The sequence below is a fragment of the Phaseolus vulgaris genome, chromosome 10, assembly GCF_000499845.2.
Source record: "Phaseolus vulgaris cultivar G19833 chromosome 10, P. vulgaris v2.0, whole genome shotgun sequence".
Lineage (NCBI taxonomy): Eukaryota > Viridiplantae > Streptophyta > Magnoliopsida > Fabales > Fabaceae > Phaseolus > Phaseolus vulgaris.
In genome coordinates, this window is record NC_023750.2 from 14,565,684 (window position 1) to 14,632,276 (window position 66,593).

Genomic DNA, 66,593 nt, shown 5'->3' on the forward strand with positions numbered 1-66,593 from the left:
TCTGGAGAAAATTAATCAGTAGGTTTTTATCTAAATAGTAAAGAGATTGAATTGAAACCTGCTTATTCTAAACAGCTAATCAAAACTTCTATTCTTATAATGAAACATAGTGTGGTTTTGATTATTTTTCGCAACATGAAAGGTTATGGTCACTGAGCTTTTAATACTGGAAAATGAATGCACGGTTCTCTATCCTGCTTCTGCAAAGGCTAGCCATGAGATTGGGACATTAGATATCTTATTGCTTTGTTAAAAAGATAATATTTAGAAGTTTAATACTCTGGTCATCTTGTTGTCTTTTTGTTTTCCTATTCTTCTACACTTTTAAAGAATTAAAGCTAACCAACTCATAGGAGTCAATAAACTTGATGAGTTAAGTAGAAATATTTTTTTTTTCTCAAAAACTGGACTCAGTTTTCTTAAGTAACACAAGATAAGCCTATCCAAGTAGGCTCACACATTTGTCTGTATCATGTTCGGCTATGGAGAGATGTAAGCTATCATAAAGGTGTATATTTGAACAAAATTTTCCATAAAAAAAATAAGTTAAATGAATTTCGTTATAAGTTAAAAATTAACTTATACAAAAATTAAAAAACAATAATTTAAAGAAGTTATATTAGAGAATTATTTTTTACGCATGAGTTAATTTCAAATATTGAAACATAGATTTTGAAATATTAAATTAACGTCTCACCAAATTGATTGATTGGGTCGAATACGTAGCAATGATGGGCCTACAGGACAACTTACAGATTGTTTTGTTTGGATTGTCTTTATTTACTACAAATGTGAAGTTCTTGCATGATTTATTGGTGGTAAAGTCAAATTTCAAGTTAAAATAAAATTTCAAAACTGTAGCTATAGTTTTGCTAAACTGAAGGTGAGATCATGAAGATGTGGTGTAGTGTGATGTCACAGTTGTACTCTTGCGTCTTCACTTGAAAAAAAAGGTATCATGTGCCAGTAGGGCAAATTAATACTTGACTATTATCATGCTCTTTACAGAAAAAATCAGTAAATCAATTGAATCTTATCGATGAATTTTTCTTGCAGGAGGTCTTTCAATTAATAGTATCATCATTTGAAAATTCCAAAAAATTCATATCCCTACTCTTTTAATACAAGCTATCAATATAGTGTGTAAGGCGGTTATTGTATTTTATGCATTAATCTGAATCATTTTGTGAATCAGGACTTCTTTGGAAAACCAACATTCTGAGTAGAAAATTCCAATACTTCTAGGCACCTGGCTGAATTTTGGGTTGGTGATTTCGTTTTCTTGTGTGTTCAATTTGAATTAAAAAGAAGTTGGACTATGAATCCCTTTTTTCTTATTATGAATAATCTATATGTTTTTTTTTCTGCTTTGATTGCTGAAGTAATATAATGATAACATCTATCTTTGATGTGTCTAATGGACATTTTTCAGCTTCACAATCATCTAGTTGCTTCCCAGCTTCACAACCATCACTCCAAGTAAGTTTGTTTTAGTTAACTTTTTTTTACTTCAGTTTAATATATAATATTCATTAACTTAAAATTATTTATTTCAGGCATCAGATTATGGAAGTGGTGCTCCATCACCTAATCAAGTAATAGGATCAAGTGCCGGAAGCAAAACTAATTAGGGATGTGTTTTTTAATTTTAAACTTGATTAGGGATATAAGAACTTTTGAACAATTATGTGTTGTAATTTTGAACTTGATTAGGGATGTATGAACTTTTTATGTGTTTTAATTTTCAATTACATATAAACTTTTGAACATTACTATGTGTGCTTTAATTTTCAATGAAATGAGTGGATGATTATAACTTTATACATTATTTTATTTTATTATGAAAAAGTGGTGGTTAAATTTTATAATTATATAAAACAGATTATAAAAAAGTGGTGGGTAAATTTTATAATTGTATAAAACAGATTATAAAAAAGTGGTTAAATTTTATTTATTCAGTATTAAAATTACGTCAGTTAAAAATGCCACTACTTACGTATATTATGGTGTCAGATTTTTTTTCAAAGATTGTAAATTGCGACAATTATAACTGACACTATTTACATATAAAAACCATCACTATTTACACTATGTTTAAAGTGGCGGGTGTTGCGGAGGGTAACATAAAACCGCCACAATAAACTTTGTGGCGGCTAGATCTATGACGGTTTGGGGAACCGCCACAAGTGTATATTGTGGCGGTTATAAACGCCACTTTATACGAAAAAAACCGCCATAATATACACTTTTTTTTGTAGTGTTATAAGTTTGTCAAATAAACTAGCAATTAATTTATTAGTTTACTAAATATACTCCAAGTATGAGGAATGAATTGATAAAGATATGATAATTCTTTTAACAATAAAAAGAGAAATAACATAATTTTTATTATATTATTTAGAAAATGTTATTATAAAAATATAAACAAAGGTAGTCTATTAATATTTATGTTACTGAATATTGAATATTGGTGGAGTCTACTTAATTGTAATGAGAATAGGTGGAGTTATAAAAAATAGTAAAAAACAATTAAATATATTGTTTTTATGATAATAAGACTTTGTGATGTTTATTTACATATAGTACACATTCTTGTTAGAATTGTTGGTATAAAAACTAAAGATGTTAATAGTAATGGAAATTTTATTATTTTCCACATGGAGTTAACAATGTCCATTTTCACATCAGGTTTGTTTGAATAAACTTATCCTTAAACACTTTTAAAAGAGAAAAATATAAAAGAAAAAATAAAATTGATGTTAAAAATAAAAATGTGGAAAAACTACGTGAAATAAATTATACAAAACTAGCTTTCCATAAACTAATTTTAATTTATAGAGAAGTTAACAATAGAAAGTTATTTATGTTTAACACAAAATACTAATTTAACGCAGTTTAAGTAAATTAAAGACTAAAATAAGTAATTTAAGATATGAAAGAGATGAACCTAACATTAAATTAATAAATCATCCGTTTAATAATTTATTTTGAAGTGGGCAGACAATGGGGTGTAGGAACAATTGAGGAGGATACTTACATCTACAACAAATCATAATTTATGTTTGCACTTATCTCTATCACATTAGAATTTAGAACCACTTAACGTGATTAGTCCAAAGTATTTAAAAAAATGCCAGGATCAAATTAAATTTTTTAATAACCATGATAGAAAATTGAATATTGATTCTAAATGTATGAATCAAAAATGTAATTATACCTAAAAAGTAACACAAAACATAAATCCCTATATTTTCTCTCTCTCAACTTTTCTACTATCTTATTTTAGTCAATTTCTATTTACTTTAAATATCCATTATTCTTTGTTTTTACATAGGATTTGGTCATCAATCTTAAAATGGTCAATTGATAAAAGTAATTCTCTCAATTGTTATGTTTGGATAAATTACTCTATGATGGCAAATTTCATGAAGGTCTTCTTGAATCATGTAAGATATGGTGCGGAAGCTATGGATGTGTGTGTGCAAGATCCTCCTAAGAGTGGTGTTGATCTTGAAGGTGCATAATGTGTATGAATATTGGGAGGTTCGGCCAGCCCAAGGAAAGGTGAAGGATGTGAAGTTTAGAGCCTAGAGTTCTAGGGAGAAGCAAAGCTTGACACAAAATGGCAGCATAACTTTACTCACAATAAACTTGCAAATACAAGGTGTAGGCCTTCCTATTTATAAGCTACATGGCCGTGGAAACTAAGCTAATAGCTAATGAAATGAAAGCCAAATGAAATGCAAATCACCAAGCACATGGCACATGTGCTCATGACCGGCCAAAACCAAGAGTTTCTAGAAAGTTCACTCAAATATGCTTTCTACACTACTCTAATTACTAAGCACCCCTAATGGGCCTCCACGTAACATGTACAAGGCTTTCTCTCTTCCATCCGTGGCTTCATTTAATTGGGCATGAATGTGCTTAGCCATTGATCTTGTAATTGGGCCTAGACGGTCTAGGTCTCCCCCTAGACGCTCCATGTGTAGCCTCCCCTCTTCACGTCCTAGACGCTCCTTCCTTGGGTCTAGACGCTCATCATGGTCTAGCTTTGGGTCTTGGCTCTCATGGTGGAATGTGCTTGGCCCTCCTCCATCATCCCCTCCCCCTTGGAAAGGATTTGTCCTCAAATCCAGCTCGTCATCGTCATTGGTACCTACAAATGGAGAAAGATCAATTACATTAAAAGTGTCATGAACTCCATATTCAAGAGGTAGGTCCAATTTATATGCATTGTTATTGACTCGCTTGAGGACTTGAAAGGGTCCATCACCTCGGGGACTTAGTTTGGACTTCCTTTGAGTTGGAAATCTATCTTTGCGAAGGTGAAGCCAAACTAAGTCTCCTTTCTCAAAAATTATTTCTTTCTTCCCTTTATTGTTGTATTTTGTGTACTTCTCATTTTGTTGTTGTATTTGGAGTTTAATCTTCTCATGCATTTTTTTTACAAAGTCGGCCTTGATTACTCCTTCCTTATGCACAAAATCTTGTGGATTAGGAAGAGGTATCAAATCCATGGGTGTGAGAGGATTAAAACCATATACTACTTCAAAAGGAGAAGCATTAGTAGTTTTGTGAACTACTCTATTGTAAGCAAATTCAATGTGGGGAAGATACTCATCCCAAGATTTATGGTTGCCCTTCATGATAGCCCTAAGCATAGTCCCAAGAGATCTATTGACTACTTCGGTTTGACCATCCGTTTGAGGATGACAAAAAGTTGAAAATTGTAGTCGTGTTCCAAGTTTGCCCCAAAGAGTTTTCCAAAAGTGGCTGATAAACTTGGGATCTCTATCGGATACTATACTCCTAGGGAGACCATGAAGTCTCACCACTTCTCTAAAGAAGAGCCTAGAAATATTTTGAGCATCATCTACCTTGTGGCATGGAATAAAATGGGACATTTTGCTAAAACGTTCCACTACCACAAAGATAGAGTCATGGCCTCTTGCAGTCCTAGGAAGTCCTAAAATGAAATCCATGCTAATGTCTTCCCAAGGAGCATTTGCAATCGGCAAAGCGGTGTAGAGTCCATGAGGCATTGCTCTAGACTTTGCTTTTAAACATGAGATGCATCTAGAACAATGTCTTTGGACATCTTTCCTCATGTGTGGCCAACAAAATTTTGCTTTTAAAAGATCTAGAGTCTTATCAACTCCAAAATGGCCCATGAGTCCCCCCTCATGTGATTCTTTGACAAGGAGTTTCCTATGTGTTCCTTGGGGAATGCAAAGTTTTCCTTCTTTAAAAAGATATCCCTCGGACACATAGTAACCTCCTTGCGCTCTATGTAGACATTGGGCATAGATGGATGAGAGTTCTTGATCTTCTTGGTAAAGCTCTCTTATGTGGTCAAATCCAAGAATTTGGGCACCCAATTTTGAAAAGAGTGTATGTCGTCTCGAAAGAGCATCGGCCACTATATTGGTGCTTCCTTTCTTGTATTTGATTACATAAGGAAATTGTTCAAGAAATTCCATCCATTTAGCATGTCTCTTGTTGAGCTTGTGTTGGCCTTTTAAATATTTTAAAGACTCGTGATCACTATGGATGACAAATTCTTTGGACACAAGGTAGTGTTCCCAAGTCTTTAGGGCTCGCACAAGAGCATAGAGCTCTTTGTCATAGGTGGGGTAGTTGAGGGTGGCACCATGGAGTTTTTCACTAAAATAAGCAATGGGGTGTCCACCTTGCAACAAAACTGCACCTATGCCTACCCCCGATGCATCACACTCTATCTCAAAAGTTTTGGAAAAATTTGGGAGAGATAGAATTGGTGCATTGGTGAGTTGAGCTTTGAGCCTTTGGAAGGCTTGCTCATGCTTTTCATTCCAACAAAATGCAACATCTTTTTTAACAAGTTCATTCAAGGGAGAAGCTAGACTAGAAAAATTAGGCACAAACCTTCTATAGAAGCTAGCTAACCCATAAAAACTTCTTACATCACTTACATTTTGTGGAGTGGGCCACTCGCGGATGGCTTTGATTTTCTCGGGATCTACATGCACCCCCTTTTTATTTACTATGAAGCCTAAGAAAACTACACTATCTACACAAAAGGTACACTTATCCCTATTTGCAAAAAGACTATTTTTCCTAAGCACTAGAAGAACTTCCCTAAGGTGACTTAGATGGTCTTCTAGGGTTTTACTATATACTAAGATATCATCAAAATAAACTACTACATATTTACCTATACAATCCCTTAAGGTGTGATTCATAAGCCTCATGAATGTACTTGGGGCATTAGTAAGCCCAAAGGGCATCACCAACCACTCATATAATCCAAATTTGGTCTTAAAAGCGGTTTTCCATTAATCACCCTCCTTGATTCGAATTTGGTGATATCCACTTTTAAGGTCAATTTTGGAGAATACAGTTGACCCATGCAATTCATCAAGCATATCGTCAAGCCTTGGGATTGGATGCCTATACTTGATGGTGATGTTGTTGATTGCTCGACAATCACAACACATGCGCCATTTTCCATCCTTTTTGGGCACCAACAAGACAGGTACAACACAAAGGCTTAGGCTCTTTTGAACCCAACCCTTCTCCAACAAGTCTTGAACTTGTGATTCTATCTCCTTTGTGATGGCATTTTCATGAAGGTCTTCTTGAATCATGTAAGAAAAGTGGTGCGGAAGCTATGAAGGTGTGTGAGCAAGATCCTCCTAAGAGTGGTGTTGATCTTGAAGGTGAATGATATGTATGAAGCTAGGGAGGTTCGGCCAACCCAAGGAGAGGTGAAGGAAGTGAAGTTTAGAGCCTAGAATTCTAGGAGAAGTAAAGCTTGGCACAAAATGGCAGCATAACTTTACTCACAATAAACTTGAAAATACAAGGTGTAGGCTCCTCCTTTTATAGGCTAAGGAGGATCATAATGCAACCCTAATGCTAGCCAAATGAAATGTAAATGTGAAGCACATGGGTGCACATGGCACATGGGTGCACAAATGAGCACATGGGGAGGGGTGTGTCTAGTTTTTATGCTTACCCCCTCCATGGGCTTTCTAGACCGGCCTTGGTAAATTTAGAGGTTTTTTTAGAAACTCTAAGTTTACCTAGGTTGGTGTTTTAGGTGCCAAAATTAATTCTAAGAAAATTACAAATAAAGTTCCTATGCTAATTTTGACAAGAAATTAAAGTCTACTCTACACTAGAGTTTATGGCATGTAAAAGAACGTCTTCTTGGATCCTCTTGGCCATAACTCTATGGTTGGCCCAAATCTACCCTTTGGTGGGCTTGCATGTGGGCTTGTGCTTGGGCCTCTTCCATCACTTTGTTTCCTCGGGGTTGGTTCTATAAGCAGGCCTATTTGGTAGGCTTGCCTCCGGAATGAAGTCAATTTGATGTTCTATACCTCTAAGGGGAGGAAGCCCAATGGGACCCTCTTTAGAAAATAGATCTTCAAATTCACTTAAAAGGTTTTCTATTTGAGGAGGTAAATTCATAAGTTCACTACTTGTGGCAGTGCATGTAAGTGCTCCTTTACAAAAGATAAGGCTTGGTTGTTCAACAAGAAGCAAATTTTCAAAAACATTTTCAAGAGGCTTTTCTTGTTGACCAACCTTGTGGGAAGGAACACTCTTCTCCCACGCCTTCCTATCCCTAAGGATTTTCTCTTTTTCTAGCGCTCTTTTTTTTTTGTTTTCCTCATCCCTCTTTTGCTTCATTTGTATTTGGTCTTTTACCACTTGAGAATGTGGTAAAGGACTAAGTACAAACTTTTTATACTTGTGGGTGAAGGAAATCTCGTTAGTGAGACCATCATGCAAGGTTTTCTTATCAAATTTCCATGGTCTCCCTAATAAGATATGACAAGCTTCCATAGGTACTACATCACATAAAACCTTATCTTTGTAGTTCCCTATGGAAAACTTGATTTCCACTTGCTTGTCTACATGTAGTTCCCCATTTTCATTAAGCCATTGAAGTTTATAAGGTTTTGGGTGAGGAACTACTTGTAGCTTAAGCTTCTCCACCATCCTAGCACTACAACAATTGCAACTAGATCCACTATCCACAATGAGAGAGCATATGTTTTCTAAAACATTGCATCTTGTATGAAATATGTTCTCTCTTTGTGTTTCAATGGATGTGCTAGGGTGATTGTTGAGGGTTCTCCTAATCATAAGCAATTCTCCCTCTAGTGGAGCTACTCTCTCATCCTCTCCCCCCTCCTCTCTCTCACTAGGCTCATCCTCGCCACTAGTGTACTCATCTACACCCTTAAGAAACAAAGTCCTTTGGTTTGGACATTGTGCTTGCACATGCCCTCTACCATAGCACTTGAAACACTTGACATCTCTAGCTCGGATGGGTGGGGTGGAGGTTTCTTTGGTAAAAGGTTTGGTAGGTTCTTTTGGTTTTTCTTTTGATGTACTACCCTCCCTTCTAAACTCTTTTTTGGGATAAAAGTTAGAGTAAGGGCTCACCTTTTGACTTGATGTTTTGCGTAAAATTTGTTGCTCAACTTTAATGCAAAGTTGAACCAAGTCATTCAAGTCTTGGTAAGGTAAGAGCTCCACTCTATCTCTTATCTCAAGTGATAGGCCACTAAGGAACCTAGCTATTGTGGTATCCTCCTCTTCTCTAATGGAGGCTCTCATCATGTAGAGCTCCATTTTTTGTCTATACTCTTCCACACTCATGTTTTTTTGTTGGAGTCTTTGGAGCTTGTCCATCAACTCCCTATGGTAGTAGGAAGGTATGTGTCGGCGTCTTAGGGCTCCCCTAAGGTCATTCCAATATGTAATGGGAGGTTCCCTATGAAGACGCCTTTCTCTTTCGAGAGAGGTCCACCAATACATGGCGTTCCCTTGGAAGCTAAGGGCGGCTAAGGGTACTTTACGTTCCTCACTTACCCTATGGCAAGCAAAGAGTTGTTCTACCTTCATCTCCCAATCTAGATAGATTTCTACATTTTCCTTTCCATGAAAATGAGGTAGGTCTACTCTAGTTTCCCTTGGCACCTCTTGCTCCCTTTGCCTATTCCTTCTAGGGGGTGGTTGGTAGTAGTCATTAATTCTAAGGCTTCCCTCCCCTAGAGACTCATTACTCCTAGATGCATGAGTATGAGTTTTATTTTATTTTTGGGATTTTTGGGATTTCTCCTCTTGGGCTTTAGCCAATTCATTGATTTTATTCTCATTCTCCAATTGTCTAAAGGAAATCATTTGTACAGCTTGTGAAACTTCTTTTAAAAGAGATTTTATAGATTTGACTTCACTTTCAATAGACTTTGGAGAGTGAGGAGTAGAAGACATGGCTAAAGTTTTTGTGTATATAAGTGTTTTACCTTGAGGAAATTTAGAAAAGTCAAAGAAGGTAGTTTTCCAGGTAAGGGAGGTGAGTCACAAAGGACTACTTAAGTACCAAGCCTTTGCCTTAGCCAAAAACTATCCCTCAATGTCCCCACACAAAACTTTCTCTTAGTAAACTACTTAGAACACAATTAAGTTGAGAAATCAAAACTTTTTTTTTTCAATGCAAGAAAACAATGTATGCTAACTAATTTAACAAAGCTAGTCGATTTAACACAAAATAAGCATGCAAAGCGTCACTACTAAGCAAAAGAAAAGGCAATTACAAACAATTAACAATTGCTAATTAAGAATTCTATACTAGTCGGCCCTAGGTGAGGCTTCTTGGACACTTTGAGCCCTTGAAGACACACTCACCGTCTAAAACGTAATTAAGAGGTAATTAACACAAATTAAGTTGTAAGGAAATTAAGAAAAACTCCCTTTGTTGATCCTCTTTTTGCTAAATGCACTTCCTTGTTGTCTTTGCTTGTTGGCCCTCCAAGTGTTTGTAGTGTTTTTCAAGAATGCTTGTTTCGGCCTTGGCTTTGTTTCCCCTTAGAATGAAGGTTTTAATTCTCCAATTCCAGCACCTATCAAAAGACTAGACCTTACCCAAGTCAAGTTTCCATTCAATTAAACACCAAAGGAGAAATAAATTCCAGCACCAAATTAGAGGTCAAAGAACAAAAGCAAGAAACAATTTAATTGAATAAAACAGTACCACCAAAAGGAGTTAGATTATGAAAACTAGAAAGAGGTCCAAGAAATATTAAGCAAGCAAATAAAAGGTACCAAAATAAAGGTAGGCACACAAAAGAATCCTAAGAATGGCACTAGAATTAGATGACCAAATAAAAAAAACAGCACCACTGGAAAATGTTGTGGGCCAGAAACGTGTTTTTCCCCAATTTATGCTGAGCTGTGTTTTTAAGATATGATTCTGAAATTTTATATGCAAGATATTCAAGATCTTAGCTAAAATCTGGCTTTGGAATCACTCAAAACGCATGCACCAATTTGTTTTAATAAATTTTGCAATTTTGGTGTTCAGTTACGCCAGCTGTAGCGCCTCAGATTTGCACACTGATTTTAAAAGATTTATCATTTTTTTTCTGTTGATTCTTTTGGACTAATTCTTTTTTTGTCCTTTCTATAACACTTCAAACTTGCATATTCCAGAGAATCAAAATTTTCCTATGAGTGAAAATATTTTTCTGAAACAAAACAGCCAGCACAGAAAATTTGAAACAGGGGATTCTGGAAACTGGAAACAAAAACAGCAAGATACCAAAATTTAAACACAATGGAATTTGTGAAATAGAATTGTGTAGGATCTAAACACAATATGAACTCAAACTAAAATTAAAAAGGCACCAAAAGATCAAAGAACAGCAGATTCAAAGCAATTAAAGATACCCAAAATCAAGAAACAATAGAGCCAAATAAAGGACTACTAAGAATTGTTGACATTGTGGATGAACATGACTTGACAAAACATATAAGATTCAGAAATTAAAGACTCAAAAGCATAATATGAACTAAATAAGAAAGCAATAAAGACTCAAAAGCATAAAAGAAAATAGCAACTCAAAGGTGTATGGAATCCTATCACAATTTGCACAAGAACTTGTTCAAGATCAATTGAACAAAAGTGCTTCGGTTGGATCTTCCACAAAGCACACCAAAACAAATTAAAATGCAAAAAAAACAGCAAGACAATTATGGAAATAAGATGAACAACATGAAGTAAAGAAGAACTAGAAATGAAAAGACCAAAAGCAACTCATCTTGAAGAACCCAAGCTCTGATACCAAATGATGGCAAATTTCATGAAGGTCTTCTTGAATCATGTAAGATATGGTGCGGAAGCTATGGATGTGTGTGTGCAAGATCCTCCTAAGAGTGGTGTTGATATTGAAGGTGCATGATGTGTATGAATATTGGGAGGTTCGGCCAGCCCAAGGAAAGGTGAAGGATGTGAAGTTTAGAGCCTAGAGTTCTAGGGAGAAGCAAAGCTTGGCACAAAATGGCAGCATAACTTTACTCACAATAAACTTGCAAATACAAGGTGTAGGCCTTCCTATTTATAAGCTACATGGTCGTGGAAACTAAGCTGATAGCTAATGAAATGAAAGCCAAATGAAATGCAAATCACCAAGCACATGGCACATGTGCTCATGACAGGCCAAAACCAAGAGTTTCTAGAAAGTTCACTCAAATATGCTTTCTACACTACTCTAATTACTAAGCACCCCTAATGGGCCTCCATGTAACATGTACAAGGCTTTCTCTCTTCCATCCGTGGCTTCATTTAATTGGGCATGAATGTGCTTAGCCATTGATCTTATAATTGGGCCTAGACGGTCTAGGTCTCCCCCTAGACGCTCCATGTGTAGCCTCCCCTCTTCACGTCCTAGACGCTCCTTCCTTGGGTCTAGACGCTCATCATGGTCTAGCTTTGGGTCTTGGCTCTCATGGTGGAATGTGCTTGGCCCTCCTCCATCACTCTACGTCATCAAATTTTGGAGTGGTTCTCCTGCTTGAGCTAGAATTTTCATTTGAATAAATAATTTAAGGTAACGGAAGTTAACTTTCCCTTTCAATAGTATCTTATACTAGATGATCTGGATGTGAAGAGAACGTGAGAAGCTGGTAAGGGAATTCATACATGCTTGTAGTCACAAGATATTGAATGTTTGAACTCACCTTGATTCTTAATGATTGTATTATACCGTAGTAGTTAGGACATAAAGAGGATGTGTGAAAATATGTGAGGTTGTTTGAATTGAGGGATGATAGAGTGAATTTGTGAGGATGGTTTATTATAAATTTACAAATTTGTCCTTGTTATTAAAAAATATTTGAATAATGAACTATGATTCTTTTTGTGTGTAGGTTTGAATTAATTAAATTTTTTTAATATATAATATTCATAATTACTTATATTTTATAATAAAAAATATAATAGAAAATATTTTTGTGTTAAATTGAAATAAAATTATTAAATATATTAAAATTTTATGAAAATAATATTTATTATTATATGCATTTATTATTTTATATAACTATATATATTTTGTTAATATTATAATTTTTTATTTTATTATTTTCATTATTTATAATTGTATGTTGTTATTAATAGTATAATTAGATATTTTTGAAATTATAACTAAATTTATGTAATATTTAATTTTGATATTGTAATAAAATGCATGCCCAAGAGTATTTTGGTAAAATACAACCATCCTACATAAATTCCCACCAATCTCTTCATTTTGTGAAGAATGAAAAAAACCACTCACTCTCTCCCCCATCCACTCCCCCACCCTCAAAATCCTTGAAACAAACACACAAAAAACACTCTTTCTTTCCTCCCCCATAGAAACAGACACACCCTAAGTAAGGATATGGTGAGAAGGTGCTGAGATATCTTAATGTATTGTATTAAATTGTAGTAGTTAGGATATAACGTAAATAATGTTTATCTTAGGACGTTATTTATGACTTTTTCTTTCTACAATAATGATTTTATACTAGAGATCTCTCATTCTCTCATTATAATAAAATGTTTAATTGTCAGTTTAATAAATTTCTCTCTCAAAAATAAATTATTTCAATCCTTCAATTAATAAATTTATTTCTCTAAATTAAATATTTTAACTCTTTTTTCTCACTATCACATTCAATTTAGTATAAATACCTTCCTCTCCTTCTACTAACTCTCATGTTCCATTAGAACAACTTTCACTCATCCCAAATTTTCTCCAACCTATGTAACAGATTCCTCTTTCTCTCTAACCTCCAACTACAACTTCCCTCAACCTCACTCTTTGCAATTTCCTCAATATTTTGAGCAAAACTTGTTGCAAATTAAAGTCTTCCATTTTTCTTATTTGAGATATTGTAGAAGACAAATTTTTCGTTTATTAATATGTTCCTTTTTCTTTCCAAGAGTTTTAGCCTTTCTTCGAATAAGGTATATAGTTTATTTTATTCTCCAAATAAGGTTTCTTCTCGCAAGAGTTTTCCCCTCCCTTTCATGGTCCTCTTGAAGAAGTTCATTAAAAAATGCATTTATTTTATTCTCTAAATTTTAGACTTCTCATAAATTTCTCAACTTCCATAGAAAATATGCATTGAGTGGGTGAATTCATGAACAAATTTGGAATGCAATTGTGATACTATATTCCTTTTCATCCCTCAAACAATTTTTTATAGGTTTCTGACGGTTCATATTTACTCACTACTAGTTTTTCATTTGTATATATGTGTTTTGGTTTCTCTCTTGCATCATTTTTTTTTATTATTGTTCTATTAAGAATCGAGAAACCAAAAGCCGATCACGTTATACGATAGCACGGTCCTTGGACCAAAACCAATATCATGGTAATTCACAGATCAAATAGATTAAAAATTTTTTTACAGGTTTCTGACTTTTCATATTTATTCAATAATAGATTTTCATTTGTATATGTGTTTTGGTTTTCTGCTATGGCCTTTTACATCATTATTTATTTATTTATTTATTTATTTATTTATTTATTTTTTATTATTATTATTATTATTATTATTATTATTATTATTATTATTATTATTATTATTATTATTATTATTATTATTCTATTAAGAATCGAGGAGTCGAAAGATCGATCACCTTATACGGTAGCATGGTCTTTCAGCCAAAACCAATATAACACTAATTCACTTATTGGTTGGATGTTTGCTTATGTGTTTTTCGTTGATGTTGGTAGAAGTCTTTGATTTTTTGTTTTTAGGAAGAAAGTTTTGTTTTGTATAAGGGTTGGACCACCCCTGAAGTGGTTCACATTTTTTTTGTTGATAAAAAAACAGATTAAATAGATTAAGCTTGATTAGAAGAGATAAAACATGATTAAAGATCATTTGGGTCTACGCTAATTTTTACACAACACAAAATCCAATAGAAAATTATAAATAAGAGGGCACCCCATGGTAAAAAGTAATGACTCTTTCAATTATGAACTAGATAATCAAATATACATTTCAATTGACTTGAAGGTCAGGGTGTCTTTGCAGGTACCACACCCTCATGGACATACCGAAAGAACAACTGAAGGACTGAAAAGAGAGGAGATGAAAGAGACTTGATAAGGGACATTCGGTCTCAGAAAAATTGTAAGAACAATAATAATAATTATTATTATTATTATTATTTATCTCAGTTTGGGGTTATTTATACAATTCAAATGCTTTCATGTTAAAGGCTAATTAATGTATGAGTATATGCTATATGTTGTTGGTATTTTTTGTTTCTGTATTGTACTAGCTTCATCTTTAAATTTTAGTGTAAATGTGTGTGATATTTTTGTAAAACTCTGTTTATTTTGTTATGCTTGTGCAATTTATTTCTTTAGCAAAACTCTTTCTAAGGTACTTGGAGATTATTACATGACCTTTATTTCTTATGCAATATGTAACCAAATTGTTTTTTGGCATTACCATTCTTTCAAAACTACAGTTTCAGGTTTGTTTTAGCAGTAACACATTTCAACAAGACGTGAAATATTTTGATTTTGAAACTCTTCGAACCCAAATAGTGAGGAGCCAATAACAGAGCTGGGAGCTGTTTCTTCCTGCAATAAGCATTAAATTGTCAGTTATTATCAATTTTACTCTTCCAATTTAACTTTACAAACATGCAGATTCTTTTCAGAATGGTGAACTTAAACTTATTAAAATAGATCATATCAGAGTAAATTACCATTCCCAAAAGAATAATGATATCTATAAATTGAAATTGGAAGAGTAAGATTGAAATTGAGTGACTGGTTAATGTTCAGTGCAGGGTAATAACAGCAGCCAACTCTGTTATTGTCTCTTCATTATTTTGGTTCGAACAGTTTCAACTTTAAAAAATTCTACGTCTTATTGTTGTTGTGTTTGCTAAAGAAAAACCAAAGATTGAAATTTTGAAAGGAATAATCATGAAAAAAAAAATTGGTTACATATTGTACAAAAGTCATATATATATATATATATATATATATATATTATAGTGATTGAGATATAATGAGTTGATATAATTTATCTTATGCTTCATTGATATACTTGTTGATCATCTTAGTTAGGTTTAGTGTTTTTTTCCTTAATATGGTCTGAATATACACTGTACAAAGTATGGGTTGTTCTATGTTGCAGCTTTCTTTCTAAAGGTTTATGCTTGCATTTGAGGCATTTCAGATCAGATTTGTCTGTCCTTCTATGGAGCAAGTAGCTCATCTTTGTGTCCTTCATGCTATTCTGGAAATATCTCTGTCATGGGTGGCTTTCACTGCAAAGAGACTTCATATTCAGTTTTGCTATGTTTTCTGGTTTTTGGTCCACGTTGGGAGAGGATGTAGCATTAATAGCTCTTGGTTCCTTCTATATATTGGAGTTTGTACAAGTTCCATATGTCAAATATTAATTTACAATATTTGTTGAATTAGGAATAGGAAATGAGTAAAATGTCCACCCAACCTTTTTTAAGTAGAACATCGATTACAGAATCACACTGGGATTTCTCTGTTTATCCCATGTCTTCAAAAAAATTTAAAATATTTTTTTTAATAAAAAAAATTGTAGTATGAATAGTAGAGTCTGAAATACAAAATTGTGTTATACAAATCTTCTATTTTGAATGGTGTAATTTAAAATAAAAAAATCATAATTTTTAATTTTTAGATTATATAATTAAGGAAGTCTCTAAATTTTATATTTCAAAATTAAAAAAAGTCTAATAATAAAAATATCAAAAAATAATTTAGTTGTTTTTTTTAAAAGGGATGAGTCGCCCAACCACACATATATAAGAGAACTAAATTTAAAGACGAAAGAGTGCATCCAAGTGAATAGTTAAGAAAAGAGATTAATTAAATTAAAAATAAGATAACAAAAGAAAATTAACAAGAATAGGAAGAAAAAAAAAGAGAGAAAGGATTGTTTATTTCTTTTAGTTTTTTGTGCATGAAGTGAGAACTGTGTGAAGGAAATTCCTCAGATCATCACATTCACTGCTAAATTTCATCATCCTCCTCCTTATGCTTTAGTATCAAGAGCAAAATTTTAAGACAAACTTTTCTATTCTATCAGAGAGAAGTACTACAAGTGAAGTTTTTAATATTTTATATAATTTAATTCATAGTAAATTAATATTTTAATTTATAAATTATATTATAATTAATATACACACTAAATTCTTTTATTTGAATATACACTAAAAAAAATCATCAAATAAAAATCAATTTTTAGAGACTAAAATAATTAATTGTAACAGTAACTAAATTAGATATAAACTACCAATTATAATCTTAGTTACTAATTAGATACCAATTTATAAACCATTTAACAATAATATAAACTAATTTAGAAACCAAAAATTTATTTAGTCTCTAAAATTGTATCTAATTTAGTCACTATAGCAACTAATTATTTTTTGTCACTAAAATTGGTTTATATTTCATGATTTTCTTGTAGTGATATAAATACGTTTAAATGTATATGTATAGAGTATGTAAGATTGCTTTTAATTATTGATCACTACTTCAAAAATAATTTAAATTTAATGTAGAAAATAGATGAAAGAGAATGTATTAAAGAATATTGATGGTTAAAATATTAAAAATAAAAGAGCATAGTTTAAGATAGTTAAGATCATTTCCTTTTTCCTGGTTGGTAATATCTAATTAAGAGAATATCTCTAAAGGAAAATTAAAAATTTTGAGGACTGAAATGGATAATATCTTCATTTTAAACAATTTTTATTTTATTTTATCTTTAATTATATTTTAAAATCATAATATCTTAATTTATTTTATAGTACATAAAATATTTTTCGGTAACTAACTTTAATATTCTACAAACAAATAAAAGCTACAATGTAAAAAAAATAAAGTAGGAAAAAAAAACAAAATATGTTTAGTTTGTAAGGGGAAAATATTAGAGAAGGAATACATCTACCAAAAAGTAGTTACACACTTTATTTTATAGTTTATAATAATACATTTATTTAAAAAAAATAAAAGAACGTGATAAAAATTACAAAAAAACAGGTATATGTGTTTCTACTACAATATATTATACTGTTTAAATTGAGTTTCAATTAGTTTTTAACGTAACAACATATATTAATCTAGGTTGAAGTTAATACTATTAGTCAAATTAAAACAACTTGGTTGATTCATAGGTTTATTGGTAAACAATGATGTTTAATTTTGAAATAAACATTTACATATCTTATGTTTTAATAAATAATATTTATGTTTTTATATTTTCAATAAAATAATACCTACTTTGTTTATTACCCTAGTTGTATTACCCTTCATTGCAGATGAACCTCTTAATGCAAGGTTTTTGGTTACAAGGGTGTAGCCATTGAAGTTAAACGAAATGAAGATGACTATAAATGACATTGCCACTTCTATTAAACAAGCTATGGTATTGGAGGAAAGGAAGAATATCAGAATCAATTCAGGAGAAGCTGCTAAAATTGTAGGAAACGTGAAGCTGCACCAAGATCATTCATTACATAGTTGCACTTGTTCAGTTTCTTAAGAAATGAATCAGAAACAAATATGAAGAAGCTGAAGAGGATCATTAAGGCTTCTTCAGTAATCCTATTCTTTAGAGCACTGTCACATAGGAGCTTAGCATTTTTTCTTATCAATTAGTCACCACTCAACGTAATTTTTCTATTATTGAGTATTTTACCAACCTAAGAATCATAGATGAATTGGAAAATTTTCGACCAGATCTCATATGTACTTGTCAAACTAAATGTTTGAGCTCAATATCTTTCAAGATTACTCAAGGGAAACATGAGGGATCAAAGCAATGTAATTCCTGTACAGGTTGAATGACCAATATAGATAAACAATTAGACAGTGAACAATAAATAAATACTTATTGTACCACCGACATGATGTGGCTTGGTCTCCCTGTCCGAGGTGACCAAGACACACGCTAACGTGTACCAGTCTGCCTGACCGAGCTGGCCGAGACACCACGCACGGCCAGGCCGACCGACACGTATAATCATTAACGCTCAAACCAAGGTTAGTAAAGCTAAACTATCATTAAGAATTAGGTAATGTCACCCTAAGTGTGATTCATTCCGCTAATCAGGTCCAATGTGATAAGCCCATTAAAATAATATAAATAGCACACTTTCCAAGGAGAAAGATACGTCATTTATTACTGTGCACCTACCTGAGTGTTGATCACCCGCTTTATTGACTTGAACGTCGAAGTGCCTTCTACAGGTACCCCCATTCGGTATTCACCCGAGACCGAGAGTCAAAGAAGAGACGGAGGCGAGAAGGATCCCAACCAAGCACCTAGCAACCTGCCCTATCGAAGGAGGAAGACGAAGACTTCAATAGTTCTTTAGGTCTCATCTCTCTAGTAGGAACACTTCTCAAGTTCTCATACATATTAGACAGTGAACGAAAATGGTTGTGTGCATACTAAGGGGATGATTATTGATGATGAGTATGTTATAATTGGATCTGCTAATATAAACCAAAGAGCTATGGATACTGAGATAGCTATGGGTGCATATCAACCCCATTACACATGATCAGGTTTGTATTTCTCCCGAAGCTTTAATTCTGGAAGCAAATTTTCTAGTTGTAAATCTTTCTATCCAGCCAAAGATGTCATGTGATATTTTATCTAAATTGATTATAAATCAAATATATCAAATTACTGGATGATTTCTAGGCATAGATAGACCTGAAAATCACCCTGATCTTCTACTCAAAGTGAACTATGTATCTCTAGTACCTTGTCTGTTTGGAGAAAATTGACTGATGCCATAATTGTGTAAACCTCTTAGTTTTATGTGCCTATATGGCATATGATATTATATTTATTACATTTGTTCTTGTAGATTTATGGTTACAGAATATCACTTTGGGGGAGAGCATCTTGACACGATAGATGACACTTTTGGGGAACCAGAGAGTTGACTAAAATACCCTCCTCAATGCACCACACCACCGCTACTGGTGTACCATTGTTGCTATAGAAGAAGAGAGGGAGAACGCGTTGCGAAATAGAAAACTCATTCCATAAGGTATTATATATGTGACGTTGCAAAAATTGTTTTCTGGAAATTATGTTCTTTTTAAAATCTCATTCTAAAATTTCCAAAAATCTCATTTCTAAATTTCAGAAAGCGTATTGCATAAAATTTTCATAGGCAATTTGAAAGTCATATCTGGAATAATCTGGAATGGTGTGCTTTAGCTTATGGATATGAATATCCGAAAGAAAAAGGTTGTTGATATGTGTTTTTGTGGCAATGGATACAGTGGATTCATACATGGGAATTTCAGGGAAGATTAATGTGTGAGATGGATTAGATGATATTGATCTAGAGCAGTCAATAACTTATAACACGTTAGATAATGAACATAAGGCACATGAGTATAGTGAGACGTTTACTACAAATGAAGTAAGGTAAATGTTAGACGTGTGAATTGTAGTTTACAAATGATTTATAAATTTGGTATATATTATTGTAGGTATTTCGCAATCGAGGTGAGTTATTCGAATGGGCAAGAAGTGTTGGCTATAGTTATGGATTTGTTATTGTTATATTAAGATCAGATACATGAACGGGGCAATGAGGAATGATGACGTTTGTATTATTAAGTTATGAGAAAGGAGGTAAATTCAAATGGTATGAAAAAGACGTAGATATCATTCGAAGTGCAACTAGGAAATGTGAGTGTCCTTTCAGATTGCGAGGCAAACCCGCAAAGGTGGTCAAGGGTGGATGGTTGAATTAATTTGTGGTTCTCACAATCATGATTTGACAGAAACATTGGTAGGTCATCTATATGTTGAAAGGTTAATTGTTGAGGAAAAAGGTTATGGATGAGGATATAAATAAGACTTTAGTTAAACCAATAAATATTATACTAACCATGAAAGAGAGAAATGAGAAAAATGTGACGACGATAAAACAAGTTTATAATGCAATGAGTGCTCATCGAAGATCACAACGAGGTCACAAAAAAGAAATGCAACAATTCATATTGTTACTGGAACGAGACATGTGTGTACATTGGTATAAGTGTGAAGAGGTATCAAATGTCGTGCAAGATATATGTAGGACACACCCAGATTCAGTAAAGCTAGTGAACTCCTTTAATATTGTCATATTGATGGATAGTACGTACAAAATGAACAAGTATAGGATGTCGTTACTTGAGGTTGTTGGGATTACATCAACTGGTTTGACCTTTTCCGTTGCAGTTTGTTTACTAGCAATTGGAAAGGAAAATAATTTTGTGGACCCTTGACAGACTTAAAATGTTGTTTTTGAGAGTTGATTCATACCCTAGAGTGATGGTATGTGATAAAGATATTGTCTTAATGAATATAATTAGAATTGTGTTTCTTGAAGCTTATAATTTGCTCTGTCGATTTCACATTAATAAAAATGTGAAAGTAAAATGCAAAATGTCGGTGCATCCAAGAAAGGCACAGAATCAAGTAATGCAAGCTTGGGGATCTATTGTGGATTGTAATATTGTTGAGGTCTTTGAAGATTGTGTCAATGTTTTTTAAGTTGTCTGTTCTCCATTGCTTATATTTGTTGACTATGTGATCGGTACATGGTGTTCACATAAAAAAAATTCTGAAGGCATGGACAGATAAGGTGATGTACTTAGGAAACATAACAAGTAACAGGGTTGAGGCAGCACATTGTAGCCTAAAGAGAATTATTCAAAATTCCATTGAGGATTTATGTTTTTGTTGGAATTCGATCAACAAGATGATTATTTTACAACATAATACAATCAAAGCTTCATTCCAAAAGAGTCTGCATGTGGTTGGACATCGGTTTAAGGTTACAGCAATACCAAAAAAAATTAGGTTTTGTGTTTAAATATGCTTTGAACCTTATTGCTGAAGAGTTTGTTAGAGTTAAATCTGTGGAGTTTGATAAAAATAGGTGTGGTGGATTTACTCTTACATATACCAATGGTCTCTCGTGTGCGTGTCAATTAGCTTCATTTGGTGTAGGTGGCATATCACTTAAATCAGTACATGTCATATAGACTCGATTAAGCTTTGAAGATATTGCAACTCAACAATGCTCATCTGAGTTGTCAATTGAGAAAGAGTTTGAGGTGATCTCGAAGCGCTTTAAAGAGATGGACGTTGCAGGTAAGATTAATATCAAAACTAAATTGCAAGATATTTCCTTTTCAGAGAAGACTTCTATCTACACACCACATGATAAGGTCAAAACAAAAGGTGTTGTAAAGATGACTCGTCCTACCAAATTTATGAGATCAACTAAGTGAAACCCTTCTTATTTTGAACATGTGAACTTCATACACTCACAATATAGTAATTGTTTGAGTAAAAAATGTAATGAAGGACAAATACCACAAATTCTACCAGCACAATCCATTCATTTGCTAGATTAGTTTCATGTAGGGTATCACCCATACATTCTTGATGTTGTCGATGTTAAGGTTGATAGCCATTGTGAATGTTGTGTTGTTGCTGTCGTATTGGGTATGAGAGAGGAGTCATGGGTTGTTGTTCAAATGAATTTGTTAAAAGAACTAAGTGAATGGAGGCAAGAATATGTTGAGCTGTTTCGTGGTGATGAACGGTGTGAATATTTTGAAGAAGTCACTTGTTGACTGCATGTCAATGGTACCAACCACTTACACCCTTTCATTTGCATTTTACATTTGCTTTCTTGATTTAACTTCGTTAGTCATTTGCACTTGTAGGCAAGATCAGATAAGTGGATGACAATCTAGGACATGGGATATATATTGCTAATCGATATAATATGATTTTTGTGTGATTGTCCATGATACAATCATCCACTATTTTTCCTTTAAGAATCCAAGCACCAAGTAATTTGACTCACCATTGAATAATTGCAATTGGGCACGTGCATATAAATCATTTTTCTCAGGGATGTCATGACTAAAAATTCAGTGATATTGCTAACTTAAAAGTTATGTAACTTATATTTATAACTTTTATAGGTGAAGCTGAAAGATAATTGTCAAATTTCACTGATAGATATATTGAGTAGCACATCGTTATCCAACGATCCAGTCTTGGTCATCATACTACACTAGCCGAATACAAGTTTATACACAAATAATGTCCATTAGACGACATTTATAATTGTCAAATGTTTGTAATTTTAATATTTGTAATAGATACTTAATTTTCATGTTTTAGGATTAATTATTTGAATACATTTATTTCAAATACATTAAATTTTAATACATTCATTTATACTCTTACGTTCTAGCCAACACCATGCCTACGGATGTCAGAATCCAAGTCATCACCATGCTTCTGGATGTGGATATCCAGAAGCATACTGATATCCGAAAGCCATTCCAGTCAATCCAGATTTGGGTATACAAATTTCATACATAAATAACATTTGACAGTGATGATTTTAGTACTTTTAATGGAACAATTTAAAATCCTAAACCAACTTAAACAATATAAACAAAATGAACATTACAAGGAATTGACATTCAAACAAAATTAAGTCATAGTTAAAGTTCAAACAAGACCGTTCACAGATTAAAATATTACAACAATGATTCTAATACATTATGTATCAATCATTTCTACGTGAATATACATGGTTCTGTCATCCATCGCTCCTCGTGCTAACATGAAGGTTGCTTGTATTTCTTCTTACAGAGGATTGCCCTCCACCACATCACCATGATTAAATAATGGTTGCAATGATATTAGATAGAAACCAATACAAATGAAAATGTTATTAATGGTTCATACATACCATAATAGGATGTGTCTCCTGAGGATGCAATGCAACTAGTCCGTGGACAAGTGAATCTGAGGGTATGAGTACAAGACAATCATCCTTAGCCATGTTAATGACATATCGATGTGATACTAATCGAAATCACTCCATAATATTGTTAAACTCAAGCGTCAGGATAAGGTGTTACGTCCATATCTGATAAGACATAATCATTGAAATGTAATCATCATCGGTCCATTTCATTTGTAGTGAGATTGTCATCTTTAACTACATACGGTTGTTGAGGGATCATCTGCACATATCCATACTAACAGATAACATGTTCCGACAAATGCAATTGTCTCCAATTTTTAAGTCTCAAATAACTAGGAAATAACGATATCCACTCAAATGGACATTCTTCCTTGTGCTCGTCGTATGGGGAAAATCGAATGCAAGTTGATGCCACTGTATCTAGCTACAATCGAACAACGACAATTGAAGTAACTTTCCCTTATTCATACATCCTACAACAAGGTTCCTCTTTAGACTACTGGGATTGAACAGATCTCATGCCTATAGTTGGGAAATGCTCATAAACTCAACCCTGCAATAAAGTTGCATAACCAGTTAGTGGCCTCGTCTTTGTGTAGCTACAATCTCCTAGTTGCTCATACATGTGGGTTAATGCAGCTGTCGCCCAAACATATCTCCCAGTCAACCTCAAATCGATAAAAAAACCCAAGATATATCACACTCACCGAAGTAGCACTTTTATCAACGAAGATAGTGCAACCAACAAAGTGAAGTAAATAAGCTTTGGCAGCTACAGTCCACTGCCTCCTTGAGCATGCACCTTCGTATACATCTCTCAACCAACTGAGAGGCACATGAGTTTCTCGACAGTGTCGTGTCTCTTCATATGCAACTCCATGGTCAACATGTAGGGATTCTACCAACAAATCATTTGTCTCATATGCATCTAAGGTCTGATGCGTATAAAATTGGTCAACAATGAGCAGATGCAACAAATTTGACACATCATCAAGAATGATAGTCATCTCCCCAATAGGTATGTGTTTGTCTCTGTATGTCACCTCTCTACAAATGCACAAAGCAATCCTTGTCTAAATTCTTATAACTTGCATGAACCAGACCACCTAAGCTAGATATGTCTACTACAACCTTTATGTGTTCATGTGGTGCTTCTAACTTATTCACCTTTCTCCCATGAAGACAACCTTCAGCTCACCACGATCCTACAATAATCAACAAATACATACATAAGACACTTAATTAATGTTCATTACTTACCAAACCGTCTCATAACTGTATGGCCACATGATCTTCATAATTAATCAGTAATGACTTATCCACTAGCCATCCTGGAAAACCTTCATCATCAATTTTCACTCCATCTTGTTCAATATTCTCTTCAAAATCCTCATTTGCAACTGAAATACAAGGACCACCACGCTTTCTTCTCACAGATACAGTTGGTCGCACATAGTCCACATTAGAGAATGCTCCTCCTCTAGTCCTCACCATGTTCTGAAATAAAATGCCATCAAATGAAAAAAAAAACACACACACTAACTTCCAAATGTGCACATCTGGAACCATTGCCTTCCATTTGTGCCACCTTCAGATATGCACATCAGGATTACAAATAACACTTCCAGATATACATATCCAGAAGTTAGTGGCTTTACGAAAACTTACCTTATTCTCCATAGTCCACACCTTCTACGGTGCCCACTTTTTCTCTTTCAATGATAGGTCCTCTCTACGCAACCACCCTCCTCTCCATTGTCGTGCAACGAGCTCAGTGGTGTTCGATGTGTTGGGCGCGTAATGCAGTGGTGTTGGGTGTGTAATGCAGTGTTGTTGGGTGCAGGTCTTAATCTCGAAACACAATTCCCAAACGCAAAATCACAATCACTCACTACACTTGACATAAACCCAAAAATGACTAAAGACACTACAAGCAAAATCCAAAAAGGGCAGTCATCACAAAATACAAACCTGAGGCTCACCAAACATAAAGAAAATATCAGAAGAAGAAGAAGCCATGAGCCAGAGCATCTCAAATTCTTCCTACTAGTCTTCTTAAGTGTTGAGAAAATGTTGTAAATAAGATTGGGCTCACATGAGGGGTCCAAATAATAGAAATAAGCTATAATAAAGTGCTTTTAGCATAGTAGAGTGTGTGTGTAGCATTCTAGCTTATTCCTAGTCCATTTGAAGGCATTTTGACCTAGTTTCTAGAAGGATAAGCCTAGAATACAGCTTTGACTTAGTCAAACCCTATGACTGCCCACTTTTTTCCCTTTTCCCATTCTATCATCTTTTCTTCTTTTCCAAGGCTCCTAAATCTATAAATAGGGAGGTCTGCCTCATGTATTCATATGTTGAATGAAGAGTAAAGTTACTATACACAAATTGTGTTAGAATTGTGAGTGAGAGAATCTCCTCCTAAAATTGGTCTTATCTTGTGAGTGTTGTGAGCTCTCAAGTGGCGTCATCTACACTTATCTTGGATTCAATTCACCATCCAAGTGGTGTGCTCCATTCTCAATTGCGCATCTCCTAAGTTTCTTTTCACTCATCTTTTTCCATTCCATTTCCATTCCTATTTTCAATTCCAAAATATGTCTTGTTCTTGTTTTTTTTAATTCTATTCGGTCATTTTCAATGTTCTTGCTATGTTGCTCATCTTGTGTTTGATAAATTGTCGCATCATATATTAGCATTCATCTTCACTTTAATTGTGATTTTCCTTTGGCTTTATGGAAATGAACATTCACATCTACTTAACACTTGTTAAGTTAATATCCAGTGAGAATTTTCCTTAGGCTTCTCACATATATTTGTCCTAAAATTTAAATCTAAGTAAAGTGTCACCAAACAAATGAACAATCCTAAATCAACTCACATCATGTCGTATCAAGAGCTATGGTAGTGTTTATCTTTTTGAGTTGATTTGTCACTTTACATTCTAGCACCTTTAATTCTTGTCTTTAAATTCAAGTGCCTTTACTTTCTTGTTTTTAAATTCAAGTACCTTTACTTTCTTGTCATTATTTTCATGCTTTTAATTTTCCAGCACCTTTATTTGTTGCAGAATTTTTTTTAAGCCTTTCTTATATTCATAGCATTTTTCCTTTTGAATATATTCTTGTGATGTCTTTTATTGATCTTGTTTTTTTACTCTGAGTCATATTTTCATTAGTGTTCTAGGTGTCCTTATTTTGATTCTTCTTACTTGCTTTTAATTGTAAAGTTTACACATTAATTAGAAACTTGTTTTTAGTAGAAGTTGATGTTAAGTTCCAAACATATGATTTCAAGTGTTCAATTCTATTGAATCCAACCAAATTTTTGTGTGAAAATTGAATGTTCTTGAAAACTATGCATGATGCAAGCTATGTTCCTTCTTTGCCATAAGTTACATTAGTATAAAAGAAACAACAAGGTATTTTACTGCACCAAAACAACAAGGTATTTTAAAAGAGCAAAAACAGTACCGTTTTTACTGCACCAAAATAGCCAGCATATGTGATGTTTTTTTTTTCAAACAGCAAGCCATTTGTACAAAGCAAAACAGTACTGCACTTACAAAACAACAAGCACATGTGACCTTTTTAAAACAGCAAAAACATCAAAGAATTTTGTTTCCAAAGGCATCTTGCTTCTCACTTGAATAGAAATTCATTTTCACAACTATGGATTCAACTTGATTGGCAAATTGTTTTCAACATTGTGGAATTTTTTATCCTTTCGCTTTAGCACTTTTCTAATCACAAAAGTTTCCTAGTTAAAAGTTTAGTGAGTTCTTAGAGTCTTCTTTTGTGCTTTTCTTGATTGTCTTCTATTCAAAGTTTTGTCATATTTCTTTTCCAACTTTGGTTTAGCATTTTCTTGTTTTAAGTTTTTCTTGTTTGTCTTTTCTTCTTTCCTCAAGTTTTGTGGTGAATTATCTTTGACCAAGTGTGGAGGCTTTGTCTTTTTTCACTTGAGAGTTGTTCATACCACAAGTAAGATCTTGGTTAAAAAGGAAGAAACTTTTTCCTTGAGTGGTTGAGTGCTTTATTTCCTTTTGCTGCAAACATTCTTTGTTTCTGACCTCTTTTCTTTAACTTGTTTGTTACTTGTGTTTCTTGTTTTCTTGTTTGCTTGTTGTGATGGCTAATATTTCAAGTGGTGCATCTTCCAAAACTAAATCCTATCACAAAGCTCACCTTTTGGGAGAATTTGTGGAGGTCAAGCAACAACTTGTCCATAAAGAGGAAAAACTTAGCCAATTTGCCAAAAGATTGCAAAGACTAGAAGAAGCTCATGCAAGACAAAATCAACAAGATGAGGACGAATGGAGTTTGCACAATTTTGCCAAAAGGCACCATCAACACCAATCACAACAACAACATTCTTTTAATTTTGTAAAGTTACCTAGTTTTAGTGGGTCTAATGATCCTTCTTTGTATTTAGATTGGGAAGCTAAGATTGAACATCTCTTTAATTTGTATAAGGTCAACGAGGACCAAAAGGTTAGGTTAACTTCCTTAGTTTTCTTAGACTATGCCAACCAATGGTGGCACAAACTTGTAATGGACATTGGGCTAAACTAGAGACCAATCGTGATCTCTTTGATGATTTAAAGGAATGCATGCGCATGAGGTTTGTTCCTCCTCCTTATAGGAAGGAACACTTGTTGAAGTTCCAAAGGCTTCATCATGGACATAGGATGGTAGATGCATATTTTAAAGATTTTGAAACAACTTTGACTAAAATGAATATGCATGATAATGAAGAGTCATGGTTTGTGAAAAGAAATTAAAGATCTTGTAGAATTACATGAGTACTCTTCTTTAAAGAAAGTAGTTCACATAGCCATCAAGGTAGAATCGCACCTTTTGAAAAAAAAAAAAAAACTTTCAAAAATACTCATGATGATGGTTTCTACAAATCTTCTTGGAAGGATACAAATGAAAATTTTACAAAAAATACTCCTTCCACTTTTTCAAAAGACACCACTTCTTACGGAAGAGGGCCAAGCACAACCTTCCATGAAAGGCAAGAGCCAAGTCAAGAGCGTCTAGACCCCAAGGCAAGAGTGTCTACACCCAAGCGAAGCATCCAAGACCAAGCTAGAAGCGTCTAAGATCAAGCTAGGAGCGTCTAAGCCCAAGCTACTAGCGTCTAAGACCAAGCTAGGAGCGTCTAGGACCAAGCTAGGAGCGTCTAGGACAAGAAGACTTGGATCAAGCTATGAATGGGAAAAGGCCTAATAGCACAAATATTCCGTGAAGGCCTATCAAGTGTAGTTTAGCTTTAAATGGGGTGTAAATAGCATAACCATGTGGACAATTGTTTAATTTTCTGCACATTAGAATTAAGGAAGCATTAACCTTGATTAGCTAAAGGTTTCTAGAAACCTTTACTAATAAAGGACCATGTGCACCCATGTGCACCCATGTGCTTCACATTTACATTACATTTAGCTTGCATTTCATGTACACTTAGCTTAGGATTTACAGCCTCCTTAGCCTATAAAAGGAGATGCCTAGCTATTGTATTTTGAAGATTAATGAGAGTAAAGTTATGCTGCCAACATTGTGCCATACTTTGCTTTTCCCTAGTTTTTATGATCTAATCTTCACCTTCATCACCTACCATAGGGCTGGCCGAACCTCCCTCTTTCCATACACATCATGCACCTTTAAGATCACCATAGCTTCCGCACCATTTTTCACATGATTCCGAGAAGAGCTCCATGAATTTGCCATCAACTTCTAACTCTTCTAGGAAGGATGCAAGCAAAATTTCTACACAAAATTCTCCTTCCAATTTTTCAAAACAAACCACTTCTTCCCAAAAAGTTTCTACACGAGATCCTTCTACCCCTAAGTCACTCACCAAAACTTCAAAGCCAAAATGTTTTAAATGTTTAAGTTTTGGGCACATAGTTGCCACATGTCCAAATAAACAAACCATAATGTTAAACATGGTTAAACAATCCCAACTTAACCAAAACAACAAAAGAGAAAATGAAAGAGAAAAAGAAGGACAAGATACAATGAGTCTCATTCCTTCACCTCCAAGGTGTTTTCCTTCCTTATCTTTTTCATTACCTAAAAATTCTAAATACTTAAACAGTTCTTAAGAAGTTTAGGGATGCTTTTCCAAACCCTCCTAAAGGGTCTCACCTTCTAAGAGGTTTTTTCACAAAATATTTCATCCCAAAATCTTCTTTCCAAACATGTCTTGTTGCTAGAATTCACACATATCATCTCCCTAAATTTAATGAAAATAAGTTTGATTCACCCTCCATTCTCCAACTAACGTGAACAAACTTACTATGGTATTTGCAGGCCTACTAAATTCGTGGATGAATTCTTTCGCACCTAGGGAGCATGATACAAACCCAAAGATGACTAAAGACACTACAAGCAAAATCCAAAAAGGGCAGTCATCTCAAAATACAAAGTTGAGGCTCACCAAACATCAAGACAATATCAGCAGAAGAAGAAGCCATGAGCCAGAGCATCTCAAATTCTTCCTACTAGTTTTTTTAAGTGTTGAGAAAATGTTGTAAATAAGATTGGACTCACATGAGGGGTCCAAATAGTAGAAATAAGCTATAATAAAGTGCTTTTAGCATAGTAAGGGGTGTGGGTAGCATTCTAGCTTGTTCCTAGCCCATTTGAAAGCATTGTGACCTAGTTTCTAGAACGATAAGCCTAGAATACGGCTTTGACTTAGTCAAACCCTATGGCTGCCCACTTTTTTCCCTTTTCCCATTCTACCCTCTTTTCTTCTTTTCCAAGGCTCCTAAATCTATAAATAGGGAGGTCTGCCTCATGTATTCATATGTTGAATGAAGAGTAAAGTTACTATACACAAATTGTGTTAGAATTGTGAGTGAGAGAATCTCCTCCTAAAATTGGTCTTATCTTGTGAGTGTTGTGAGCTCTCAAGTGGCGACATCTACACTTATCTTGGATTCAATTCACCATCCAAGTGGCGTGCTCCATTCACAATTGCACATCGCTAAGTTTCCTTTCACTCATCTTCCATTCCTCTTTTCAATTCCAAAATATGTCTTGTTCTTGTATCTTGAATTCTATTCGGTCATTTTCAATGTTTTTGCTATGTTGCTCATCTTGTGTTTGATAAATTGTCGCACCTTATCTTAGCATTCATCTTCACTTTAATTGTGATTTTCCTTTGGCCTTATGGAAATGAACCTTCACATCTACTTAACACTTGTTAACTTAATGTCCAGTGGGAATTTTCCTTAGGCTTCTCACCTATATTTGTCCTAAAATCTAAATCTAAGTAAAGTGTCACCAAACAAATAAACTATCCTAAAATTAACTCACATCAACACCCCTCTTTGCAAGTTCATTAAAATCTCAACCACTTCCCTTCCCCCTATCCAGATCCAAAATGCATTCCAACATTGAACGTAAAAACCCTTTAATTTTAGGGACTTGTCTACTGCACAAACATGATGGAAAGAAAGTTGCAATACAGAAAGCGTCTAATGTGGCACAGTGAGCGTCTAATGTGTTTGATTAATTCTTCCTTGTGATTTCTTTCATTTTTGTTCCTGTGCGTTTTTTTCCTTGGTGCGATCGAAATTCCCTCTTTGAGTGTCTCAAAAGAACCCTATATCCTTTTCGTTCTATCATCCCTAATGTTGGATGATCACTAAGCATTCGACACTCTCTATGTCACGCTAGACGCTCGTTGTATTGCGCAAGACGCTTTCTTTCCATCATGTTTGTGTCTATCCTATCAAAATCTCATCCACAAAGGGGCTACGAATGAAATTCACTCTACTTCGAACTCTACCTCTGAAGTATAAATCTCTACTTCTGATTCTGGAAATATGTTTTAGATTGACCAATTCATAATATATTAAATCCATTTCACTATGTTCAGAAAGTCTCTTGATTACACAAAAAAAATACCACTGAAATATTTGCATAAGAATATTTTTTTAATTAAAAAAATAATGGATTGTAGAAAAAATTCCCAAACTTAATGCATACTAAGGTCAGAAATTTTGTTTTCCTTATTTGGCATGTTTATAAAAGGGAGGGAAGAAAAAAAATGCAAGACTCGTGTCTCTTTTCTCTCTTCAAATTGAGAATAAAAAAAGTGTCTCATTATATTTAATAAACTAAAATAATCTCACTTATATTTTCATTAAAAAATGTCATTTTTATTCTTGTATTTTCTTTTCTTTCATTTTCTATGAAAACAATTATAACTCTTTTTCAACGCAGTAATTAAAGTACCATCTCATTCTTCACGTTCTTTAAATTTAGAAGTCTTGCCTCCAGAAAGAAAATTTTAGAAAGATTGATTAATAAAGGCAAGCTATGTGACTCTTTTATGGGACTCATTTGTAGTTTCTTGCTTTTTCTAAAGATTCAATTGACAATTTCAGCATGTCACCTTCTGATCAAGGTTGCTTCTCCTGCATCATATCATTTAAGACATGCACCCAACAACATTACGTGAAAAATCTTTTGAACCTTTAATGAAATAAAACCTAGGTTATGATATTTAACCAATGCATTGCTTACACACCCAACGTACACACCACTGAGCTCATTCCCTAAGGCACGATGGTGTCGGAGAGGAGGGTTGTGGAGAGAGAAGTTGTCGTCGACGAAGGAGAAGAAGTGTACACCGGAGAAGGCTTGGGATCCGATACGCAGTGCAATGCAGAACTTCGTAAGTTTTTGCAAATTCACTAACTTCCTAATATGTATATCCGAAATTTTTTGTAAACTATGAACGTGTAAATCTAGAGTTGTCCCGGATGGTTGTGTGTGAAAACGAAATCTAGAATTTTTCGCCTATGAATTTGGATATACGTGAGTGTTATGAATGTGAGAATGCAAAAGGCAATGGTTCCGAAGGTGGAAATCCAAAAGTCAGTGGGTGTGCGTTTTTTTGTTTTTTCATTTCATGGCATTTTATGATTAGGAATATGGTAAGGACTAGAGGGGATGGATCTTTTAATGTGGATTGTGTGACCAACTGCATCTGTAAGAAGAAAACGTGGTGGACCCAATACTTCAATTGCAAATGAAGAGTTTGAAGAGAATATTGAACAAGAATAAGTGAAAATTGATGATGAAGGCTAGGGCCAGTAGATAAGTCATTACTGATTAATTATGAAGATCATGTGGCTAAACAGTTATGAAGATCATGTGGTTTGGTAAGTAATGAACATTAATTGAGTAGACATGTTGATGGCATTTTCATGAAGTTCTTCTTGAATCAATGTAGAGTATGGGGCGGAAGCAATGAATGAGAGTGAGCAAGATCCTCCTAAGAGTGGTGTTGATCTTGTAGGTGCATGATAGGTATGGGTATTGAGTGGTTCGGCCAGCTCAAGGGAAAAGATGAAGGAATTGAAGTTTAGAGCCTAGGATTCTAGGGAGAAGCAAAGTTGAGCACAAATGGGCAGCATAACTTTACTCACAACAAACTTGAAAATACAAGGTGTAGGCTCCTCCTTTTATAGGCTAAGGAGGACCATAATGCAACCCTAATGCTAGCCAAATGAAATGTAAATGTGAAGCACATGGGTGCACATGGGTGCACAAATGAGCACATGGGGAAGGGTGTGTCTAGTTTTTATGCTCACCCCCTCCATGGGCTTTCTAGACCGGCCTTGGTAAATTTAGAGGTTTTTTTAGAAACTCTAAGTTTACCTAGATTGGTGTTTTAGGTGCAAAAATTAATTCTAAGAAAATTACAAATAAAGTTCCTATGCTAATTTTGACAAGAAATTAAAGTCTACTCTACACTAGAGTTTATGGCATTTGAACATGTAAAAGAACGTCTTCTTGGATCCTCTTGGCCATAACTCTATGGTTGGCCCAAATTTACCCTTTGATGGGCTTGCATGTGGGCTTGTGCTTGGGCCTCTTCCATCATCCCCTCCCTCTTGAAAAGGATTTGTCCTCAAATCCATTGCTTCTTCTTCTTCATGGCTAGGGGAATGGATGTGGCTGGATGGTGTCCATCATCTCCTCCTTCTTGAGAAGATCTATCCTCAGATCTACAGACTTGATCTCGGATAGCAACCTTTTGCTTCGCCAAAGCTTGTCCTCCTGGATCAAACGTCCACCTATAGAAATAATCAAATAAGGCATAGGTGTTAGTTTGCAAATTAATTTTACTAGGTTGCCATTTTTGTTTTTCTTTTGGTTTTGGCAACCTTGGACAAAGTTTCTCTTTTAATGGTTGTGTGTGGTCTCTAATCATCTTATGTATTTTAAAATGTTCATTTGTGGTTACTTTCTCTTTAGGCATAAATCCTATAGAAGATGGTAACAACTTAAAAGGAGAAAGATGATTGAACCCACACATAACTTTAAAAGTAGAAATATAAGTAGTTTTGTGAACTACTTTATGGTATATTTGCTCACCTCTAGAGTTGTGTGTGCACTTCATGATTATTCTAGGCATAGTAGAAAGAGCTAGATTTTCAAATATATTTTGACCATGCGTTTGAGGATGATAAGAATTTAAAGTGTGCAATTTAGTTGCAAGTTTTCCAAAGGAAATCCTCAAATCATGGTTTGCGTAATTTGGAACTCTATTCAACACTATGCTTGAAGATAAACCATGAAGATGTATCACTTCTCTAGAGAAGAGTTTATCCATAACCATGAAGATTGAATCACAACCTTTTGTTGTCCTAGGGAGTTTTAATATGAAATTTATATCTTCCCAAGGATCATTTGCAAAAGGTGAAGGAGTATAGAGTTCTTGGGATGTTGCCTTAGGTGTAGTTTGAAAACAAGAATTGTACCTAAGGTAATGTCTTTGAACTTCTTTTCTCATGGGGGACAAAAGTTTTCCTTTTAAAAGCTCTAGAGTTTTATCAACTCTAATTTGTCCCATGAGTTCTCCTTCATGAAGACTTTTTCTCTTATGTGTAAGGATAGTCTCGTTGTGACAACCATTGTTTATAAGGATTTGTACACTTTGCAATGGTTGTCTCAATAAGACATGACAAGTTTCTTTAGGCACTACTTCACATAAAAAATTGTTTTTGTAGATGCTTATAAAAAACTTGACATTCACTTGGTGATATCCTAGCACATATGAGAAATAATCTATTTCATTTTTATCTATGCAAGCTTCTTTTAAAGACTCTTCTTTTTCACTTAGGCTTGCAAGTGTTCCTTTACAAAAGGTAAGGCTTTGTGGTTGTTCAACAAGACACATTTTCAAAGGTATTTTTAAATCTTTGGTCTTGTTGAATGACCTTGTGGGAAGGAACACTCTTCTCCCACGCCTTTTGTACTTCAAGGGTCTTCTCTTGCTTTTCTATTTTTACATTTTCTTCACTCTCACTAGCTTCTTTTTCTTGGCTACTATTCTCATCTTTGTCCTTTAAGATCATAGATCTTTCATTGAAACATTGAGATGCTAATTGATCATTGCCAAGGTATTCTAAACATGGAATTTCTCTAGCTTGAGTGTGAGAGATATGCTTGGTTAGGTTTTCTTGTCTCTCTTTCCTAGCTCTCCTAGGGAATTGTTGATGATAGTCATTTTTCCTAGGACTTTCTTCCCCAAGATAATCATGATGTTTAGAGCTAGATGCATGAGAATGTAATTTTTTTGAAAATTGAGACTTCTCATTCTTTGCTTTAGTCAATTCATTAGTTTTGATCTCATTCTCCAATTGTTTAGATGAAATTGATTGAATATCCTTAGTAAGTTGTTTCAAAAGAGATTTCAAGGATTTCACCTCACTTTTAAGAGATTTAGAGGAGTGAGAAGACATGACTAAAGCTTTGTGTGTAGAAGTATTTTACCTTGAGAAAAATTTAGGGAAGTCAAAGAAGGTAGTCTTCCAGGTAAGGGAGGTGAGTCACAGTGGACTACTTAAATACCAAGCCTTTGCCTTAGCCAAAAACTATCCCTCAATGTCTTCACACAAAGCTTTCTCTTAGTAAACCACTTGAAACACGATTAAGTTGAGAAATCAAAACTTTTTTTTTTTTCAATGCAAGAAAAACAATGTATGCTAACTAATTAACAAATCTAGACGGTTTTAACAAAGCTTAAAAACAACCACACATACAAAGCGTTACTAATTAAGCAAAAGAAAAGGCAATTACAAACAATTAACAATTGCTAATTAAGAATTCTATACTAGTCGGCCCTAGGTGAGGCTTCTTGGACACTTTGAGCCCTTGAAGACACACTCACCGTCTAAATGTAATTAACAAGGTAATTAACAATAAACCAAGTTCCAAAGGAAATAAGAGAACTCCCTTTGTTGATCCTCTTTTGGTTAGTGCACTTCCTTGTTGTCTTTGCTTGTTGATCTTCCAAGTGTTTGTAGTGTTTTCTCAAGAATGCTTGTTTCGGCTTTGGCCTTGTCTTCTCCTTAGAATGATGGCCTTTAATCCTCCAATTTCCAGCACCTAGCAAAGGGCTAAACCTTAACCAAATCAAGTTCCCATTCACATAAGCACCAAAGAAGAATTAAATTCCAGCACCCAAATTAGAGGTCAAAGAACAAAATCAAGAAACAAATTTAATTGAATAAAAACAGTACCACCAAAAGGATTTAGATTGTGACAACTAGAAAGGGAGTCAATTAAGTAAAGCAAACAAATAAAGGTACTCAATTAAAGGTTGGCACACAAAAGAATTCCTAAAGAAAAGCACTAGATTAGATGACCAAATAAAAAAAACAGCACCACTGGAAAATGTTGTGGGCCAGAAAACGTGTTTGTTCCCCGATTTATGCTGAGCTGTATTTTTAGAATTTGGCTCTGAAATTTGTTATGCAAGATATTCAGGATCTTATCTAAAATCTGGCTTTGGAATCACTCAAAACGGATGCACCATTTTTTTTTAATAAATTTTGCAAAATTGGTGTTCGGTTAGGCCAGCTGGAGCGCTTCAGATTTGCATTCTGATCTTAAAAGATTTATCATTTTTTTTTCTGTTGCTTCTTTTGACCTAATTCTTTTTTTGTCTTTTCTATAACACTTTAAAGTTGCATTTTCCAGAAAATCAGAATTTTCCTATGGGTGGAAATATTTTTCTGGGTTAAAACAGCCAAAACAGAGAAGGTGAAAACAGGGAAAACTGAAAACTGGAAACAAAAACAGCAAGATACCAAAGTTTAGACACAATGGAAATTTGTGAAATAGAATTGTGTATGATCTAAACACAATATGAACTCAAACTAAAAATTAAAAAGGCACCAAAGGAGCAAAGAACAACAGATTCAAGCAAATAAAGAGACCCAAAATCAAGAAACAATTAAGCCAAATAAAAGGACTACTATGAATTGTTGACAATATGGATGAACATGACTTGACAAAACATGTATAGATTCAGAAAATTAAAGACTCAAAGCATAATATGAAGCAAAATAATGAAAGCAATAAAGACTCAAAGCCTAAAACAAAATAGCAACACAAAGGTGTATGGAATCCTATCACAAATTGCACAAGAAATTGTTCAAGATCAATTGAACAAGAGTGCTTCGGTTGGATCTTCCACAAAGCACACCAAGAACAAATTAAAATGTAAAAAACAGCAAGACAAGTAAGGAAAGTAAATAACAATATGAAATAAAGAAGAACTAAAATTGAAAAGACAAGGAGCTACTCATCTTGAAGAACCAAAGCTCATGATACCAAATGATGGCATTTTCATGAAGTTCTTCTTGAATCAATGTAGAGTATGGGGCGGAAGCAATGAATGAGAGTGAGCAAGATCCTCCTAAGAGTGGTGTTGATCTTGTAGGTGCATGATAGGTATGGGTATTGAGTGGTTCGGTCAGCTCAAGGGAAAAGATGAAGGAATTGAAGTTTAGAGCCTAGGATTCTAGGGAGAAGCAAAGTTGAGCACAAATGGGCAGCATAACTTTACTCACAACAAACTTGAAAATACAAGGTGTAGGCTCCTCCTTTTATAGGCTAAGGAGGACCATAATGCAACCCTAATGCTAGCCAAATGAAATGTAAATGTGAAGCACATGGGTGCACATGGGTGCACAAATGAGCACATGGGGAAGGGTGTGTCTAGTTTTTATGCTCACCCCCTCCATGGGCTTTCTAGACCGGCCTTGGTAAATTTAGAGGTTTTTTTAGAAACTCTAAGTTTACCTAGGTTGGTGTTTTAGGTGCAAAAATTAATTCTAAGAAAATTACAAATAAAGTTCCTATGCTAATTTTGACAAGAAATTAAAGTCTACTCTACACTAGAGTTTATGGCATTTGAACATGTAGAAGAACGTCTTCTTGGATCCTCTTGGCCATAACTCTATGGTTGGCCCAAATCTACCCTTTGGTGGGCTTGCATGTGGGCTTGTGCTTGGGCCTCTTCCATCACATGTCTAGCTTAGGTGGTCTGGTTCATGCAAGTTATGAGAATTTAGACTGAGGATTGCTTTGTGCATTTGTAGAGAAGTGACAAATAGAGACAAACATATTTCATTTACCTATTGCGGAGATGACCATCATTTTTTATGATGTGTCAAATTTGTTGCATTTGTCCATTGTTGGCCAATTCTATACACATCGGACCTTAGATGTAGATCGGGAAATGATTTGTTGGTAAAATCCATACATGTTGATCGGGGAATTGCATCTGAAGAGACACGACACTGTCGTGGAGCTCATGTGTGCCTAAGTTGATTGAGAAATGTGTACGAGGATGCATGCTCAAGGTGGTAGTGGACTGTAGTTGTCGTTGCACTATCTTCGTCGACAAGAGTGTTACTTTGGTGAGTGTGATATAGTTTTTTGTCGATATGAGGCTGACTGGGGGTATGCTTGGGCAACAGCTGCGTAACCCACATGTATGAGCAACTAGGATATTGTAACTACACAAAGACTAGGCAACTTGATGGAGGAGGGCCCAAGCTCACCACACGATGAAAGCCAAGCCTCCAAGACTAAACGGTCTAGCCTATGATGAGGAGTGTCTAGACTCAAAAAGGAGCGTCTAGCCCATGAAGAGGAGCGTCTAGGCCATTATGAGGAGCGGCTACATAAGGAGCGTCTAGGCCATGATGAGGATTCCTTCTAGACCGTCTAGCTTCACATACACATGGGTCAAAGCTACGGTTTTGGGAAGAGAAGACCTTTTTGTAATTGTTACATAAAGGCCCATTAGGGGTGCTTAGTAATTAGAGTAGTGTAGAAAGCATTTTTTTGTGTGAACATTCTAGAAAGACCATGGAGGGGGTGAGCATAAAAACTAGACACACCCTTCCCCATGTGCTCATTTGTGCACCCATGTGCCATGTGCACCCATGTGCTTCACATTTACATTTCATTTGGCTAGCATTAGGGTTGCATTATGGTCCTCCTTAGCCTATAAAAGGAGGAACCTACACCTTGTATTTTCAAGTTTAATTGAGTAAGGTTATGCTGCCATTTTTGTGCACAAGTTTTACTTCTCCTAGAAATCTAGGCTCTAAACTTCAATCCTTTCACCCTCTCCCTTGAGCTGGCCGAACCACGCAAACACCATACTCATCATGCACCTACAAGACCAACACAACTCCTAGGAGGGTCTTGATCATCTCACCCATTGCTTCCGCACCTTGTTTTCTACTTTGATTCAAGAAGAACACATGAAAATGCCATCATTTGGTATCATGAGCTTTTGGTTCTTCAAGATGAGTAGCTTGGTCTTTTAAATTTTCAGTTCTTCTTTATTTCATATTGTCATTTAAATTCCATACTTGTCTTGCTGTTTTTTACTTTTTAAATTGTTCTTGATGTGCTTATGGAAGATCCAACCGAAGCACAATTGTTCAATTGATCTTGAACAAATTCTGTGCAGCTTGTGATAGGATTCCTTACACCATTGAGTGGCTGTTTTCTTTTAGGAATTTGAGTCCTTATTGCTTTCTTAATTTTGCTTCATTTTATGCTTTGAGTCTTTATTTTCTGAATCTATAAATGTTGTGTCAAGTCATGTGAATCCATATTTGTCAACAATTCTTAGTAGTCCTATTATTGGCTTGATTGTTTCTTGCTTTTGGGTCTCTTTAATTTGTTTGAATCTGCTGTTCTTTGATCCTTTGGTGCCTTTTTTTTATTTTTAGATTGAGTTCATATTGTGTTTAGATCATACACAATTCTATTTCACAAATTTTCATTGTGTCTAAACTTTGGTATCTTGCTGTTTTTGTTTCCAGTTTTCAGATTCCCCTGTTTACACCTTCTCTGTTTTGGCTGTTTTAACCCAGAAAAATATTTCCACCCATAGGAAAATTCTGATTTTCTGGAAAATGCAAGTTTAAAGTGTTATAGAAAAGACAAAAAAAGAATTAGGTCAAAAGAAGCAACAGAAAAAAAATGATAAATCTTTTAAGATCAGAGTGCAAATCTGAAGCGCTCCAGCTGACATAACCGAACACCAATTTTGCAAAATTTATTAAAAAAAAATGGTGCATCCGTTTTGAGTGAATCCAAAGCCAGATTTTAGATAAGATCCTGAATATCTTGCATAACAAATTTCAGAGCCAAATTCCAAAAATACAGATCAGCATAAATCGGGGAACAAACACGTTTTCTGGCCCACAACATTTTCCAGTGGTGCTGTTTTTTTATTTGGTCATCTAATCTAGTGCTTTTCTTTAGGAATTCTTTTGTGTGCCAACCTTTTATTGAGTACCTTGAATTGTTTGCTTTAATTTCTTGAATCTCTTTCTAAGTTGTCATATTATAAATCCTTTTGGTGGTACTGTTTTCTTTCAATTAAATTTGTTTCTTGCTTTTATTCCTTGACCTCTCTTTTTGGGTGCTGGAATTTAATTTCTCCTTTGGTGCTTATGTGCATGGAATTTGACTTGGTTTAAGGTTTAGCCCTTGTGAATAGGTGCTGGAAATTGGAGAATTAAAGCCAACATTCTAAGGAGGAGACAAAGTCAAAGCCGAAACAAACATTCTTGAAATAAACACTACAAACACTTGGAAGATCAACAATCAAAGACAACAAGGAAGTGCACTAATCAAAAGAGGATCAACAAAGGGAGTTCTCTTATTTCCTTTGCAACTTGGTTTATTGTTAATTACCTTGTTAATTACGTTTAGACGGTGAGTGTGTCTTCAAGGGCTCAAAGTGTCCAAGAAGCCTCACCTAGGGCCGAATAGTATAGCATTCTTGATTAGTAATTGTTACTTGTTTGTAATTGCCTTTTCTTTTGCTTAGTTAGTGACGCTTTGCATGGTTATTTTGTTAAGTTTGTGTTAAACCGACTAGCTTTGTTGATTAGTAGCTTGCATTGTTTTCTTTCATTGAAAATTTGATTTCTCAACTTAATTGTGTTCTAAGTGGTTTACTAAGAGAAAGTTTTGTGTGAAGACATTGAGGGATAGTTTTTGGCTAAGGCAAAGGCTTGGTATTTAAGTAGTCCTTTGTGACTCACCTCCCTTACTTGGAAAACTACCTTCTTTGACTTTCCTAAGTTTTCTCAAGGTAAAATACTTGTATACACAAAGCTTTAGCCATGTCTTCTTCTTCTCATTCTACAAAGTCTATTGGAAGTGAATTAAAATCCTTAAAAACTCTTTTGAAAGAAGTTTCACAAACTGTGCAATCAATTGCTTATAGACAATTGGAGAGTGAGACTAAACTTAATGTTTTGACTAAAGCAAAGGATGAGAAGTCTCACATTCTAAAAAAATTACCTTCTCATGCATATATCTCTAAAGATCATGATTCTTTTGGGTAGGGAAGCATTAGAGTAAATGATTATTATCAAGCACCCCCTAGAAGACATAGAAGAGATAGAAAAGAACAAGAAAACCCAAGAGGGGTTAGGGTAGACCAACCCCATTTCCATGGAAAAGAAAATATAGAAGCATGCGTAGATTGGGAAATGAGGGTAGAAAAATTGTTTGCTTCCCATAAAGAAAGAAAGGAAAGAAAAACACAAAAGAAGAGAGGGGAAGTCGAAAGGGAAGCTAAAGAAAAAGAAGAAAAAGAAAAGCATGAGAAGACCCTTGAAGAACAAAAGGCGTGGGAGAAGAGTGTTCCTTCCCACAAGGTCATTCAACAAGACCAAAGATTTAAAAATACCTTTGAAAATATGTGTCTTGTTGAACAACCTCAAAGCCTTACCTTTTGTAAAGGAACACTTGCAAGCTTAAGTGAAAAAGAAGAGTCTTTAAAAGAAGCTTGCATAGATAAAAATGAAATAGATTATTTCTCATATGTGCTAGGATATCACCAAGTGAATGTCAAGTTTTTTATAAGCATCTACAAAAACAATTTTTTATGTGAAGTAGTGCCTAAAGAAACTTGTCATGTCTTATTGAGACAACCATTGCAAAGTGTACAAATCCTTATAAACAATGGTTGTCACAACGAGACTATCCTTACACATAAGAGAAAAAGTCTTCATGAAGGAGAACTCATGGGACAAATTAGAGTTGATAAAACTCTAGAGCTTTTAAAAGGAAAACTTTTGTCACCCATGAGAAAAGAAGTTCAAAGGCATTACTTTAGGTATAACTTTTGTTTTCAAACTACACCTAAGGCAACATCCCAAGAACTCTATACTCCTTCACCTTTTGTAAAAGATCCATGGGAAGACACACATTTCAAATTAGAGCTTCCTAGGACGACAAAAGGTCTTGATTCTTTCTTCATGGAAGTGGATAAACTCTTCTTAAGAAAAGTGACAAGCCTCCATGATTTATTTTCAAAAATAAGGGATAGAGCTCCAAAATTTGAAAGCATAGCTCTCCCTTCTATGCTTCACGAAATCATGAGGGACACCCACAATTCTTGGGATAAGAATCCTTTTCCTTTTATGCATGCATACAATGGAGTAGTCCACAAGATTACTCATATCTCTCCATTTGAAGTTGTATGTGAACATAGTCCTCTTGCCTTTTTAAAGTTGTCACCATTTCCTAAAGGGATTATGCCTAAAGAAAAAGTAACTACTGTTGGAAATTTTAGAAAACATAAGAGGATTAGAAGGCACCTACAACCATCAAAAGGGAAGCATTGTGAGAAGTTGACCAAAACAAGAGAAAAACAAAGATGGCAACTTCACACAATTAATTGTTCTCCAAATACTCACTCTAACTCCTTTGCTTTGTTTCAAGATTCTCATAGGTTGATATTTGATCCGGGAGGACACACCTTGACGAAGCAAGAGGCTGCTATCCGAGATCAAGTTAGCAAATCTGAGGATAGATCTTTTCCCGAAGGAGGAGATGATGGACACCATCCAGCCACAACAAGCCCCCTCAAAAGCAAAAGCTTTGGATTTGAGGACAAATCATTTTCAAGAGGGAGGGGATGATGGAGGAGGGCCCAAGCTCACCACACGATGAAAGCCAAGCCTCCAAGACTAGACGGTCTAGCCTATGATGAGGAGCGTCTAGACTCAAAAAGGAGCGTCTAGCCCATGAAGAGGAGCGTCTAGGCCATTATGAGGAGCGGCTACATAAGGAGCGTCTAGGCCATGATGAGGATTCCTTCTAGACCGTCTAGCTTCACATACACATGGGTCAAAGCTACGGTTTTGGGAAGAGAAGACCATTTTGTAATTGTTACATAAAGGCCCATTAGGGGTGCTTAGTAATTAGAGTAGTGTAGAAAGCATTTTTTTTTGTGAACATTCTAGAAAGACCATGGAGGGGGTGAGCATAAAAACTAGACACACCCCTCCCCATGTGCTCATTTGTGCACCCATGTGCCATGTGCACCCATGTGCTTCACATTTACATTTCATTTGGCTAGCATTAGGGTTGCATTATGGTCCTCCTTAGCCTATAAAAGGAGGAACCTACACCTTGTATTTTCAAGTTTAATTGAGTAAGGTTATGCTGCCATTTTTGTGCACAAGCTTTACTTCTCCTAGAAATCTAGGCTCTAAACTTCAATCCTTTCACCCTCTCCCTTGAGCTGGCCGAACCACTCAAACACCATACTCATCATGCACCTACAAGACCAACACAACTCCTAGGAGGGTCTTGATCATCTCACCCATTGCTTCCGCACCTTGTTTTCTACTTTGATTCAAGAAGAACACATGAAAATGCCATCACAACTAGCTGGTTATGCGACTTTGTTACATGGTTGGATTTGTGAGCATTTCCTGTCTATAGGCATAGGACGTGTGCAGTCACAGTATTCTGAAGAGAAACCCATTAGAGAATGTATGAACCAAGAAAAGTTACTTCAATTTCTGTTATCCGATTGCAACTAGATATAGTGACACCAGCTTGCATTCGGTTTTCCCCATACAACGAGCACAAGGAAGAACGTCTATTTTGAATGGATATCGTTATTCTTTGGTTATTTGAGGCTTGGAAATTGGAGATAATTGCAATTGCCGGAACGTGTTCTCCGTCAGTATGGATATGTGCAGATGATCCTTCAACACCCATCTGCAGTTAAAGATGGCGACCTGACTACGAATGAAGTGGACCGTCGATGGTTACATTTCAATTATTGTCATGTACGATATGGACGTAGCACGTTATCTTGGTGCCCGCGTTCAACAATATATGGAGTGGTTTCGATCGATGTCACATCCATACGTCATTGACATGGTTGAGGATGACTGTCCTGTAATATACTCTCAGAAGCATTTGCCCACGGACCAGTTGCAACACATCCTCAAGAGACACATCCTGCTCTGGTATGCATGAACCATTAATAACATTTTCATTTGTGTTAATTCATTAATAATCATCAATCCGGTATACAACCCCATATCTTATTTCGACTAATGGATTGTACAAGCTGGTATTCAAATACAAAAAAAAAGAGGTGTACGGACTAGCCAATCCAGTATGTATAATCAAAACGAAAAAAAAAAAACAAAAACGATGATAAAAAACCACCACAGAACTCACTGCAACTAACCTTCACCACCTTCAACAACCGCCTACGACCACAACCACCCACAAAGAACAGTCAAAAGCCTAAAATATATTGTCAAGGATATATTTAACATTTCAAAATTATGTGGTGTAGGAAGGAGCAATAGAGGTGCAGGGAGAATTTGCCAATTTCAATGGGTAGCAACAATATAGACATCTTCATGGTAAATGCAATCATTGTGATATCAAGTTTAGAATCACGGTAGAAATGAGAGAAAAATGAATTAAAATCTAAGAATTATACTGAATAAAAAATTTATGATACAAACAAAGACAATGTAGCTTATATAGAAGAGATTTATTACTCGTTTGTCCAACCAATATACCAATCTCTAAAGCTAACCATACAACAATATGATATATACCATTTATTCATCATTGTAGTACAATTCCTGACTCGGATTTATTACAGTGATGATTATTATGCATTTACAAAACAAGGTAGTTTGTTACCAAGGTCAAAATTTTATCATATGTGTAGTTGTGTATGCAGGCAAGATTTCACCTATATATAGGGGATTCACATATATAGAGGTTAATAAAAGTTTATAGAAAGTGTGGTTTTAAGAGGGATTCATCTAACATGCCCTTTGTATATAAGTTACCTATTAGCATTGAATGATAATTTGAATTCATTGGTGCAGCTTTAAGCATCAACATCAGGGCCTGGATATGTGGGTAAACTCATTATACGTTTGTCTAAGACAGGACTTCCAACAGTAAAATGATAGAGGCTCTGGAATGTTGACCCTTTTAAGCCAAGGAGCTGATGAACTGCAAAAAAAACACAAGATTTTCAATAATTGTACTAATTCCAGATTGCAAGTACAGTACAAGCAAGTTTTTCACAATTTAGGTTTGTTAAGAGTATAGACTTTAATTGCATTAGTACAGAACATTTCTCCTGTAGTCCCTTGATTAAGCATACAAGTGTCGAACAAAATAACATTTAAAATTCAAGATAATTCATCCTTAACATCATTTTCAGATCTTTCCTTCTCCTCTATAACCAAATTTGTGAGCCAAAACAGGTGCTTAACTCACCTTCCAATATCTGCCAACACTTAATACTTGTTAAAGATTATGTCTCCATAAGTCAATTGCTGGATAAAGTAGGAAATAAGAGGGTCCTAGAATCTGGTTCCCCGTCTAAAAAGTACAATCACTTCTCTATCAATTAAAAATTCCTTTCATTGCTCAATAATTCAATTCAATTACTATATAGAGTGAGAACTCGGGATCCCAGAATCTGGTTCACCATCTGAAAGAACTGTGAAACACATACCATGCTAGTAACTGAATGTCGAAAAGGCATAGCCAGAAGAAACCAGATACCAGGGACAATAGCTATAAATATGGTTAATCTTCACAGCCTTTCAAAGACTCAATCTTTCAACAATAAAAGGCTTATAGGATGGATTTGGATTTGATGAGTTAATTAACCAATCACATATTATGTGTCATTGAGTTAACATGTGACTGGCTTATCGACCAAGATCATAAGGTTTAGATTCCACAGGTAGACCTTAACATACAAGGATCAGAAGAAATCCATGTTGAAAATTCTCTCTGCAATCAAGATTTTTCTAAGTTATCTATACGATTGTGGTTCTGCTCCAGTCATAGAATGATTATCTCGATATTAATTTACTTATGGGTCAAAGGAGGGAATAAATCATACTGTATATTGGATTAGTTGCACTTTTTGCTTCTTTATTTTGGACTACCTTGATTCCACTCTCCTAAGATTTTTTAAAGTCTAAAAATTAATCAAATCTGAACCTGCCATCAATTTTCTTTTACATAAACTGTTAGGCAGGGAAGTAATGAAAGGGTTTGGAAAGTGTATTATAGGAAGAAATCTAAAAATCAAAGTAGTTAAATTATTAGTCTATATATTATTATCTTGTGGGATGTTGAGATAAGTAAGAGTTTTAGTTGTTGTGACAGGGAATGCCTTGTGTGAAAGGAAGAGATTTCCTTTGTAAGCTGAAGTTTATGTTCAGAGTTGACAATTGCTGAAATAATATAGAAGAAGGTTCTTATTCTACGTTTTTCTTTATCTTGTTCTTTAATCTTTGAAGAGACACATAACATAAACCATCAAATTATTGTTTTCTATCCCAACATCAAGAACGATTGTACTTCAATGAATATCTTTAGGAACCTTGATGCAGTTTCTATCTAATTGTAGTACCGTGTCCTAAATTCAAATTTAAAATATAAGTTCAACTCAATGTTAAATGAGAAATGGTTGTATAAAAGGAAGTACAGAAACTAAAACTTTAATACATGTCAGCATAATGGAACATTGAGGAAGGATGCGAAATTATCAACACTTGCCTGATGTGAAAAATGCAAATAATGCTTCGGTATTAAATACTTTCCTATAGAATTCAGGATAATCACTTATATTCGCAAGGGCTCAGAAGAAAAGACAATAACCAAAAATAACTGCCACCAGATCAAAGTTCTCAAAGCAGTGGTGAACAAAGAATCATACCAGGGTCATCAAAGAAGCAACCAATTCCAGTTGCTGAGATACCAATAGCATGTGCTTCGAGGTACAACACCTGTCCAAGGACTCCAGTCTCCCAAAATAAACGTGGATACATCCAGACATTCTTCTCACACAAAGTAGGTTCCATACGGGCCAACATACCAAGGCTGAAGCATCCATCACTTGCAATGTCCTGCAATAACGTGTTACATTTTTAGAACAGGATATACAATATTCACTGATTATCAGTTCAGATTCTAAATAGAAATAAGACTGATATTAGTGTTATATAACTAATGGTATAATATCATTGTACGTTAGAGATATTGATAGATAGAATATATCAAAAGCTAAATCATTTCTGTAACTCAACCAATAGATCTTAAGATAATAAAGCAAGAAAATAAGTCAAAGCTTTGATACCCGCAAACTCAAATTCCAAACATTGAAGCTATTAAAAATAAACAACAGTTTGTTCACTTATTCAATGGTAGAGACAAAACTACCAGACTGAAAGTATGTGAGAATTGTGAAATGGATGGATATATTATTACTATATACGAACCAAGTAAACTGTGTTTCAATAATAATTCCTGCTTAAAAGCAAAATCCAAATTTAACACACCTATCTATTAAAAACAGCAGCATAAACCCTCACTCTCATTGTAATAAAGACATCTTTCATCTCCTCAATGACTGTGTTTCATTTCACAATCTAACTAGACAACTATTTGATCATGTACAACATAATTCACAGACTCTAAGAAACTCCATAAAGCAATGCAAAATTTAAAAGGCGTTTAGGCAATCACCAATTCCCACATACCTGGTGGCACGAAAGCTTCTTGGCAAGCGGCCGGCAATCAGATCTAAGCAGTTCATACAGTGGAAGCTCATCTGGACAGCCCTCGGGTTTGGTCCACAAAAAGTCAGGTAGCATAGCTTTCTTCAGTTCATCGAAATTGTTTTCATTCCTCACCAAGAAATACAATCCTTGAGGCAATCCCACCACTCTATGAACAAACAAAGCAGCATGCACCTCAACATCCCACGGAAGAGCCCGGAATGGCAATGCCAGCTGCCTCCTTTGCCTCCCTCCACTCTGGCAACCTGAAGGAAGACAGTGCAACAGAATCTGATAAAATGCATCTCTCTCAATTTCAGTAACTCCATCCATATCGACAGCACTCCTTCGATTCCTAACAACTTCCCTCACAGTTAACCCGTTATACAAACCCTCCCCACAAACACCACTCCTCTGAAACGGCTCAACCGAGAACTTATCCCCCAATGTCAAAGGCTTTTTCACAGCCTCAGCAGTCCTATAAATAACATCCCAACACACATGCTCTTTGCTAAGGGAATTAGGTTTCCCCTTCCAATCCAACTTATCAAACCCCAATATAGCTTCACTTAATTCCTTCCAGTTAACATCAAACCCACCAACCCCACTCGGATAAACCAGCATCACACAATCAGGATGCTCAAACTCAATTTCTGGAATCTTCCCTCTAACAGCACGCGACGGAATCTCAAAATCAGGGAAAACATGAAGCCCCATGAGACTCTTCAACTCCTCACACCCCAAGGAATCCAAAACCTTCACATCCCAACCAAGACCCGCAGCAGCCATGGCAACTGCCCCAATGGCGTGACCAACATCATGGTTACAGTACCTGAATCGAATAAACCATCAATTTCATCCCTAAATTATTATTCTCTCGTAAGTGACTCTTAATGTAATAAAACTACTTAGGCAACTACTGAAGTACAAAATATTCATCAGTTCAGTCCCTAAGTTAATGAAAATTTTCTTTTCTAAATAAATTTCTCCATAAATACTTATAGAAAAAGAAATAACAGAAAAGTGAATTAATTTTCTCCATGATCCACAAGTTCAAATCAACATCAACTCTTAGAGAAGCTAAATGAAGAGAGTTCCTATCCTATAGATTAGCACATGCATAAACTATTTCAAGCTTATGAAAAAAGATAATTTTTTTATAATTCCCTTCTCATAGAAGTTCTTGCTAAAATGATTATCCAAACAACATCTTAACAAAGTTGGATGACAAACTTAAACAATGTTTTAATACTTAAATGACCACTCGACATAATTTGTAATATTTATAGCACTACTACTTAAACATTTGTGTATCCTTGAGAAAGGGGGGTAATTTAAGCACAAAACTGGTAGTACCTGAACGCGCGTTCCCCGTACTTCCAAGCCTCACGCCAGAAAACCGAGGACAACCCAACAAGGAACGAATTGGGTGGAAAATACTTGGGGAAAAACCCAGATGGGATTTGGGCTCTGAGTTCCAAAGCATGCTCCTTAGGGGCATAATGAGCGACAAAAGCGGAATCAGAGATAGAGGGTATGGGTGGGGCAACGATGTAGGCTTCAGTGGGATGCAAATTGCCGCTACTGGGGTTAACCCTGAGGGACCAAGTGGAGAAGCTGGTGGTTTTCCAGGCGGAGAGGGCGAGGGAGTCGAAGAGGAACTGGGAAACGGTGGATTGGGAAATGGGGTGGGGAGAGGGGAGAGAAAGGAAGAGAGAGTGGTAGAGTGGTGGTAGATATGGTGGTTGTGGGTGGAGAAGAGAGATGAGAGGGGAGGAGAGGTATCTACGAAATGGGTTGGGCTGGTTGGCCCAGTCGAGGCCGTGGGGCCCACGGGCGAAATGGTTGAAGTTGTGCTTGGTTTGGTTGTGGTATTTGAGGACGTGGGAGAGTTTGTGTTGGTTGAGGTTGTTTTGAGGATGTTCTTGGGGGGTGGATGATGTGGAAGGAGAAGATGAAGATGGAGAAGATGGTGAAGAAGAGAATGAGCCCATCATAGCATGGGATTGGAATGGAGGGTGGGAGAATGAAGGAATGAAAGGGGTTGAAGGAAGAAAATGGAGAAGTAATGGTGGTGGTGGGGTGGTGAGGGTTCTGAGAGGGTGAGGTGCTAGCATCTTTTAAAAGGTGAGAGTGAGGGAGAAAGATTGGAATGAAATAAATGTCTTCAAAGGAACTTCATTCTAGAGTTTCCACTACTTCTAGAGAGTCTCTTTCTGTGCTTTGCTTGTCCAAATTAGTTGGGAAGAATAAAAAATTAAAATGAAATCAATTAACGAAGGTAATTAGTGAAAGAGGAAATGGAGCAGGAGGAGAAGGGGGTGCACGAAGGTAAAAGAACACACCAAACCATTCTTCGACATAGAGAATTTGAGAAATTATAAAAAGGAAAATCCCACTATTTTGTAAAATCGTCGTAGAAGAGTGAGTTGAGAAATTGTTGTCCGCGATTAGAACCAGAAAGTGGAGGTGGGAGAAGAAGCGCAAGTGGTAAGGGTTTTTTATTTAGGATTTTTATTTTTATTTTAATTTAGGAAATTTCAGTTTTTGTTTTTTCTTTGAAGAAAAAGATCTAATGCAAGATAGATGTTCGAATAATTTACACTGAGGAACCGTCTAGCGCGAACAAGGCTAAGTAGGGTCTAATGCCATCAAGTGATAGAGTGTTTAATGTTCTTAGAGGATGAAGCATTTAAGACTACCAAAGGAGAGAGCCAGATTTTGGGAGTGTCTAATACCATTTTATTGAAATTAGAAACTTGGTGTTGTAGGGTTTATAAATAGTGTAATGGTTGATATGACAGGTACGGTTTAAGGAAAGTGAATGTTGTCGTTTTTGTATACACAACATTTCAAATGTGTGATCTAGCATATCAAGTGGTCGCATGAAGAATCATAACATAATAACATCATTTGATCTAACCTATAGAAAAAAGACTTTTTTTTTGGTAATTTGCATATTCTATATACACTATGATATATTTTTCAACTTTTTTGCCTTTGAAACAATGCTTCAGGTGTATGAAACACATGCCTGATTGGTACTAGTGTTTGGGACCTGTCTAAATATAACTAGGCTAGTTCTCTATATTATTTGAGACAAAATGTTTTATTTAGTTTTAGGGTCTTATTAATTTTTATGTGTTTTTCTTTGTTATTTATACATTTGTTCTAAGATTAAAGATTAACATATTTTATTGATGGTTTTTTTTTTGTTTGTTTGGAGAGGATGGATTAGAAATAGGAAGGAGAGAATTTAATTTATCAATACTTTTGCACTCTCTTTATCTCTCCTCATTTTATATTTCCTCAACTATAACTTTTACTTTATTTCTCACCTATTTCCACTCATCTTTTTAATTTCTATCTATCATATTTCTCTAGTCTCTCTACTGAACAAGACATAAAGGCAATCAATGCTATGAAATAGGGAACTATAATTTTAAATTAAAGAGGAAATTATTTATATTTCTTGCTCGTTTTGAAGTGTGAATGATTTATTATAGAAGTTGACAATGTTATTCAACTTGTAAATGAACTTTAGATATTGATGCTATTTGTGTGAATGCAGTCAGTTAATAACTCTTTACGCTCAGAGAAGGGTTAACATATGGAATTTGTGGCTTACAACTAACTTTTTGTTGTTATGCATTCAAATAATAACAAAGATATTGTATCATATGGCAAGGTTTTCCTTTTGATAATTATATTATTGTTTCACCTATCAGAATTTTGTTGTGTTGTTATTATTTTATTATTACTATTATAATCTACGTTGTTAAAGTTTACTAGTTTGGGTCCTATGGAGTTCTATTCCCTCAAAAATACTTTGATAATTCTTAATGTTATTTAGAATTTGGAAATTGTTGGTTTGAATTGTAGTTATAATGGCAAGCTTAATTGGATGAGTGATAGATCTAAGGCTTTGTTTGGATTAGAGAGTGGAAAGGAGGGAGTGGATTTCAGATGATTTGAAGGGTAAGTGTGAAGAAAGTGAGGTTGTTTGGATTAAGGTAAATAAAGTAGAAAGTGTAGAGAAAGTTTATGAAAGTTTGTGAGTGATGGAATAGATGTGATTGGAATTATATTTTTTAATTGATAAAATTATAAATTTACAAATTTGCTTTTATATTTAAAAATTATTAAAAAATTAATTGGATTGATTTATTTATAAATTAAATAACTTTATTATTTTTATCTTTATTTTTATAATTAATATAATTATTATATAATTATTTTTATTTAAAAATAATTCATTATTATTTATATTTATTCTTATAAATAATTAATTATATTATTTTTATATTTGAATTACAATCTTATTTTAAATAAAAATAATAATAATTTTAGTTTAAAATAAAAAAAAAACTAACCTAAAGTAACTTTCGTTCCAATTCTCTCTTACCACGCGAAGAAAGTTTTAAATAATTTTTTTTTTTCGTTTTTCATGTTTTATATTATTTAATACTTTATTTTTTTTTTCCCCACAAACAGTAAATCTTTTCCTTTCTGCTCCCATAAACAAACGGAGCCTAAAAGTTTAGTTATAGGATAATGAATAGTTATTTTATGCAAGTAAAAGTTGAAGCAATAAATTTATTTTAATATAAAAGTTGTAATATAATTAAAGTTCGTAATAAGTTAATATACTTAAATATATCATTTTTTTTAATTTGTAGTAAGAAATTTGAATTGTGAAATAAGATGGCTTTTTATTACTGATTATTTATTTTGAAATTTGGAGATGAAGACAAAAGGAAGTAAATGAAGTGATAACCAATTAAGAAATTGAAATATGTATGCAAAAAGGTAGTTTCAAATGGTTGAGGAGGGAGAATATTTTTGGTTAATTACAGAGATAGTATGTAAAATTTACATCCAAAAATAAATAATATTAAAATGTTTAATTGAGAAAATAAATGAGTGAGTATAGGAATGAATGTATTCGGTCAATATTTATATTCAGAATTAATTTTTTACTATAATATAAATTATAAAGGTAATTTATACATCAATAATTAAAATATATTAGTTATAAGTTTGTGTTGTAGTTGCACCCCCACACAATCAATTTTTATCCATCCCCACAAAATGTTTGTCTCAACATTTGTTATAATTGAAAATAATGGTCTATAAAAAGAAAAGAAAATTACAATAGTTATGTACTAATTTGAAGTTTGATTAATATAAAAATGTGATATTGTGCTTCTTGACCGTGATTTAGTCTTGAAAGTATGCAACACTCTTATTATTGTTGGTTGAGGTGTAATAAGCGTCTTTTTAGCATATTCTTGTTAATGTTTTCCTATTGTATGGTTCCATTTGTCTTCTGGTGGTGTGAGTTCATAAATATCACCAACAAACATCAGATTAAGTATTTTGGTTTTCAATTTAGTGAGATACTATTATTTTTTTTTAATAGTTAGTACACTTTTTTCAAACAGTCACATATACTTCATTTTGGATATTTTGTACATTTTTTCAAACAATCAAATTTATGTGTAACCATACTTTTTCTTTGTTGTTATAGAGCATTGCTTGCAAATATGATGAGCTTTTAAAGATTCAAGAAGTGGGATCTGGAGTTATGCGAAAGATTATTTATTTAGTTTTTATGTCATTCAGTTGAAAATTTTATTGTGAAACTTGGAGATGCAAGAGTGAAAAAAGTGCAACAAAATGTCTAAAATTTTATTATTGCAGCATAACATATAGATGAGATTTGCCTGATTTGTTGATAATATGATGTCATGTTGAAAATTTTATGAGAGAAAAGTTTTGTGTGTAAATTAAAACATGAATAAACATACAATTGAACACATACAATAATGTTCACATACAAATCTTATCATATCATGATTCTCACACAATCATACAATGAGGAAGGAATAGACACTTACCTTGATCCATGAGTGATCCCACTTGAGCAGTTACTTTATCACCTTTGACTCAATCTATCTCTTAGCAATTTCGTTCTTGTCACACACTTTCGTGATGGTTAACAGTGAGACAACTATTATTTGTAGAGACAGAACCCTATAGCCTTTAGTTCCCAATCTCCATCAGATGTCAGTTTTCATTAGGTATATCATATATATATATATATATATATATATATCACGTTAACCAATGGATCTTTTATTCTATTATTATTATTAAATCATATTTGGGCACAAAGCCCAAACTCTAAGTCATGTGAGTCACTTTATAGAAATTAATTTACATAATTTCTTACATTGTGAGGTAGTGTCAATTGAACGCCATATTTGAGTCAAGTTAGTTTAACTTTCTAAAGTATATTTGGAACTTTTTATTTGGTTAAGTCTTATGAAATTCCTGAATGATGATGGAAATTTTGTTTGGTCCACATTAGTAATAACCAAATTTAGGAGTGGGTCCAAGGTGCATGTCAAAAAATATTTTATGATCAATTCATGAGTAATTTTTTCAGCGTCAAAAAATTAATTGTTTTCTTTTTCTTAAAACTTTTGTTACTGACAAACTTATGTTTTAAACTTTTGATGAATATGTATAAACTAACCCAATAACTATTTTCCATTAACCACATTAAACCATTTTAAAATTGTCAAAACATTAACTCAATTGCACTAACCATGGTTATATCAAATAATTTTATTTAATGTGAACTTAATATGTAATGAGGTTCCTCTTAATTCTCATGAATCATTTTATGCAAAATAACACTCAACTAACGACAAAATTGTACATGGATAATCATTTAAACCTAGTATCACCATTTCTTTGTGAGGATATAAATGAATATCCAGTTCTTTTTCACTTTATTAGTAAATTTGTTGCAACTCCAAAGAAGGAATTGTTTCCCCATCCGAGACCTTTATAACTAACAAACTTAGTAAACGTTCTAAACATTTTATGCATATACATAAACTAACACACAATTATTCACATAATGGGATACAACTAACCACCTAAGCTTAACATTAAACAACATCTTTAGAACTTTCAAGACATTAACTCATCTTCACCAACAATTATAAAAAAAAATAAAAATTATGTAATGTGAACTTCATATGTAATGAGATTGGTTTGAATCTACATGAATATTTTGTGTGCATATCAACACATACAACTGATTGAGGGAGCCTTATTTATGAATATTTGGTAGGTAGTTTGTGTCGCGCGTTGTTCATAAATATTTACAGTTACACTTGCCTACAACTTTTTAGTTACACTCTTTCAACTTATGATGCTTAACATATATTTATTCAAACATGATACCCTATTGATTTTCCATTTGGAAGTCTAGGGATTTATATATCCTAATATTTGCAGCAATATCTCATCAATTTTGTAGGAGTTAGTTGTTATGATTGTAAATTTGAAAAATGTTATGATGTTAGCAACAAATCATATGACTTCTATTAATGTTGTTATGAATACAATACATAAATATTATATTTTACTTATTTAACCCGTTCCCCTTTTTATTTTGTTATACAACCTTGTTTAATAGGCTTTGCCAGTGGTGAACAAAGATTCTTTTTGTGAGAAGGGTGCATGATGGCAAGTAGCTTCTACCTTTATTTTCATCAATGCATAGAAATACTTACATTCTTATTTAGCTTTTCTCCATATGAATTTTGAAAACTTTAGAAAAGATAACTATGATGTTGTCCCATGACTTAGAGATGATGGATATTTTGATAATGACTCTAGTAGCCATAGTGGGTATATCTTTAAAATTCACACTTTGTGATAATCAATGTTTTTCTTGGTCACTTAAATTACATGTGTATTGTCATGATTTTGTCCCCTTCAGGGGCTCACATGAAGCTCATTAGTTCTCAATTGGTTGGTGTCTTTCCTCACCCCCTTGCTAGTTATATTAATTTTAGAAGGTTTGAAATTATTTTTCACCAGAAATTAAAGTTTTAGCTCATATCCTCCGTTAATTATTCAAACTTGTGCAAGTACTAGAATTAGAGGAAACAAACATTTGTTTTGGAGTCACACATAACTAAAGTCAACCAAATAGTCATTGTTTGTTGTTCATTGTTATTTGACCAGCAGATCCATGCAAATTAATGTGTGGGTATCCTAACTAATTGGATTTTGTGTAGATGCAACAGATTTGATGTACCAAAATCAGGTTCCAAGATATTCCTACATGAATCCACACCTGAACCTGCTGCACCATTGGAATAAAATCTGCAGCATATCTGTGGGATTTGATTTTTCTTCAAAATTCATTATTTCCAAAATCTGATTACATTGCCCTGAATTAAAATTTGTGCTTTTCAATTTTGGTTTAATAATTCTATATAAACCCTGCTCAAATCAGTTCTTTCTCACACTTTCTCATTTGTGCTATAAGTTGTCCAGATTCACACTTGCTTCACCACAGGTTTTGTTTCTGCTTTTGAATAATAATCTGTAATGTCTTTCTTCTAGAATTGTATGGTAATATGTTGATGCAGGGAAGAACAGATTAAGCATGGCATCCTCCTCACATAGAAAGAAGAAATCCAAGGAGCAATCTCAAAGCAACCAAGGTATCCTGGAAAACTGGTTTGCTGGAGATTCAGAGGCAATGACAAGGTTCATACATGAAACTGGCAGGAAGCAAATCAATGTACCCAAGCTGCTTGAGTTCTCATGGCTGAGAGAGGAAAATTTGATAGAAGCCAAAGACTTGCTCAAACATCAAAAGCTGAAAGGATTTCTGGAGATGAATGGAAATGTGTATCCAGACCTTGTGAAGGTGTTTTACTGCAACCTTGAACAGGATGGTAAAAATCTGGTTTCCCATGTAAAAGGAGTGAAGCTGAAGATCACTAGGGAAATCTGGAGCAGTGTGGGTGGAATCAAATATTCAGGACTGAAAGTGAGCAAAGGAAACACTGCTGGAATTCAAGGATTCAACAAATTACAATTTTATAGAAGCTGTGTGAGGAATCCCACTGAACCAGTAGCTAGGTATCATGCAGGTAGCCTAACTCTAATTCCTAGACTCTTAGCTCATATAATTGCTTGGCAGCTTACCCCTAGAGGAAGTAATCATGTTGTACTTCATGAGGAAGACTTGATACTGCTGTATTGCATCATGAACCAGCTTAAGGTAAATTGGGTAAGTACTATGGTTGAACATATGCTGAAATCTGCAAGACTACCTGATTATCGCCTTCCCTATGCAATATTTGTGTCAAAACTGATTGATCACTTTAAAGTGGACACTACCAATGAGAGAAATGACTCTATTAAGGCTGCAAGTGAAATAGATAACTCCACACTCATGAAAATGGGATTCTATAAGGATGAAGATGGCTGGGTTTTTAGAAGAAATGCTGGACAGAGGGCTGAGCAAGAAGCTGCTCCTCAAGGAAATGAAGAAGAAGAAAATGTTGATGGTGTGCAACACATGGACGAATCACCAGTACATTCTGCTGAACATGAAGATGTTGCTGCCACTAGTCAGAATGCAATAGTTGCATATGAGGCACCTGAGTACAGAGGTGAACCTCTGTCTATGTTTGAAAGACAGGTGCTAAGCAGGCTGGACACACTCACAGATGAGCAGAAAGCACACTATGAGATGACCTACGCTAGGTTTCAACACTTGGATGATCAACTTGAAGGAGTTCAAGTGCAGCTAGCTGAGCTTTATTACAACAACAAGTGATCCTATTTCTAAGTCTTTATCTTTTATATGTTGTTGAGCAATTTGGAATTAATCTGTACTGTTTCGTTTCTGCACTGGTGTTTAGTTGTTTTGTGATTTGTAATGAACCTCTATGGTTTATTGGTTTTATTTGAACTGTTATGTATGGCTATTATTGTTTCTGTGGTATTTTGTGCTCCCATTCTGTTTGATGAATCCAAAGGGGGAGAAGAATAGCCTAGAGAACAGCCTAAGAATAGCCTGGTACAGGTTTTGCAGATGATATTCACAGTGGCTGCTGATATGATTCAGATGTTAAAACTGCAGGTATATCATTTCTAAATCTGTTGTTCTGACTTAACACCTGTTTTGCTTTGTATATAGTTCTGTACAGATTTGGTCATGATCTCTCTTCAAAGCTGTGCAAAGCAAAGGGAATTTGTCTCCATCAAACAGGGGGAGATTGTTGAAGCTGGAGGAAGCTTCTTCCCTACCAAGGCTTGATGTGTGTTTGATGAAGAAAATGGCTTGGGTGCTTTGAAGATTGTAATAGGTTTTTAGATTCATATGTAATTAGGCTTGTAAGTGTGTATGATTGCCTTTTGCTGTGTAGCCTATCCTAGATGCCTAACCAAGTCTAGATCAAGCACATGATGTGGTTAAATGGTTTTTGAAAAGCTTTTGAAATGTTTTTAACAGTTTTAAAACAGTACACAAATAAATCTGTTTTATAGAGAAAGAATCTGTTTATTTCTTCTCTGTTAAAAAGGCTTTCGTTAAATAGTTTTTGAAAAGCTTTTTAAAATGGTTTTAACAGTTTTAAAACAGTACACAAATAAATCTGTTTTATGAAGAAAGAATCTGTTTATTTCTTCTCTGTTAAAAAGGCTTTTCTAAATTTCTGTTAAGGCACCAAGGGAAAGCTCAGTTCGTTATTTCAGTTAAGCTGAGCTGGCCTGTGTGTTATACTTTAATCTGTTTCACTGAGAAAGAACAGGTTTATTCCTTGGTGTGCTGAAAGGTTTTTCACAAGTTAGTTAGGGCTCCAAAGGTACCACTCAGACAGTTATTTCTGTTAAGCTGAGTTGGCAGTTTTTACAAAATAAATCTGTTAAGTTCAAAACTGAATCTGTTGTTTTCTTAACTGCTTTTCAACTGGTTTTTGAAAAGAAGTTAGAAACTGTTTTCTATATAAACAATGTCTCTCTCACATGAAAGAGTGCTGAGGAATTACGCTTTTAACAGAGATTAAACAATTTCCATGTGAGAAGAAGGATTGAAAAGAGTTTTGAAAGGTTTCCAAAGAGATTTTCAAGTGTGCTTGTTCTAGGAAACCTTGAATCTTGGTGAAGGTGCTGGTGCAGTTTCTGCAGCAAATTGAACTACTGGTTTTGAGTTCTTGCATCTTCTTTTCAGGTGTAATCTTTCCTTTATTCTGTTTTGTAAAGGTGTAAGTGTTAGTCACTCCTTGATAGGGTTTCTTGGAGTGCAAGGTGTGCTGAAATAGGGTTTTTCAGCATTGTATGTGGTGTTCTTGTAGGGTTTAAGAACTGCTGGTTTTGTAAGTAATTGGCACTGTTTTTTTAGTGAATTCCACCTTGGGGTAAGGTGAGACTGGATGTAGCTCTGTATGAGTGAACCAGTATAAAAACGTGTGTATCTTGCATTCTCATCCCTGCACTCTTTTCTGTCTTTGCTTAATCCTGTCAAGAACTAAATCTGTTCTTTTTAAATTGAATCTGTTAATTCTGGGTTAAGTGAAAATTGTTCTTCCTGTTTTGTTAAAGGTTTCTGATCATAAACAAGGTTGCTGCATATAATGGCTTAAGTGAATTGTGAACAAACTGACCATTCATTAAAACCTGTGAAAGGAACATTTCTCTTGAGATCTTGTGTTGTGTAATTTTGGTTGATCTCTAAGCATAGCTATATCCTTTATCCTCACAATAATAAGCTGATCTGGTTCTGTTCTGATTCTCTGTTGATCACAATTTTACAGTGAACAAAATTCAGATTGTGCCAATACTGCTCTGAAAAATCAATCTGTTTCGTGTAAAATCAATCTGTTCTTTTTGCCTCTGGAATACTGAAAAATTGTGTGTTCTTGCGAAAAGTTTATAAGCTCAATTCACCCCTCCCCTCTTGAACTTAGACACTAATAGACCCAACAATTGGTATCAAGAGCTAGGGCTTGTATTTTGCTCAAGTGTGTGTATGATGTCTGAGTTTAAAATGCCTTTTGCTGAAGGTGCATCTATTAATAGACCTCCTATGTTTGGTGGTGTTAACTATGCTTTCTGGAAAATCAGGATGAAGATCTTTATGGAATCTATTGACATGGGAATCTGGGATGCAGTGGTCAGTGGACCTTTTATACCTATGCAGGTTGTCAAAGATGAAACAATAAAGAAGCCTTGGTCTGAATGGAGTGAAACTGAGAAGAAAAAGGCCCAATATGATTCGTTAGCCAAGAATATCATCACATCTGCACTGAATATGGATGAGTTCTTTAGAGTCTCTCAATGTAACTCAGCAAAGGAGATGTGGGATGTACTAGAGGTGACTCATGAAGGAACTGATGATGTGAAACGGGCAAGGAAGCACTCACTCATTCAGGAGTATGAGCTATTCAGAATGCAATCTGAAGAAAGTATTGCAGATGTGCAGAAACGATTTACACATATTGTAAATCACCTCATTGGCCTTGGTAAAGTCTTTAATAAGGAAGAGCTCAACATAAAGGTATTAAAATGTCTTGATAGGAGCTGGCAGCCTAAGGTAACAGCAATCTCAGAATCCAGAGATTTATCCAAGATCTCCACTGCTGCACTTTTTGGAAAGCTGATAGAACATGAAATTGAGCTGAAAAGATTGAAAGAACAAGAAACAGTGGAAAAGAAGGCCAAAGGAATTGCTCTGAAAACTACCATAGAACATGATGCAAGTGAGGAAGAAGGTGATCCAGAACATGATGAGACTGTGAGTCTGCTCACCAGGAAATTCAGCAGATTCTTAGAAAGAAAAACCGTGACAGAACTCAGCAGAGAAAGAGGTATTCCAAACAACCTATTGATTCAAATTCTTCCAATTACACGTGTTTTGGATGTGGTAAACCAGGTCATATAAAAGCTGATTGTCCAAACAATCAAAGTAAAGAAAAATCAGCAAGCAAGAAGAATGACAAAGGGAAAGGTAGAAGAGCATATATCTCATGGGAAGAAAATGATGTATCCTCATCTAGTGATTCTTCAACTGAAAGTGAAAAAGCAAATCTTTGCTTCATGGTGAATGATGAGGGATCCAACTCTGACTCAGTAAGTAATTTCTCCACTGATTCTGAAAACTATGATCAACTGCTATTAGCCTTTAAGGAAACTCATGATGAAGCAAACAGGTTGGCTGTAATGTGCAACAGATTGAATAAAGTAAATAAGGTACTTGAACCAAAGGTAAAACTCTTGAAGAAGAACTGCACAAAGCTAAAACTGAATTAATTAGTCTTGAATTGACATGTTTGCATGCATCAATTAAAACTTGTGATAATCGCAAAAAGCTGGAAAAACAGGTTGAGTATTTGTTGAAAACACTTTCAAATTTCACTAAGGGAAGAGAAAATCTTGAAACCTTATTAGGTTCACAAAATGCTGTTTTCAATAAAATGGTTTAGGATATAATCCTGGAATAAAAAGAAATGTGAAAAAGCTGTCAAGTTTCTTTGTTCCTTCCAAAACAGGTTTTTCCTCTTTTAGTAATTCAAAAACAATGCATACTGCAACATGTTTTTATTGTATGAAATCTGGTCATGTATCTAGAACATGTAAGGCTAGGAAATATTTTGTTCCTAAAGGTTTAGCCAAATGGCTTCCTAAGGAAAGGTATTAATCATGTTGGACCCTAGACTAAAAGGGTACCATATGTGCTAAATCTGTTTTGTTGCAGAAAAACAGCAGGAGAAATCAGTGGTATCTAGACAGTGGCTGCTCAAAGCACATGACTGGTGATGTGACTCAGTTATAAATCTGAAACTCAAAGCTGAAGGGCATGTCACATATGGAGATAACAATAGAGGAAAAATTCTTGGAAGAGGAGATGTTGGTACTAAAGACTCAACTACAATTGAAATGTTCTATATGTTGAAGGGCTAAAACATAGTCTTCTAAGCATTAGCCAGCTGTGTGACAAGGGATACAAGGTCAATTTCGAAGCAAATACTTGTACAATTCAAATGAAAATTCTGGTAAGGTGCTGTTCACTGGAAAAAGGGTAAACAACATTTATCTCCTAGACATTATTAAGAGCTGTTCTGAAAATGAGTGTTTGCTATCTAAAAATGATGAGTCATGGCTGTGGCATAGGAGACTAGCTCACATTCACACAAATCACTTGAATAAGCTAAAATCTAAGGAACTTGTTTCTGGCTTACCAAACATAAAGTTTCAAAATAACAGGTTGTGTGATGCTGTGTAAAGGGAAAACAGATTAGAACTTCCTTTAAGTCAAAAGATATGGTTTCTTCAAATAAAGCTTTGGATGTTTTGCATATGGATTTGTTTGGACCATCTAGGACTGCTAGCTTAGCTGGAAATTACTATGCTTTGGTGATTGTTGATGACTTTTCAAGATATACATGGACTTTGTTTCTTGCTTCTAAAAATGATGCATATAAAGCCTTTAAGAAACTTGCTAAGGTTCTGCATAATGAGAATGAAAATAGGATAAAACAGATTCGTAGTGATCATGGGGGAGAATTTCAAAATGCAAAGTTTGATAAATATTGTGAAAAACATGGGATCATACATAGTTATTCTGCTCCTAGGACACCCCAACAAATGGTGTTGTGGAAAGAAAGAATAGATCACTAGAAGAGTTAGCTAGGACTATGCTAAATGAATCTGGTTTACCTAAATATTTTTGGGCTGATGCTGTATATACTGCTTCTTATGTGCTTAACAGAACATTGATTAGACCAATCCTTAAGAAAACTCCCTATGAATTGTATAAAGGAAGGAAGCCTAGCATTAGTCATCTTAGGGTGTTTGGCTGCAAATGCTTTGTTTTAAATAATGGTAAAGATAATCTGGGGAAGTTTGATCCTAAATCAGATGAAGGAATACATATTGGTTATGCTATAAATGGTCATGCTTATAGAGTATATAATAAAAGATTGCTTGCTGTTGAAGAATCCATACATGTTGTGTTTGATGAAACAGATTTTTCTGTGCCCAAATCTGTTGTGGATGAACCTGGTATGGATGATTTAAGAACAATTATGCAACAGAATCAATCCAGTGAGCTTGATGCTACTAATCCAAATTCTGTCAAAGAATCTACTGTGAATGCAGGACTGCCTAAAGAATGGAAGACTCCAAGGGATCTCACTCTTGACAATGTGATTGGTAAAATTGAGAAAGGAGTCTCAACAAGGAATTCACTCAATAACTTCTGCAGAACAGTAGCTTTTGTGTCTCAGATTGAACCTAAAAACCTGGAAGAAGCACTGCAAGACAGCAATTGGATAACAGCAATGCAGGAAGAGCTAAATCAGTTTGAATACAATGAAGTGTGGACTTTGGTTCCAAGGAAGCATGAGATGAACATCATAGGAACCAAGTGGGTGTACAGGAACAAGATGGATGAACATGGAGCTATCACTAGAAATAAAGCAAGACTGGTTGCTAAAGGGTATAACCAAGAAGAAGGTATTGATTTTGGTGAAACCTATGCACCAGTAGCACGTCTTGAAGCTGTCAGACTTCTTCTAGCATTTTCCAGCATACAAGGCTTCAAGCTATTTCAAATGGATGTCAAGAGTGCATTTCTAAATGGCTACATCAATGAAGAGGTGTTTGTATCTCAGCCTCCAGGGTTTGAAGATCACAAGAATCCAGAACATGTTTCAGGCTTAAGAAAGCCTTATATGGATTAAAGCAAGCACCTAGGCAATGGTATGAAAGGCTAAGTGAATTTCTGCTGTCTCAAGGATATAGCCGTGGCAATTCAAATAAAACTCTCTTTCTAAAGAAGAAAAGTGAAGATATCATACTTGTGCAAGTCTATGTAGATGATATTATCTTTGGATCCACAAATGAAGAGATGTGTGAAGACTTTGTGAAAACCATGAAAAGTGAGTTTGAGATGTCAATGTTAGGAGAAATGAACTTCTTCCTTGGTCTATAAGTTAAGCAACTCAAGGATGGGAATTTCATAAGTCAAGAAAAATATTGCAAGGAACTGCTCAAGAAGTTTGATATGGACCAATGCAAAGCAATTAGCACTCCTATTTCAACAAATTGTCAGCTGGATCAAGACTCTGCAGGAAAATCAGTGAATCAAACGAAATATAGGGGTTTAATTGGTTCCTTATTATATCTAACTGCCAGCAGGCCTGACATTATGTTTGCTGTATGTCTATGTGCTAGATATCAATCTGATCCAAAGGAATCACACTACAATGCAGCAAAGAGAATTCTGAAATATTTGCAAGGATCTAAGGATGTTGGATTGTGGTATCCTAACAAGGTATCCTTGAACTTGATTGGTTTTTCAGATTCTGATTTTGCAGGTTGCAAAGTTGATAGGAAGAGCACAAGTGGGACTTGTCACATGCTTGGATCAAGTCTAATCTCTTGGCATTGCAAGAAGCAAGCTTGTGTTGCTCTCTCCACAGCAGAAGCAGAATACATAGCTGCTGGAAGTTGTTGTGCTCAAACCTTATGGCTAAGGCAGCAGCTAAGTGATTTTGGTATTCTGTTAAATAACATACCTATAAAGTGTGATAATACAAGTGCCATAAATTTGTCTAAGAATCCTGTCATGCATTCTAGAACTAAACATATTGAAATTAGACATCACTTTTTAAGAGAACATATAGCTAATGGAACATGTGATATACAATTCATTGGTACTGAGTTTCAATTAGCTGATCTATTCACTAAACCACTTGCTAAAGACAGGTTTCACTTTCTTTTAAATGAATTGGGGATTATTAGCTTGAATTGTCCTCTGCAGTGAAAATTTCAATCTGTTGTTTTATGTTTTAACATGTTTCGTTCCCTGTTTCAGAAATCACAGCTGTGACTAGGAAAGAGAAAGATTTATTTTTCTCTCTCTCACTTTATTGTTGACTGCTTTTACGGTTATTAACCAGCAGGTCTATGCCAATTAGCTTGTGGGTATCCCAACTGATTGGATTGTGTGTAAGTGCAACAGATTTGATTTATCAAATTAAAATCTGGTTCCAATATATTCTTGTGCAAATCAATAACTGAATCTGCTGCACCACAGGAATAAAATCTGAAGCATATCAAATTGATTTTCCTTTTAATCCATAATTGCTGAAATCTGATTTAAGTGATTTTCTTTTACAATTGGTGATTTCCAAAATCTGATTTAAGCTCTATAAAAACCTAGCTCAAATCAGTTCTTTCTCACACTTTCTCATTTGTGCTATAAGCTGTCCAGGTTCACAATTGCTTCACCACAGGTTTCATTTCTGTTCTGAGTAATAATCTGTGCTGTTTTTTTTTTCTCTAGAATTGTATGTTAATAAACTGATGCAGGAAAACACAGATTAAGCATGGCATCCTCATCACACAGAAGGAAGAAATCCAAAGAGCAATCCAGCAGCAACCAAGGCATTCTGGAGAAATGGTTTGCTGGAGATTCTGAAGCAATGACAAGATACATTCATGAGACAAGCAGGAAGCAAGTCAATGCACCCAAAGTGCTGGAATTTTCCTGGCTGAGAGAAGAAAATCTGACTGAAGCAAAGACCTTGCTCAAGCATCAAAAGCTGAAGAACTTTCTAGAGATGACTGGAAATGTATATCCAGATTTGGTGAAAGTCTTCTACAGCAACTTGGTTCAAGATGGCAAAAATCTGGTCTCCCATGTGAAAGGTGTGAAACTGAAGATTACAAGAGAAATATGGAGCAATGTGGGAGGAATCAAATACTCTGGAATGAAGGTAAGCAAAGGGAACACTGCTGGAATCCAGGGATTCAACAAGATGCTGTTTTACAGAAGTTGTGTGAGGAATCCTGCTGAACCAGTGGCTAGATTTCATGCTGGAAATCTCACAATCATTCCAAGACTCCTTGCCTACATCATTGCTTGGCAGCTTACTCCAAGAGGAAGTAATCATGCAACTCTCCATGAAGAGGACTTGATTTTACTATACTGCATCATGAATCAACTCAAGGTAAATTGGGTAAGTACTATGGTGGAGCATATGCTCAAATCAACAAGGTTACCAGACTATCGCTTTCCATATGCAATTTTTGTGTCAAAGCTAATTGATTACTTTGAAGTTGACACTACAAATGAAAGAAATGACACAATTAAGGCAGCAAGTGAGATAGACAACTCCACTCTCCTCAAGATGGGATTTCAAAAGGAAGATGATAGTTGGATATTCAGAAGGAATGCTGCAAACAGAGCTGAAAATGAAGCTGCTGATCCAGAAAATGAAGAAGAAAATGCTGATGGAGTGCAGAACATGGATGCATCACCAGTACACTCTGCTGGACATGAGGATATTGCTGCTACAAGCCAAAATGCAATGGTTGCATATGAGGCACCTGAATACAGAGGTGAACCTTTGTCTATGTTTGAAAGGCAAGTGCTAAGCAGGCTGGACACACTCACATATGAGCAGAAAGCACACTATGAGATGACCTACGCTAGGTTTCAACACTTGGATGACCAACTTGAAGGAGTTCAAGTGCAGCTAGCTGAGCTTTATTACAACAACAAGTGATCCTATTTCTAAGTCTTTATCTTTTCTATGTTGTTGAGCAATTTGGAATTAATCTGTACTGTTTCGTTTCTGCACTGGTTTTTAGTTGTTTTGTGATTTGTAATGAACCTTTATGGTTTATTGGTTTTATTTGAACTGTTATGTATGGCTATTATTGTTTCTGTGGTATTTTGTGCTCCCATTCTGTTTGATGAATCCAAAGGGGGAGAAGAATAGCCTAGAGAACAGCCTAAGAATAGCCTGGTACAGGTTCTGCAGATGATTTTCACAGAGGCTGCTGATATGATTCAGATGTTAAATCTGCAGGTATATCATTTCTAAATCTGTTGTTCTGCTTTAACACCTGTTTTCTGTGTATATGGTTCTGTACAGATTTGGTCATGATCTTTCTTCAAAGCTGTGCAAAGCAAAGGGAATTTGTCTCCATCAAACAGGGGGAGATTGTTGAAGCTGGAGGAAGCTTCTTCCCTACCAAGGCTTGATGTGTGTTTGATGAAGAAAATGGCATGAGTGCTTTGAAGATTGTAATAGGTTTTTAGATTCATCTGTAATTAGGCTTGTAAGTGTGTATGATTGCCTTTTGCTGTGTAACCTATCCTAGATGCCTAACCAAGTCTAGATCAAGCACATGGTGTGGTTAAATGGTTTTTGAAAAGTCTTTTGAAATGTTTTTAACAGTTTTAAAACAGTACACAAATAAATCTGTTTTATGGAGAAAGAATCTGTTTATTTCTTCTCTGTTAAAAAGGCTTTCGTTTTAATGGTTTTGAAAAGCTTTTTAAAATGGTTTTAACAGTTTTAAAACAGTACACAAATAAAT

General features: G+C 34.8%; 1 protein-coding gene across 3 annotated transcripts; it reads right to left on the bottom strand.

Annotated features, from left to right (window-relative positions):
- Nucleotides 1-32,573: 32,573 nt before the first annotated feature.
- LOC137818506 (uncharacterized) lies at nucleotides 32,574-49,867 on the bottom strand. Of its 3 annotated transcripts, none has more exons than XM_068621970.1 (5): nucleotides 48,732-49,867; nucleotides 47,358-48,207; nucleotides 46,535-46,724; nucleotides 44,637-44,805; nucleotides 32,574-35,585 (listed from the first exon to the last, which is right to left on the bottom strand). In XM_068621970.1, exons 1-4 carry the CDS (start codon nucleotides 49,490-49,492, stop codon nucleotides 44,678-44,680), a joined length of 1,929 nt encoding a protein of 642 aa, XP_068478071.1. In that variant the 5' UTR covers nucleotides 49,493-49,867; the 3' UTR covers nucleotides 32,574-35,585; nucleotides 44,637-44,677. The 3 variants fall into 3 exon arrangements, with proteins under 3 accessions (XP_068478071.1, XP_068478072.1, XP_068478070.1); XM_068621971.1 differs by having other exon boundaries at nucleotides 35,190-35,574; nucleotides 48,732-49,847; XM_068621969.1 differs by lacking the exon at nucleotides 32,574-35,585 and adding an exon at nucleotides 43,791-44,036 and having other exon boundaries at nucleotides 48,732-49,847.
- Between the last annotated feature and the right edge of the window lie 16,726 nt (nucleotides 49,868-66,593).

Coding starts and splice junctions, on each gene's coding strand:
- LOC137818506 (XM_068621970.1), bottom strand. CDS start 49,492: ATGCTAGCACCTCACCCTCTCAGAACCCTCACCACCCCACCACCACCA. Junction 48,208..48,731: donor TACGGGGAACGCGCGTTCAG/GTACTACCAGTT, acceptor TATTCGATTCAG/GTACTGTAACCATGATGTTG. Junction 44,806..46,534: donor TTGCTTCTTTGATGACCCTG/GTATGATTCTTT, acceptor TTTTTTTTGCAG/TTCATCAGCTCCTTGGCTTA.